The sequence below is a fragment of the Mixophyes fleayi genome, chromosome 6 (genome assembly GCF_038048845.1).
Source record: "Mixophyes fleayi isolate aMixFle1 chromosome 6, aMixFle1.hap1, whole genome shotgun sequence".
Taxonomy (NCBI): Eukaryota; Metazoa; Chordata; class Amphibia; order Anura; family Limnodynastidae; genus Mixophyes; species Mixophyes fleayi.
Genome location: NC_134407.1, coordinates 58,944,807 through 59,016,895, shown reverse-complemented (window position 1 = coordinate 59,016,895; position 72,089 = coordinate 58,944,807). Strand labels below are relative to the sequence as shown.

The following is a 72,089-nucleotide window of genomic DNA, read 5'->3' as shown; positions in this document are numbered from 1 at the left end:
ACACAAATACTTCATAGCTTTTTTTTTACACTGAAATTTAAAATTGATCTAGGACATACCCTATCCCAACTATAAATTTGCCCCCACATTTTAAATTTACCTCCACTCCAATGCAATTTGGTTTTGCCAAGGTGCAAAGTTACTCCTTTTTTTGCTTTGCTCCTTAATAACTCAGGCCCAATGTGTCTGCGTGTGCTTCGTCTCATGTTGATCTTGCATGCATGATGTATTCTGTCTGTATGCTGATATAACTGCACAGTTTAATATAAAGTTTTTATTACACAAACTTCCAAGCATTTGCCTATGGATAGGGTATGAAAAAAAGCAATCTTCAACAGTAGCAGTCAATTGTCAACTCCATGGACCATTAAGCAAGTCCTGATAAGGCTGATGATGGGTGAGATAAAAAAAAAAGAAGGGTTGTGCTATTACAAGAGAATATTTGTTTTTTTATCCAGAAATTTTGTATATTGACAAGTAAATGTGATTCATCCAGAGACTGTGACTAGCTAGTGTGTAAACAAATCCCATATCAATTATTCAGCTGCGAAGATGACTTGGCACCCATTATTTTCACCAGTTGTGTCTGTATATACAACTTCACCTGCCCCCTCTATTTAAGTTACCTTACACTTGCATGTGTGTACATCCTGAGATGCTGAGATACAGCTTTTCGGTTGACCAAAGGACAGGTGTCATGGATTACATGTTATCACATCCACGCATACATCGATTACACAATAAATCTAATACTACTAATGAACTAAATAGCAAAGTTTAACTGTCAACATTTTGATTTTGTATTTGAAATTGTCCTTTGAATGAAAAATGTTACATTGAAAACATTGTTTTATTCATTCCAGCACAGTGTTTTTTGTAATTCAGCTGTTAAACTTGAGCATCAGTTGTAGCAACAATTTCCTTGTTTAAACATCAATTTACAAGCCTCCCTGAAAACTGTGAATACATGTGTGGTGTTTCTGTGTGAAGTGGCAAACCATTTAGTTGCTTCTGTTTAAATGCAAATTCTGTAGGCAACTCACTGACTGACGTTATCAAGAACACTTGACCGGAAAGTAAACATCAGTTCAGAAATAAGCACTAGTGCATTTGTTTGAGGTAAACATAGTGAACACCTCTGTAATCCTGAAGGATCACAAATAATGTACAAGCTGACTTATTATAGAGCTACTAGAGTGTAAAGAGTCTGTTTTAGAGTAGGCTACTATTTGCAGCCCAACTGAGGGCTACAAAATTGCTGCCTTACGAGTATATTTAGAGTTGCACGTATTTTACTGCAGCCATCGTTACCAAATTGGCAATGATGCCTACTATATCTACAGAGTTTAAGATATAAATAAATTTAAAAAATGATATACCCCTGGTATCCATTAGGGCACACTATAGCTGTTACAATGTGAAAACAACCACATCCCTGTCAGCAAAGGGCTGAAATCTCATAGGTACACACATCCATTAAAAACATTCCCCTGCCTTCCCTTCCCCCTCAGACAATTAGTCCGGGTGCGAGTGTCAGGGTTATAATAGCAGAATGTCAAAAATAGATTAGTTACTATTGTGGAATCACAAGTTGCAGCAAGTCCTGAAAGCCATTGACCAGCAAGTGCCATAGAGGCCAGAGCATGCTGGCACTGGTACACTTACAGGTACCTGTATGTACTGGCAGAGACCACTAGAACATCTAGCTCCAAAATAGTTCTGAAGGGAGAGTAAAAAGAACACAGAAATCAAACATAAATATCTATTTATACAACTGCCGCTATGAGGTCAAGTATTGTTCTATTTTTCTCCTGATGAAGTCTGTGCAAGCAGACGAAACGCGTTGGGAATTTGTTGCTGTTATCCCCAATACATTGGGAGCTGATTCCGTTATTCGCTACATGATTTGTAAGTGACTACATTTTTTTATTATTAAAGTGTACTTTTGATATTACATCTATGGTCCCTTGTGTGTTCTACTTCCTGAGGCTGGTAGCTGTGTATCCAGTCATGTGACCTGTTTTTGACCAGCTGCGTGATATCTGCATAGACAAGCTGAAAAGTTCTGATTTCTGGTACGCTCACATCTGCACAAGTGTGCCCTGGGTGTCTTTTTACATCACATGGAAGTTCTGCAAGTTTGGTTACAGTGATTGTATTTCAAGACAAGCTGCAATTTATATATCTGGTACACATACACCCTCATTATTGTAATTGGGTGATGCACTATAATATTTGGTTTCTGGTTTCCTCTTCACTGGTATCTTGGTCCTATTGTGGATTTCTGCGTGATCCCAATTTATATCAATATACTACACTATTGTGTGCCTCCTCCTCCATCTCTCTTTTTATAAATATCTTTTAATAAAAAAAACCAATGTTTACCTTTTTATTTAACTTCTAATTCCATAGTGAATCTATTTTCCTGAAGTGGTCCAAAGGGATTAGAAATTAAAAAAACATGACAGAAAAAAGCTATTTGCTGCATACGGAGCCACATCAAAGAACAAGGCAGACAGTGGGACAGGTAAAACAGGACACATAAAATACAAACATATACAAAGATAGAAGGCACCATGACACAAGTTAAGCCAAGAACTGAGACAAGGGTACAGCTGATGCAGGAACCATCCACAAAATGCTCCAGCACCATTCAGTGTTTTAGCAGGCCTTATATAGTGCTGGGGATTTATTAAAAGTAGCTTGGTTAGGTAGGAGAAGACAGGCACATAATGCAGAGACAATACATTAAAAAAAAACATGGAAAACTATAAACTTGATCCAGGCTAGGTCCAGGTTCAGAACACCAGCAAATCCTTGCAACGAGACCCACTCTCTATTAACTCAGAGCCATACATGCCAACTCTCCCAGAATGTCCAGGAGACTCACGGATTCCGGGTAGGTCTCCCGGACTCCTAGGAGAGTATGGCAGCCTCCCACATCTGCCCACTTCACTAGGAGGTGGGCAGAATTAGAGCCAAAATGCCGCAATTCTAAGGGCCCAAAATTGACGATTTGCAAAGCCTGCCCCCAAAACGCCCATCTCCCCCAGACAGCTCCCGGATGCCGTCTTCTTAAAGTCGGCAAGTATGCTCAGAGCTGGTACAAAAATAAGGTCCTTTAGTGGACTGGAAACAGTTGTGCTCCACTCCATACAGCAAGAAACCCCTCCAAAAAATGTGCTCTCTACATCCTTCGATCTCATTTCAATCCTCTCAATCAGTAAATTTAAATCTCAACTTTGCACTGCTCCACAAAACAAGGTGCACTAGCTCTGTACCATGGAAGGAATGCCCTCACTTTGCCTAACTCTGCTTTATCCGGTTGGCCCTTCATACCCCAAGCTGAGACTGTGTACAATGATGCTGAACATGGCAGTGCTATATAAATAATATTCACTAATATTAACCCCTTCACCCAAAGATTATTACAGGCAAGTTCCACTAGTCCTCAGAGGTGTATGGAGTCCAGGAGTCAAAATATGTACTCGCTGGTCAATCATCAGCATATCAGTGAGTATTTTTCTGGGCACCATCAGGTGAAGGAGCAGAGACAAGTGACATCATCGCACAATTGCCTTCCCCTACTTCCCTACAGAAAATAAAAAAGAGATAGGGAATGGGGAGAAGCTCCTGTTGGCATAAGGGTACCATCTTTTAAGAGGAGAGTACCCTCTTTAAACAGTGATGCCCATTAGCAGATATTGCCTGTTGATCACTTGTGATCAAGCAACCATACCCGCTACACTACAGAAAATAATAAAGCGTCAATACATACAAATATATACATTTTCATGAAGAAAAAAAGAAAAGAAAAATGCGGTATCATATTTTTCAAACGATCTTCAGCTATTCTACAAGATAGGGCTATACCTGTTATGTAAACAATTGCCAAACTTTTACTTGGTAGAGGTTTTAAAAAAACATTATTTTATCAGCAAACTACTGGAAAGTACTGTGCATTCCTGTCTTGGGTTATAAAGCTAAAGGACCCCAAATTGCTTCAGTAGTATGTCTAGTTCCATAAATGTTGTGCCTTTCTTGAACTATCCAAATAATTCCTAAAAAACGTATGCATTATGGGCCTCATTTTGAGTCAGGAGTAAAAAGTGCATTGACAGATGTAGAATTGCAAGGGGGGCTTATTTAAGTTCAACTCTAAATATAATATATAAATTAAGCTGCCAAGTATGTGTGTGATATATGCAAAGGTAGGCAGCTATTTCCCCGCAACTGCACTGCAACATGTTTTGTCCAGGTACAAATTTATACCGTTTAGCTGGATTTGCTGCTAACTCAAAATGAGGTGCAATATGTGCGATCTAGCAAAATAAACCCAAAATTGCCACATCATTTTAAAGTGCTGATTCTATTAGGATAAGTTGTATGTATTATCTTTAATCCTGAATTATTCTGGATTAATGATGTCACATTAGCTAGCATTACTACCTCTTAGCACTGGGTCCATGGGTTCACTTTCAACCAGTGGAGTTTGTATGTTCTCCCCGTGTATGTGTGGGTTTCCTCCAACAGACCCAAAACATACTGGTAGGTGAACTGGCTTCTGACGACTGTCAAATAACTCTGGAGGGTGTGTTAGAGTTATTTCTGCCACCCCCTTCCTCCAAAGGCGAAGGGACTGATGTGTTGACGCAGTAAACTCTGTGTAATATAGTGACACTAGATAAATAAAGAGAAGAACAAGAGAAGTTTTGGAAGATACACATATTTCTGTGTAAAGAAGGCATGATTTATGTGAGTACTGCACAGCAAAAAATACCAACATTGATACAGGAACGTGACCTGCTCAAAAAAAGTGCCAGAATGGGTTCAGCATAGCGGTGATAAATTGACTCAGTAGTGAAAGGGTTAATACCCCATGTTCCGTGCCTAACCTCTGTTTGGAAGTGAATGGGGGGGGCTGCATTGCCTGCCCTCCTCCCCACTATCTTTTTATATTGTGGGCCTGACTCATCTTCAAACGCAAACTGCACACAAGTTGCATTTTGAAAATTAGCACTGAACAGGAGAGTACGTGCCCTGTATTCAAATCCAAGATACCTTTCCATTTGAATCTTGGTATAAGTATGCTCTGCCTAAATGGTACTTGTCGTAACAGGCAGGACAAACTGTAGGATACGCACATGCATATGTGCAATACAAGTTCCCATCAGAATACAAGCAAACAAAAATCTTATAAAAGAAATTACCAACTTTGTACATAAATCAGGATATTCCCAATGCCTACTGTACACACAATCTGTTTTTATAGTTTCTTCTTCTAATACAAAGTTGATGACGTGACAGTCATCACTCTCAGTTGGCACTTACACCTGCCTTGTAGCTGGTGCAAATGATACAGCTAAAAAAACAAAACAACTAAAAACATACGGCTACATCAGTGTTGACATGCCCTGTCCACACCCATACTGTACATTTCCTAAGTTCATCTGCCTCTTCCCTCCCCCATTCTGCCCTTCAAATTGTAGGCAGAAGTAAGTGTCATTTGCGTTGGACGTGAATTGCATGCAATTATGTTTATTGGTGTGAAGTAGGTTTCTGAGCATGTGCAAGCAATTTCACAAAAGATACATTATGCAAAGGGACTTACATCTGAAGGTGAATCAGGCCCTCCATGCATAAATGGATGAATTTTAAATTGTGTATTTAATTGGCACATAGCTGTATACAGACTGTGACAGAAGCACTGGGAAAGAAGTGAATGGCAGGTACAGAAGTCCTAGATTCCTGTCCAGGGAGATTGTTCGTGTCTGAGGAAAAGCTTCTCAAGATATATTTCTCAGCTTCAGGAAAGGCTGGTATTTTGTATGGAGAGTGCAGGGTGGGCTCCATACAACAGAACCAGTCCGGGTCTTCTGGTCTGCAGGCTCACAGCAGGCATTAAAAATAGCATTATGCACTCAACCAGTTTTAATGACACCTGATTTTAAAAATGAATTTGTTGTGCAGACAGATGCGTCAAGTGTTCGGAGAGGTGCAGTGTTATCCCAAAGTAAAAATGATGAGGACCATTCTATAATTTCTTTAAGCAGGAAGTTGAATGCGTATGAAAGAAATTATGCCAATATTGAAAAGGAAGTTCTAGAAATTAAATCGGTGCTAGAAAAGCTAAGGAATTACATTTTGGGCCAGAAATTTAGGTTAATCACCGACCATGCTCAGTTAAAGTGGATGTCTAAGAACAAAAAAACTAACGGATGAATAACTAGGTGGTTCTTGGCTTTACAAAATTTTACATTTACTGTAGAGCATAGGCCAAGAAGCCAACTGGCCAACGCAGATGCATTGTCTCAAATCTATTGTTTAGGGACTACAAGTGCCCCATAGGTCGAAACAAGGGGGGGGGGGGGATATGTGACAGAAGTGTTGGGAAAGAAGTGAATGGCAGGTACAGAAGTTCTAGATTCCTGCCCAGGGAGATTGTTTGTGTCAGAGGAATAGCTTCTCAAGATGTGTTTCTCAGCTTTCGAAAAATCTGGTAAGGGTCCCTGGTGTTTTGTATGGAGAGAGCAGGGTGGGCTCCATAGAAAAGGCCCAGTCCGGGTCTTCTGGTCTGCAGGCTCACAGCATAATAATTAGAAGCTGCACCTCAGGGGTGTCTGTAAAAGGTTGCAACTCTGCCTCAATCTGTGTCTCATTTTCTGGGGAGGAGAGCAGGTGTCTCCTGAGTGAAACTGCAATTTGATCTGTGAGCGCCACTTGTTTGGTTTTAGTGAGGGACACTAGGCCTCTCACTCTAGAAAAGATATTCTACTGAATAAGTTAGTAGCCAGACAGTTAGTATTTTGTTTGTTTTTGTTCTGTTTGCAAGCTGGTGAATAAAACTGGCTGAGGCTATTAACCCGAAACCAAACAGAAAAAAAGAAAGAAAAATCCGCCCAGAGAACTTAATATCACATGGAATAGTTTTACTATTCAGAATGTATCCGTTCTATAGTCAATTCTTCAAATGATTCATTTCTGATTCTTAAGAGCGGAGGGTGCAACCCAAGAGACATGCATTATTACACAAGTAAGAAAGGGGATAAAAAGAATCTCTTTAATTTGGGGCACTCCATCATTCATACATATAATGTTAAAATGAAATTTATTATTATATATTTAAAATACACTTCATACCTTACCATCAGTATGGCGAAATCGATTAAAAGATTGAAAAGAAAGAAAAAAACGTGATTTAAAAAGGGAGGTGTTTTTTTTTTCCGTTACATGGATGTTCCTGGGGCTAGTCTATTAACCTGAAACACTGGATTTGTGTGATTTTCTGGCTGAAGTGCAACCGTCCACCCTAGAGGACGGCATCCCCAATACGATTTTATTACAATAATCTATGGAATATATTTACTAAACTGCAGGTTTGAAAAAGTGGAGATGTTGCCTATAGCAACCAATCAGATTCTAGCTGTCATTTTGTAGAATGTACTAAATAAATGATAATTTGAACCTGAATGGTTGCTATAGGCAACATCTCCACTTTTTCAAATCTGCAGTTTAGTAAACTTACCCCTATACATTCTAATATTTCAAATGAACAAATAAGGGTATATGGTGGCTTAGTTGTTCCCTCTCAGCACTGGGGTTATGAGTTTGATTCCCGACCATGGCCTTATCCGTGCAGAGTTTGGATGTTCTCCCTGTGGGTTTCCTCCGGGTGTTCCTGTTTCCTCCCACACTCCAAAATACTAATAGGTTAATTGGCTGCTATCAAATTGACCCGTCTCTCTCTCTATCTGTCTGTGTGTATGTATGTTAGGGAAATTAGACTGTAAGCTCCAATGGAGCAGGGACTGATGTGAGTGAGTTCTCTGTACAGCGCTGCGGAATTAGTGGCGCTATATAAATAAATGATGATATGTTTTTGCTTTTATCCCCAAATATAAATATAGTCAAAGACAGGATCAGATTGCCCATTAAAGTTGGAAGAGGATCTGAGAGGGTACACATTTGCTGATACAAATCCCACATGCTTAATTTTTCTGTGACAAACCAATATTACAATGTTATAATAAGTAAAACCAGAATCATGAACAAATATGATTTGAAAACCAATGTGAACTACAGATAGTTTGTTTCATTCATAATTAAAATACTGTTCACTTATAATTGCTGTTGCATTGCTCCAGTGTATTTTTAGAATACTTGTGGCTCAAAAATTCTTGTGACACATAATGTCTGCTAACATGACACATAAATGTGTCTTGTTGTGCACTTCGTTAGGTGATGCATGATTCCATAATAGATACACTGGAATGTAAGAATAATACTGCAACAGAAATATTTGAAAATCTTGCATACATGCCTTTGCAAATGTTTACTCTTTCATTTACATTTTAGAAAAATAGTTGAAAAATGTAAAATTCCTATACAATTGTGCACAGATGGATAGAAAGATGAAATATTAAAAGTGATTTAAAGTTCCCCAGTAATGCTTTCTTTTGCGCAAACTCCAAACACATACTAACAATGTGTTAAGTATAATATTGACAAGATATTGGGCCTGATTTATTAAAAAAAGGAAAGCAAAAAAAATGAGTAGGTTTTCTCCTGGACAAAATCATGTTACAATGCAAGGGGTGCAAATCAGTTTATTATATTGTACATAAGATAAATATTAGCTGTTTTTTCATGTTGCACACAAATATTTGATAGCTTTATTTGGACACTGAAATTTAGAGTTGATCTAGAACATGCCTCAACTATAAATCTGCCATCACATTTTAACCCCCCCCCCCCCCCTCCAATGCAACATGGTTTTGCCAAAGTACAAAGTCACTCATTTCATCATCATCATCATTTATTTATATAGCGCCACTGATTCCGCAGCGCTGTACAGAGAACTCATTCACATCAGTCCCTGCCCCATTGGAGCTTACAGTCTAAATTTCCTAACACACACACAGACTAGGGTAAATTTTTGATAGCAGCCAATTATCCTACTAGTATGTTTTTGGAGTGTGGGAGGAAACCGGAGCACCCGGAGGAAACCCACGCAAACACGGGGAGAACATACAAACTCCACACAGATAAGGCCATAGTCGGGATTTGAACTCATGACCCCGTTGCTGTGAGACAGAAGTGTTAATTTGTGTTTATAAGTGTTTATTTTCCTTAATGAATCAGGCCCATTGTGTTACGATGTCAGATATTTTTTCACTCGCCTGGATGTTAGCTAATTGAATGTGATGGACCAGTAGAACTCAATTAATAAATAAGAAATCATGATTTGCCACAGGAACCAGATTGAATTTTGCTGTGAAAAAGCAGTATTAATAAGCATTGGTAAATATGTTATTGTGCTTGCCTTATAATACAAGTTTGAAAAGACTTAATGATTAACATTCAGGAGCTGGCTGGGCTTCGGGGCAGAGGAGCATCTGACCCTGGGCCGGTCCCTGAGTGGGCTACCTCGGGCTAGGGCACTGGGCCACCTGCTTTTTTGCCATTAAAATGTTCCCAAGAGGCTGCTGAGTCAAGTCTTGCTCCCAGGCTAAAATATGCCAGCCCTCCCCTGTTATCACTGAACTGGAAAATAAACCTTTATGGCTCTTTGAAATAGGTGAAAAGCTAATTATCTCAGTATCTCATTTTGTCTAAAAAGAAACACCTTATGTGAGGCTGACAGGTAAATGACTGCTCTTTTGTCTTTCCACCTGACTTGCTTGCTCAGATACAGCCCTTTGTGTCAGCCTGGCGTACCCAGAACCCTTAGATGTTTTGAACTCACTTACACAAAACAGTTGAGGAAGAGCTCAAATAGGCTTTGTTATGCAAAGCATACACTAAGAATAATAGTCATCATCGTTTATTTATAAGGTACCACTGATTACTGAGAGCTGGACAATCATTTTAAAGATACAAACATGAGTTCAATACATATAATGACAGTGACATGAATAAAATTAAGCATAATAATGCCTTCATGGATGGTCATCAGCTAGCAATAATAGCATAATAACAGATGATACAGCTTAAGAAAATAAGGTTAAATGAGGGAGGCTGTCATGAGACATATAGAGAAGAAGACCCTGCCCATGAAAACATACCTTCTAGAAGGAGGGTATAATGAGAGACAGTAGGTACAAATGGGGCAAGTAGGTGCAAATTTGGGCAAGAGTGAATGTGGTGATCTAATGAGGCAGATGGAGTGGACGTGAGGGTTTAAGGGGTAGGATAAACAAGCATGAAGTGGTGAGTTTTGAGGGAATGTTTAAAGGATTGACAGTTATCCAGAGTCTTGAAGGATGAGTCCTGGACTTTCATGGAGATGGGAGTGGTAATCGGGTGGAAGTTGAAGGTCTGAGACAGAGAAGAGTGGACATGCTGGGGTGTAACTTGTGATAAGTTCAGAGGGGAGGTGTTGGTGAGGGCCTTGCAAGTGAGGGTGAGCAGTTTGAACTTAATTTTTGAGGCAATGGAGAGCCAGTGAAGGGATTTACAGAGAGGGGCAGTGGATGAGGAGCTGCAGGAAAAGGAAGATAAATCTAGCCGCAGCATTAAGGATAGAAAAGGCATGTGTGGGGGAAGCCAGTTCGGAGGCGTTTACAGTAGTCAAAGTAATAAATAATGAGCTAGTTGACCAGGGTTTTATTTACTTCTTGAGTGACGGAGGGGTGTATTCGGCAATGTTCCGGAAGTGGTGCCAGCAAGACTGGGAAAGGGACTGGATATGGAAAAGCTAAGGTTGAATTCCCATGACACCTAGGCAGCATATGTGGGGGGAACAGGTGAGAGAGTGATGTTGTCAACTGTAAGGGAGATGTCAAAGTGGATATAACATTAGCAGGGGGAAAATGATAAGCAAAGATTTGGACATGTTATGTTGAGCAAGCATTGGGTCATTCAGAAGACGATGGCAGAGAGGCAGTTGGACAAGAGGAATAGGAAAGAGGATGAGAGGGACAGAGAGTAAAGGTAGATTTCAGAGTGGAAAGGAAGAGTTTGCTGAGAGTTGAGGTATAGATAGCAATGAGTAGAGGGCCAAGAACAAATCCTTGGGGAACAACAATAGAGAGAGGAGGGGAGTGTGCATCAGTAGTGAAACACTAAAGGAGATACTTGAGAGGTAGGAGGTGGAACAGAAGAGGGCATTGTCACAACGGACAAAGGAGTGAAGCACCTCAAGGAGAAGAAAAACATACTAGTATTTTAATTGGCTGCTATCAAAATTGACCCAAGTCTCTCTCTCTGTCTGTGTGTGTGTGTGTGTGTGTGTATGTTAGGGAATGTAGTCTGTAAGCTCCAATGGGGCAGGGACTGATGTGAATGAGTTCTCTGTACAGCGCTGCGGAATCAGTGGCGCTATATAAATAAATGATGATGATGATGATGATGAGGATGATGAAAGCCTTACCCTTAATCCCAGTAATCAGGTAAGAAGGATACAGTTATTCAAATAAAGAATAACTTACCTGTAATAGCTTATCAGCAGACATTTTAATGTAAGAGAAACAAGTTTCACAAACAAATCTGACAATAAAGCAGGCAAAAGAAAGTGATTACTCAGAGGACTATTGGTTGTATAACCCTAGGACCATTTTTTGCTCATCACTGGCCCAGTCTACAAAAAGTAGATGTTTTATTAGAAAAAAACCATAATTGTGACAGGGTGGACCACCTATGCCACCGTCCGTTGTGTTTCTGAGGACCGGCTGGGCATGCCTTGCCACCATTCTCTTCCTTTATCCCAAATGCGCCTCTCCTGTCACAGTAAGAGGAGCCTGCAGCCACCACTAGGCTCCTTCGCCGGCACCTAGAACTGGTTCCTTATGGGTAATTCTCGCTGCTGCTGTACCCACTTGCTGATACACCTGGGCTGGTAGTCCTGACCTCTTGCCTTCAGATCAGGGTTGCTGTGGATCGTTCCCCCTGGCCTATCATACTGGCCAGAGCTGCAAGGTAGCGGGCTCAGCGTTGGTACTGAATACAGGGTCCCAACCTCAGAACAGCTGGATAACGAATTAGATTTGGTCTAATCTACAGGTCACAGAAACTGCAGCAGGGTAAGTAGTCGTCAAAGCAGGTTCTTGAAGCAGTGATATTTTATTAGCTCAAATAGCCCTTATAAGGACAGTTAAATCCACTAGTGTAAGGTACTAGGGATCTCCAGAAGTACAGATGATATATACATTACATGGTTAAACAGTGCTTTTTATATAGTTTTGGACACAGTCTGGCAGGGGGTAACACCACAGTCCCTTGGTTGTAAGATGGCACCGCAACATCTGAAATATTACATCAGATCTCAGGATGTAAAATCCTTCAGACTAGGAGTTAACATGATTTAAGCTTTAAAAAAATTCACATCGATCTCTTGATTTCCTGCATCCTGTCTTAGAGACATAAGAAACCTAACAAGTTTAATTACACCCTGCCCCCATGCCTTCAGACTAAGGGATGTGTTGGACACTGAGATGAAAAGTCTAATTAACATGAGATTACCTGCCTTCAGACAGTCACAGAAAACATATTTCCTCCTCTGGCAAATGCCAAAGGCCTCAGAAATCAGTACATTGCTAATACAGAAATATAATACAGTATCAAAATCAGTACATTTGCAATGATATCAATTGGCGCCTGCGCCACTAGTTCAAATAAATTTCTATAATAAATTATTTCTTTGTGATACAGCCAGAATATTGTGGGTTAAGCTTATAAACACTATTTCATTGCATATTGCATGAAGTAGATGTAATTAACTGAACAAATATATAGTGAATACATACAAATTATGCTTTCTTTCCTCTTGACTCTATATTTTGGTACATCTACTGATTACTCAGAAATACTGTTCTCTGGTGTACTGATTTGCTGTAAATATGCAGTTTAACCATTGAGTCTGTTTTTTGAAGTTGTATAGATTTGTCCACAGGATGATGGCAACAATTACGGGTGTCCAATTATCTACTTAAGGTGTGAGGTGGACCTGCCCAGATATTGAAAATGTAGAAAGGGACATTTTTTTAGCATTATAAATGGCTCTCTGTCATGATAGCATTGGACCTCTTAGCTATTGCTTTAACTATCCGCCTCAGACAATACTATACATACATGGAATACAATACATGGAACTATACACCATGCAACAAGAGATTCTGAATATACTGGGTACTGTGAAAATTCACCACACTAGCTCTAGATGACAGCTGTCAGAAAACAATTAATGTGAAGATTCACACAGTAGCACCAGATGACAGTTGTTAGATAACTATTCACAATGACAGCAAAAAAGACCTTTTCTCAATTCCTGTAATCAGCACTCTGCTAAGAACCTAAATCTAAAGCTGGGTACACACTACACTGTTTTCGTCCGCTCATTCAAAAGTCGGGTCAGTGTGTATACGATGGTCGAAAGTCTGCCCAAGTGGACGATTCTCCCCTCATTTGGTTGGTCGTACCGTTTAATATTTTCATTCCAATCTCGTTTCCGCTGTGCATTGTGTATGAACTTCCGACGGATCCACGACAATCCTCCGATACTTCCTCGACCTGGGGGGCGTGTGTATGTAAATTTTTGATGTCAATCACAGTCCCACGTGGTGCGGAATCCGCACATCAATGTGTTTTGTATCGATGTGTATTGCACCTGTCTGGCTGTAGACTGTTACATGTGTAGAAAGCACGTGGGTTATTACCCTTTGGATGTATGTTGGCATTCATTTTTCATTTATCCTCTATAAAGTTTCAAAACTATGAAAGTTATGAAAGCCATAATAACGTTTATTATATAATGGATATGCCTCAATATGTCTAAAATACTCTAAATAAACCACACAGTGTGAATGCAAAACTTTTATTGCTGGTAAAAGCAATAGAAACGTTCAACTTCTCCAGTACAATTTGAAAAGTGAAAAAAAAAAGTAGCATTACAGTGAAATGGTGGTACTGGTTTGTGGCACAACAGTTGCAAACAGCATATACATATCATCGAAAGTATTATCAAGGATTTTGATTTTTCTCTTAATGTTCGCAATGTTGTCTTTCATTTATTGCAAATGATCGTAGAGCTCGGCGACATTTTTTCCCTCTTCCGAACTTTCATCTGATATGACGATGGTATCTATGAAGCAAGAAAATACAAAGGTTTTACCATTTTGCTTCTATCTCTGTACTAAACTTAATACAAGTTTTAATTAAACACCTGACATGTGCTCACCTTGCACACTGCTCGAGATCACTTTGTGTTGCGGTCCCTCGGGCACATTTATTTTTTCTCGTTTTATCACAGGTGTAATTACATCAGTGGTATCTACAGTGGCCTTGTCACCGTTAATTCTTGCTTCTGACAAAACAATAATCATACGTTTGCATTGGTTCATGTGACAGTAGAATAAAATACATAAAGTCCTTCATACAGGTACATTACACAACTACACGTGCTACTCACTTTTTTTTTATGTTTTTACGGATTCGCTCCAGTCTCCTAGCTTCTTTATTTTTAAGGTCCGACCACCTCTTCTGGACTTGGAATTTATTTCTTTTCTTTCCAAGTTTTTCCTTCAGTAATCGCAGTAGTTTTTGCATTATCAATTCCTTTCTATTATTCACTTTTCTGTACTTTCGCTTTTGACAGTCGTAGTCATACTGGTCCAGTACTTTGACCATCATCTCCATCTCTCTAGGGCTCATTGACTTTGCTCTTTTACCTGCAGTACAATCTTCTTGAGCATCTAAATCCCCCTCTGTAACTTTTCCTACATTTGTTGGCCCTTCTGGCACAATTTGTGTCTGCGTCTCCGTCTCCATTGCTTCCACCCCCACTAACACCTTCTCTTTATTCTCCATCTTCTCACGTTCCTCGGCGCCAGACAGGCTCCTCTATGATTTTATACACTCTGACATGGGCGTTTGTTTAGAGAATGGAGCATTGTGGGTGAAGTCTATTTGTGTATAATAACCTCGTGTATCAGTTTTTTTTCTATAACTGTAACCCGTTCATGACCATTACATACGAAGGGATTTTACGATTCTTCGGAGCTGTACATTCGTTCACATATATACGGTAAGTTATTTCTGATTGATACATACATGTGTACTTGCATTGTTGATATTTACAGCACGGATGGGACTTATGTTTCTTTTTATTATACCAAAACAGATCATCATAATGACATATGAAAGAAATGCTGACCTAATGAAGGATTTTATTGAGACCTACAGGGCTCACCCATGTTTGTGGAAAGCCAAATCCAAGGAGTATTCTAACAGAATGATGCAAAACATTGCGATGCAGGACCAAGAAACACCACGTACGTCCATTAGCAGCATGCCCACAGACCGCAGTTCATCCCCAGAGGTAGAGCAAGCATATGATATACCTGCAAACGGCACAGTAAGTACAGTATATCATTATGTTGTAATGTAACAGATTTATTAATGTTCAAACAATCAACAACACAATAACAATGCATAACATGTTTATAAATATTCATATACAATCATTTTGCCATGGTACGGCACCATCACCGTTGAAATATGAAAGGTACGCCTCCCGATTTAATTTTTCCACAGAACAACTGTTTTTTGAGTGGCCACACTCTAATGCTGTTAAGCCCACTACCTCCATGTTCTCACCATTACTTTCCGCATTGACCTGGGTGGTACGGTCACTAATGCTTTTACGCCGCAGAAAGTTATGCAGAACACAACAGGCCATCACAACTTTGTCTATTTTGTCCAAACGCAGGTTGATTGTAGACTGAAAAACTCTGAACCTGTTGCTTAAAATCACAAAGGCATTTTCTACGACACGCCGAGCACGTGACGGTCTGTAATTAAATATACGCCTTTCATGGGTCATATTTCTTTGCGGGTACGGTTTTAATACATTCCCATGCAATGCAAATGCTTCATCTGCCACAAAGACGAAATTTAATCCATATTTAGTGCCACCATCTGAGACTCTTCCATTTTTCCCAATGTCCACAAATAGGAATTCATAGTTCGCATCCACGATGGCCATTAAAATAATGCTGAAAAACCCTTTGTAGTTGTAGTAGAAAGATCCACTGTTTGATGGTGGCATGATTCGGACATGTTTGCCATCACCGCACCACCGCAATTTGGGAAATTCCATAGTCTCTCAAAGTCTTCCGCTATCACTTTCCAGTCTGCTTCGCTCGATGGGAACTGAAACATAAAGATGTGTACATAGTTACATTTGAACATGCATGCAATTGCATCCCCTCATTCGTTTACTCTTTTGCAGCCTGCAATACTGTCTGATGCTCTCCTGCTGGAAGTTGAAGACCCGGATGCTACAACTATTTATCCCACTCCACGTGAAAGCAGGCTAACAGCAGACAGGCAAGATGCGACCCAAGGTGATACACCAGCAAAAATAAATCAAAAGCGAAAGAGACGCAGAATACATGAAATACCAGAAAGTGATTCACTAGCAGAAAGGATGCTTGATTGCGCTAACAGTCTGCTAACACCAAGATAGGAACAGGACACATTTGAGTTACTCGCATCAACATTAGCTAGCAAAATGAGAAGTAGTAGCAAGCGCATACAAACTGAAATGGAGCGGCTGCTGTGTGACGTCATGTGTGGGGCTTCCACTGAAGATTTGTGGCCGGACACATGTCTTTCCTCAACTAACCATAGACACCAACAAGCATACTGTTATGGTTCTGGTGCCTTAGCAGGAGATGAGTACAGAGTAGAAACACAGCCGGGACGGTACACAGGAGGTCATCAGATATACGAAGCCAGAGGGAAATCCAGAGAGTAGCCAAGAACGCAGCCGAGTCGGTACACGGGATGGTCAGTCCAATTCGCGGTGCCAGGGATATAGCCAAAGAATAGTCAGGTCACAGCCAGGTTGGTACACAGGAATCTGAGGAAATATAGGAGTACACAGGGAGCAGGATCACAGGAGTCAGGTACACAGGGAAAGGTGGCCAGGAACAGGAACACATTGCTCTGACACAGATAGCATGTCAGAGCAGGAATAAGTAGTTTTTGAATTCCCCGCCCAGAGTCACATGACCCCTGCTGCGAGAACCTGGAAGTGCAGCGGCGCCATCAGGGAGAGCGCTCACCGCTGAAGATGACAATCTGCCAGACCCGACAGCGCAGCGGAGCGGGGAACAGGTAAGATCCTAACACATACACATTTCAGACCATGGGTGGACAAAGCAGCATGTCTCAACCTTGTATGACATCCACGCCATTACCATCAGTAAGGATGCCACAGTACGTTGGGGACACACCTGGTATGGACACAAACGAAATTTTGCACTACCAACATTTATAAACTGTTGCGCTGGTCCTAACAATCTTTGATTTGCACATTCCAAGTTAAATGTATTTTTACTACGTTAAATATGTTAATTTGTAAAACGATATTTTTAAAATAAATAAATAAATACTGTTGCTTTGTACAAACCTTCATATACTGGTCACTGAGAACTTCAATCATAGCATCACAGGTGTCAGGAATTATCATGCCAAGAGCTTGAGGTGAAATAGCCGTGCTGTATTTCAGATCTGCCAGTGTTCTCCCTGTTGCCAAAAAACGTAGGGTTGCCACCAGTCTTTGCTCTGACGGTATGGATCTCCTTAAATGGGTGTTCTCCCTCTGGATGAGAGGGGTTACAAGTTGGAGCAGTTCCTAAAAAGTTGAATCATTCATATGGAGAAAATTCTTGAAATCATTGGGGTTGTTGTCCCGTATCTCCTGCAGCAGGGGCATATGGCAGAACGTGTCTCTCCTCTTGAACCACTCTTTGCTCCAACAAGATCTATTCTTTCTCCTTCTTTCTCGTCGGTTCCGTACCAGCAGTCTTCTTGCCACAGTAAGCATGAGAAGTGCAGCTGCTTGTTCTTGTTTTGTAGCCATTGTACGTTTACAAATGGGAATGAATGAAGGGACAGTGTAGCCTTCTGTTTTTAAGCTGTTTTGGGAGTTAACTATAGTGCCCTTTATGCTAATGTCTTCGGTATCTAGTACATTTCCCCGAAAATGTTGCTGCAGTGTGTACGGAATTTAAATCATTGTTAACGACAACATGGCTGTAAAAAGTTGCTAAAGGGACATCCGCTCTTCCGGTTATCGTCCTAAACAAGGCTAGTGTGTATGCAGTCCATGGACCGAGCGATCGGACCATCGATCGCATGTAAAATTGCTCGGCACAAAAAGTTGGTCGAAATTTCTGTAGTGTGTACCCAGCTTAACCAGTAACCTCACATGGACTACTGCACAACTTTCTTTACTCTGCAATCAGATATTCAATCAAAAGGTCAAGTCAATCAGAACAATCCATCTCGCCTATTTGTAGCTTTAACAAGTCCCTCAGGTCTACCAAAGTTTTGTTTTTGATCTCTCTGCATGTGCTTTGAAGAAGACTTGTTTTGTTGGGCTGTACATCACGATTCTACCTTCTCCAATCTTTCCACGGCTCTAGTCCCTCACTATTCTACCTTTTCCAATCCCTTGACTTTGGCTTCATCCATTACTTGAATGCAGCTTATACCTCACTACCAGTCATTTCAGGATTGAACGGCTCGGCTGGATGTGGTATGTCTCTGATAGCGACCTCCAGACAAGTGGTTCTTTCCTGGGAGCTGCCAGCACCGTTACAGCTAAAACAAGTTGTGATTCTCAGAGTCAGCAGTTGTGGATACACCAACCATGTGACCATAGTCCCACAAAGTTATAATACACGGCTGGTCACTACTATCTTCATCAACATTTATTTGTAAGGTCCCATAGAACTCTGCAGCTGTGGACAGTCAAGAAATGGGACTCTCTATACACTTTAATGCTCAGGAGACATATAAACTTTAGTTCCGTATATTATGAGAAATACAAAATGTGCAAAGGTGAGGGGAAGCGGGGCAATTATAGTGAAAAATATTAAAGGTTAAAATGTTATTCATACCACTACAAACATATCACTGACTTCTATTTCCAGTGTTGCACAGCTTTTATTTAATTGACTGGTACTTAACTTAGATGTTTACTTTAATTAATTCATCCCCTGTGGGCATGATCTTCCCATAAATGTAATATTGCTTGCTATTTACTGCTGTTGTACAAGGCTTGTTTTCACTCTCTGCTAGCATTCCTAAGAAAATAAATTTAAACATTATAATTTTAATGTCAGAAGGGATCACTTAGCTGAAAGGGTTTACAACAAGCCAAGCACAAAAGAATCGTGGGGGGAACCAACCACTCTTCTATATGCCTCCACTCTTGTTGAGACATCAATAACTGCCAGGCATTTTATCGCTCTTTCAGTTCCCACGACTGTGGAGAAAAAACAAGTGTTTAAAAAAATCCCACTGCTCCACAACTAAATAGGGTTATAGAGCCCTTGGTTAGTACTTTTTCATTATTTAAGTGATTGCGTAGGTCCCGTAATTGCTGCCTTTTATTTACCATAATTGAGCCTTTCTAACAAAATAGAACAAGGATGAAATTAACATAATAAACATGCAATTTCACTACAGGCAAGAGAGATCACAATTCTGTGATCACCTCTTTGACCCCATTTAGAAGTATATAGGCTGCTTGAAACATTCTGACATGGTGCAAGAAGGGAGTGAATAACAGACAGAGGGGTACAAATGTGATGATGTGGAAACGCTTTTTGATTGAGTATTTTTTTTCCCTTTCTTCATCTCTTTGAACCCTTATGTTACCTCCTTTTACATTATTTCTTGCTTTTGGATATAAGCCTTAATCAGATTTAATTTTCTTTCAAGTGCCCATTACACTGACATTGACAATAACATATGAAGCCCATATGATCCTTATGTTTCCAGCTTGATAGTAATACCATCAGTCTAGCAGAGCTCTGCATTTGGTGATGTTTCATTTTCATGTATCACAGTTTGGATCTCTGGATTATAACTGCAGAGCCCGCAATTTTTATATCCTTGAAGAAAGCTCTGAATTGATTGGCGAATTATGAGTTGCATGCATTGTGGAATTTATTATGTCTGAGGATTGCAGATGAACACTGGAACTTAAATCTTCTATAAACTTTTGTAAAGGTTTCTGAAGGATACTTATGTAATACCTTTTGAGTGAAGGAAATTCAGACAATAATCAAGGAGTAGCAAGAACCTGAGGTCTTAGAAAGCACTTAACCTTCTCCCTTTTAGCTGAATGGACCACTAACTGACATCACAGAGAGACTGTCATTAAAATAAATGTTTCTTTTTGTTTCATACTTTAAAATATGGGACATTGTCTGGTAGCAATGCTGAAACGATAGAATTTCAAGACTTTTTTTCATGATTTGGAATTACTAAGGGGCATATTCAATAAGGTCCGAAGGTCGCATTTACGCGTCGGTTGCGCATAACATAAGGTAATACGGTACCTCAACAATGTGGGAAATCTGAGTTATTGCAGTAATGCATTGTACCTTCCGCAACGTAAGCGCAATCTCCAGACCTAATTGAATATGCCCCTAAGTGTCATTTACAGCCATGCATAACTGCAAATGCTGTCTTTTGATGTCATGCACTTACTTTTGCACTAAAGCACCCAGTTTTTAGGCAAGCATATGAATTTGTGAGTCAAAAAACTGGTATCTGCAGGGGTATTTTCATCAGCCAAGTGCGTTCCTATCTGATTGCTGCATAGAAGCACAAATGTTCCTACTTCTCTTTCCACAAATGGAGTTGATCCTTTTTTTTTTTTTTCCATCTATTAGGTTGCATTCTGTAAGTGGTCCTTTGATGTCCTGTGGTTTGAACTCTGGAGTGGTATTGCATTGGACATTTGCATTGTCATAGGAAGGTTGTAGGGGCCAGAGGGCATAAATGCTAGGAGGGAAAGGAATATGTTTAAGTAATGGAAGAAAAATATATATATTTATTTAGAGCAGGAAGAGTCATCTGTGTAACTTGGGTGTGCAAGGGAAGGGGAAAGGAATGGGGGTAGCAGAATGAGATCAAGGGGAAACTGAAGAGGTGGAGGGAACGTTAATGGAATCTGTGTAGATTGTAAGCTTGCGAGCAGGGTTCTCTTACCTCTCTGTCTGTATGTATTACCCAGTATTGTCTTATCAATGTTTGTTCCAAATTTTAAAGCGCTACGGAATTTGCTGGCGGTATATAAATGTTGATGATGATGATATCTGTGTAAAATTTTTCAGAGAGTAATTGAGAAGAAAAGGAGTATGGTAGAGAGGACAAGAAGGGGTGAGAAGAGGCTTAGGGGATGGCAGAGGAATGGAGGAAAGAGTGGCAGAGAGGGGAGGTGTTGGGCAGGTAAGGGAGGGTACAGAGCGGGGGTTAGTGTGGAATGGTGGTAGTAAGTGTGATGCTGAGGATATAGGTGGCGTGATTATGGAATGGACTGAAAAGACATAGGGGTAAATTTATTAAATTGCGGGTTTGAAAAAGTGGAGATGTTGCCTATAATAACCAATCAGATTCTAGTTATCATTTATTTAATACATTCTGCAAAATTACAGCTAGAATCTGGTTGCTATAGGCAACAACTCCACTTTTTCAAACCCGCAGTTTAGTAAAAATACCCCATAGTGTTGTGGTATATAGATTATCAGTGGTCAAAGTGGAAATTTAAAAGTGGCGGTATGTAAAATGCAACTGAATAGAATTTGTTCATTTTACAAAGAAGGCAGTAGGAGAAGTGGTGGAATGGCATACCACCATATACACCCCCACTATGACCTCTGTAGATTATAACAATGATCTCATTATTATTATATATAGATATATATATATATATATATATATATATATATATATATATACAATATGTATATATAATATGTATGTATATCTATATATATATATATATATATATATATATATATATATATTACATATAATGTATAATTTCGGATGCTGGCATAAAAAGTGTAAAAAGTAAACCATATGGTTATTAGCAGTGGTGGGCTGTTATGTTACCTGTTGACAAGTTACAGATGGTTAAAAATGACTGCATTTTGAAGCTAAATAAATACAATGAAATACATTGTTTCATCAATGCATTTCCCTGCTATATGTTCTAGTTTGCATAAATCAGGACTGGATACATTTCTCCAAGGGGGAAGCAAGGGCCCAACAGGGTCGGACTGGGCCACTGCAGTACCAAGGAAATCGCCATTGGGCCCCACTGTTTGATGGCCCTGTCCCCAACCCCAGATTTGATTGACAGGCTGGTCCCTCCCCTGGGACCAGACATTTTACTATTGCTCTCTTATGCAGATCGTACTGATCTGTTCTCACCTCCCTTCCTCCTCTGTCGATCTCACCACATGACATTCAGTTTCATGTGTGTAGACAGCAAGAGAATAAGACAGATGACTGTCTTTGCATCACTGGATCGAAGAAGGTAAGTTTAGGGAGAGGGTGGTGATTTTAAAGTAATGTAGGTTGGGATGAAGGCTAGTAATTTAATGGTAAGAGTGGGGGCTAATAATTTAATAGTGGATGGTAGATATAAATTTATTGTTGATGGTGGAGATTATTTAATGGTTGTGCTTATTAATTTAAAGTGCGGTGTCGGGAATATTATTTAATTAATTGTATTTAATAAATGGAAATACCATTAATTTAATGTGGCTGCTAGTTGGGGGTAAATGGGTGTGTTTATTAAATGTGAGTATTATTCACTTAATATCTTGGCTGGTTGGGGGGAAATAGTTCTATTTATTAAATGTAAATACTATTAATTTAATGTCAGGGTTGGTTACAGAGAAGGAGGTCTGATTATTAAATATTGGTGCTATTGATTAAATATCAGGGCTGCTTGGGGAGCTGAGAGTGTTCACTTATTGCTAGGCTTTCTATAGTTCATGTTCCTATCTTGTTTTCCAAAACAGGGCCCCAACATCCCAGGATCCAGACAAGCAGCTGCTGAGCTTAAAGACACAAGCAGCAATAGGTAGCGAAAGCTGCAAGTACACATAGGAGAGAGCAGGACAGTTTGCTAACTGGTCTAATTGTGGTGGGGCAGTCCTGATTTTGGTTGTGTGTTACACTCAGTCTCATTCTAGAGGGTGCAGACCGTGCCCTCTTTATATGCACTGGGTTCTTTATATACTACACTATGGAGCTAGTCATGTCCTCTGTGGGCTGGCCATGCCCCTCTAGTGAGTCAAAGTTGGGAGCCAGCAATTTTTAAATCATGCAGATTGTGTTAGGAGTATGTTGACAGGTAACAGCACCATTTGTAAAAAAAAAATTATATTCAAGCTCACATTGCCAGCCTATGCCTCTCTTCTACCTACAGTCCCAGCGTGAACCCTGTCACACTTACTTTAAAAGCATGTTGTCCTATTAGGCTGATTTTAGTGATTCTGTGACAGCATGGGATAAACTGTCTGAAATCGCTGAAGGCATAAACTAGGAAGCAATAGCTTATGGAAGGCTGACAATTTACCCACAGCTCAGACAGGCTACACTTAAAGCATAGGATTTCACTTGGTTAAACTTCCTGTTTCTGCTTAACACATAACCCATAAAGTATCATACCTTTGTTCAACCATGTGCAAAGTGCATGCTACTTGCAAATGGCACTAGCGTGTTGTGTGTCAAAAGTGGATGTGGTAATCAAATATCATTAATCATATGTATTTTACACAACGCAAATAAATGTGATTGGTGATAAATGTCATTTGCGATCCGATCGCAAGCAAAAAAAGATACATGCAAGCATACATACATATGTTCATTTGGACACATACAAATGTGTATGTTCCCACTCCAGGATAACATAGATATGTGGCTTGATAGTGTTAGTAGTAAATGATAAAATAGCATTACCCTATTTGTACACAATATAATAATGTTATGCAGTGTCATATACACAAAAGAGAAAAGTTTTTGGACAGTTATTAATAAATGTGAAAATTGTAATTTCAGTATGAAATGTAATTTCATGCAAACTCAAATACAAAATACCAATACAAAATAATTATTTAAGTACCGAGCTCTAGGAGTCAATATGCTAACAGCCAATACTAAGCGGCTAGATAGTGCTTCTGATAGGCATCATCATTGCGTATATTTGCACCAGCCTTGCAAGAGATATGTCTCCTGACAGGCATATCTGAGTCTGTGTCCACATTTACTTGAGTTGCAATTATGTGATCTTTGCTGTACTTAGCCTCCGCTTGTCTGCGTTTCCCTCCAATGTTCTGCCTCACCAGCTGTAGGGAGCTTAACTGTAAGGATGTGCAAAATCCGCATACAGATGTACAGTCAAGGCCAAAAGTTTTGAGAATGATACAAATATTGGTTTCGACAAAGTTTGCTGTTTTTAGACCTTTTTGTCAGATGTTGCTATGATATACCGAAGTAAAATTACAAGCATTTCATAATTGTCAAAGGCTTTTATTGAAAATTACAAGTTTATGCAACGAGTCAATATTTGCAATGTTGACCCTTCTTTTGAAGACCTCTGCAATTGGCCCTGGAATGCTGTTAATCTACTTCTGGGCCACATACTAACTGATGGCTGCCAATTCTTGCCTAATCAATGCTTGTAGTTTGTCAGAATTTGTGGGTTTTTGTTTGTCCGCCTCTTGAGGATTGGCCACTAGTTCTCAATGGGATTAAAGTCTGGGGAGTTTCCTGGCTGTGTTCTTAGGCAAAATTGTGAGTCTTGGCTGAGAAGCAACCCCACACATGAATGGTCTCAGGATGCTTTACTGTTGACATGACACAGGACTAATGGTAGCGCTCACCTTTCCTTCTCTGGAGAAGCGTTTTTCCAGATGCCCCAAAGAAAATGACTTTACCCCAGTCCTCAGCAATCCAATCCCTGTACCTTTTGCAGAATATCAGTCTGTCCCTGATGTTTTTCCTGGAGAAAAGTGGCTTCTTTGCTGCCCTTTTTGACACCAGGCCATCCTCCAAAAGTCTTCGCCTCACTGTGCGTGCAGATGCACTCACACCTGCCTGCTGCATTCCTGAGCAAGCTCTGCACTGGTGGGAGTGGGCTCACTCACAATTTTGCCTAAGAACACAGCCATGACTAAAGAATGGTACCAAAACATCCTCCAAAAGAAACTTCTCCCAACCATCCAAAAACAGTTTTGTAACGAACAATGCCTTTTCCAGCATGATGGAGCACCTTGCTATTACGCAAAAGTGATAACTAAGTGGCTCGGTGGATCAAAACATCAAAATCTTGGGTCCAGGGCCAGGAAACTTCCCAGACCTTAATCCCATTGAGAACTTGTGGTCAATACTCAAGAGGCGGATGGACAAACAAAAAACCACAAATTCTGACAAACTCCAAGCATTGATTAGGCAAGAATGGGCGGCCATTAGTCAGTATGTGGTCCAGAAATTGATTGACAGCATGCCAGGGCGAATAGCAGAGGTCTTCAAAAAGAAGGGTCAACACTTCAAATATTGACTCTTTGCATAAACTTGTAATTGTCAATAACAGCCTTTGACACTTATGAAATGCTTGTAATTTTACGTCAGTATATCATAGCAACATCTGACAAAACGTTCTGAAAACACTGAAGCAGCAAACTTTGTGAAAACCAATATTTATATCATTCTCAAAACTTTTGGCCATGACTGTATGCATACATTTTCTATGCATGAGCAGTACGAAAATGCATATATTGTCCAAATTAAAAAGCCATACGTCTAACTTTACATAAGCCCTATTATTAGTATATAAAAATAGGTCAGGAAGCCCCCAATAAGCCTCATCCTGGACAGCGGTTGTGTGGACTGTCATCCTATCCGTTACTTACTGCATTGTTTGTAATATCTTCATACCCACACCTAGTAAATTTCTTTTTATTTTCCCTAACTCTCATGTAATCAAAGACAGCATATCCATAACACCATATGTGCAGGATGCACATCAAGAATGGAGGCAGTGGTTTCTATTTGGTATCTTGATCTGATTTAATTTTCTTACTTTTCAAATACATCTATGTACAATGTTTAAATAGAAAGATGCAGATGGCACCTCCCTGTGGGAGAAAATGGAATTGAATGTAAAATGGAAGGACAACCAATTCCATTCTTTCACACATTTATAAGAAACGTAATGATTACTGCACAATCATTTCTATTAATACTTACAAATCAGGCACTACTTACTATTGCTAAAACTCTAAAATGTCTCTAGAAACCTAACTGAAATGGAAACTATGTGCCTCAGTTCTACAAACCAAACAGCATAATTTCCTGGATATACAATAAAGCACTGGCAGAAACACATTAGCATATTGATTTGTTCAAATAGACATGGAACAGAGACCTATATAATACAAGGTGGTATTTGGTAGAACCAGAATAAATACATTTTTCCCGTTTCTTCGTACTGCTGGAGAAATTGTGGTCAATCAGATACTTTGCATATACGATGGGATGGTTCAATAATTAAAATGTACTGTGAAAAACAAATAACCATATTCATAGAAAATTTCACAAGGTTAGTATTATGCTTACATACAGCCACACATTTATTAAACAAACCAACTGAATCCCAGATAAACACATAAATAGATACATTTATTATGCATATAATTAATGCAGCTGACTGAAAAATAACCAGAAAATTGAAGCAAAATACATCACCCTTTTTTATTAGCAATCAAGAACAGGATATGGTTTATTGCTTCAGTGGAATTATCCACCAGTTACATTAAAATGTTCTAATACAATTTAAAACATTTTGGTAAGTCTGGGGTGCAATACTTTTGCTTCTTCACGTCGCTGCCGGGTCCTGTTCTCCCTAGAGGTGTTGGCTCTAGGCTCTCATTATCCTCGACACAAGGTGGTACGTGGGCATGTCCCTCCTTTAAAAACCGATCAGGCCTCCTCCCTACTCTGTCTTCTATATAAAGTCCATGGTCCTGATTCATCAAGGCACGTAACTGCCGATGCGTTCATCGCCTTCCGATACACGCAAAGTCACTCTGCACGAGGCTATACTCCTTCCTGCTTCATATCCTATGCTGCATTCTCGTGCTGCTATATTCCTAGAGCTACTCTTCTGGTTTTTGCTAAAAAAAACTCTATCTCAGAGTCTGCAGCTCCAGCTATCCAACCTGTGACTCCTGCTATCCAAGCGAAGCACAGCAGCAGATATAAAAAAAAAAAGCAGAAAAAGCTTTCAGGACTTGAGGAGACCAAATCGCTTCATTGGCCCCCTTTTTGGTAAGGGCAGTTATGGGTGTGGTCAAGACAGAGAATGAATGAATAAACCTTCTATTGTAGTTGGGAAAACCTTTGGATAGCTTTAATGTTGGTGGTTGAACCTAATCTAAATGGCCTGAAGTTTACTGGGATTCATAGAGAACCCTTCCGTAGAGATAATGGGCCTAAAAAGCAATATATCTGCTTTTGTTTTTGCATAACGTCCGCACATTCATTTTGCCCATGCCCAAAACTGCACTATATGCCAAGGAACAGAGCCTTGTCTAAGTTATCTTGAAGCCCAAAAGACACTTACTACACCCTACGATATCAGGGAGGGAATGGGGTATGGAAGGGGCAGTTATAGTTAAGTTCAAGCGCGTGCGGAAGTTGGTTGCCTGCCATATCTCTTGCTCCAGCTACAGGGCTAGTCTAAGTCCCTAATACTAGTGATGATGGCGGAGTATGCATGCTAAAACATGTGTCTGCAATCAGGACCAAATGTAAAAATTTATGTTATGTACACATTAAGAACAGCCTAATAATTGTTTTTCAGGAATATATATATATATATATATATATATTTATATATATATATATATATATATATATATATATATAATTCACATTTTCTCACTGATGCCTATTTTATTAACAGGTGACATTAGTTGAATATTTTTTTTTCTGTGCATTCTTCATTAAGTTTATACTCTACATAGGTGTTGTACGTGTCCTGCAGTGTCTTCTCTTGTAGAGCAAACCTACACCCGTATTCATCACAACACATATCTTCACATCCGCTCGATGACTTCGGGCATATGGATACCAGATTTACAGGCTTTCTAAAGCAAACATACGTTGCGCTCAGTATCCTTGCTTTAATGACTCAGGCTCAATGTATCCAAGGAAGGGAACATTGGCAACTTCAAATTCACATTTTTCCAGTATCGCAAACAACTGATGTTCTACAAGGCTATGAAGTACCTTATTTGCATGAAGCAAATGTAATACAAGTGATGGATACAAAATTAGATTATTGTCTAGATACACAATGACAAATGTGCCCAGGTAATTTCGAAACATGTCATTGATTAATTCTTGAAGACTTCTGAGCTAGGTGGGGGGGGGGGTGGTCACAGACAAAAGGGATTAACAAGATATTCATTATGTCCTGATTGAGTATTGAATGCGGTCTTCCACTCATCTCGATCTTTAATCTGAATTAAATTATAAGCCACATGAAGGTCTATATTAGAAAAAATATTAGCTTCCTTGAGCTGATGAAACAATAGAGAGTTCAGTGGTATGACAAAGGATGTAGCCTCCCTTTCGACAGTCTGGCCCCTAGAATTAATTTGATAGCACAGTGGTAGCTGTGTGGGTAGTGTATCAGCTGCTTTTGAGGAAAAAAAACATAGAAGTATTCATGGTACGGATAAGGAAGACTTGGAGGTACAGTGTGGAGCTTCCAAATAGGACAAAGGACAAACAAGAGGCAGCATCAGAAGACCCACAACAAATAATTTCTCTTTTAATCCAGTAAATAAAAGGATTATGATTAACTAACCATGGATGGCCTAAAATAAGAGGAACCATGGGACAATTAATCAGGCAATGTGACAAATACATAAATTGATAAGTGGAGTTTTGTTCAAATTTTTACTTCCAATTAGGGGATTACCATCAAGACTACATACAGTACTGACAGGGTCTATCTTGAGGAATGGAGTCTTCCGTGTTTCACCAAGCCCAATATCCAAGAAATGCCCTGCAGCTTCATTATCCTGGAAGACAGAGCCATCAGCCACCAAAAGAGATGCAAGCAAGACGTGGCAACCAGACGCGCTGTAACAGGTACCAGTCATCCCTACATGAGTGGGGAGAAGCAGGGACGGGCCTGACAGTACTCCCCTTCTCCTGTCCAGATGGGAGTTCAAGAGATGTTTATTAAATTTTTCCAAAAGCTGGGGAGCTATAGATCTTTCTTGTTTACCTCCAGACTGAATACTTTCCAATGGACCAAGTACTGGCATTGACCTTGAAAATAGCAAAAATCCAAAAGGTGACTCATCATCAGAGGTAGTTTTTATGGGGAATGCTCAGGAGGGCTCATGGAAGAATTCATTAAGGATTAATGGTTTGAAGTGTGGTACATGAAAAGAGTTATGGATCCTAAGGGATGGTGAAAGACATTGTTTGTAAGTCAACAGATTCATCACAAGTGATATTAAATGGCCCGATGAAGCAAAGAGCCAACTTCATTGAAGGGACCTAAAGCTATAAATTACAAGTGGAAAGCCAGACCTTATTGCGGATGTGAAGAACAGGGAAGGTTCTCCGGTGACTATTGGCAGATTGTTTGTATCGTGAAGAAAATTCCATGAGTTTTGTCTTGGTTTGGGTCCAAAAGCTCCCCCACTATCTTTCCTCCGACCTGCCTTACATTATACTTGGCGACTTTAATATCCCTATTGACAACTCTTCTGACCCGGCCACCATCAAACTTCTTGCCCTCTCCTCCTCCCTCGGCCTCACTCAGTGGACCTCCTCCCCCACCCACTGTCTTGGTCACTCCCTCGACCTTGTCTTCTCTCACCTCTGCAATCTCTCTGACTTCTCCAACTCTCCCTTCCTTCTCTCTCTGACCACCATCTCCTCTCCTTCACTCTGTCTTCCTCCCCCGCCCCCTCCTCGCCTAAAGCCACTCTCACCAAGCGCAACCTTGACGCCATCGACCCCATCTCCTTCTCTCTAGAAACTCTCCTATCACCCCTTCCCTCTCTGGCTTGCTCCGATCAAGCCTCCACTCTCTACAACCACTCCCTCACTACTGCCCTGGACACTGTTGCCCCGGCCTCTTCTATTCGCCGGCGTCGCCTTATTCCCCAACCCTGGCACTCCAAACTTACCTGCTCCCTCCAAAAGTGCTCTCGCACAGCCGAACGCCTCTAGAGGAAATCTCGTTCCCTGGCGGACTTCCTTCACTTTAAATTTATCCTCTCCTCTTTCTGCTCTGCCCTGTCCCTCGCTAAACAATCCTTCTTTAAGTCCCTTATCTCTTCTCAGTCCTCCAATCCCCACCGCCTCTTCGCCACATTCAACTCCCTCCTCTCCCCCCTCCCCTCCCACTGTCCCGCCTTCCCTCTCTGCCTCTGACTTCGCTACCTTTTTCTCTTCCAAAATTGAAGCCATTAGACAGAACATCTCCTCCTCCTTTCCTTCTCCCACCACCCTCATTGCTTCACCTCCCCCCATTAACAAGCTGTGGTGCTCCTTCACCCCTACATCAGGTGAAGAAGTTCGCTCCCTTATTCTTTCCTGTCCACCCTCTACCTGTCCTCTTGGTCCCATCCCCTCTCACCTCCTTCGCTCTCTCTCTCCTACTGCCTGCTCTTACCTCGCACACCTATTCAACCTATCACTCTCCTCTGGCGTAGTCCCATCCTCATTCAAGCATGCTCTTATCTCGCCTATCCTCAAGAAACCCAACCTTGACCCCACCTCTCTTGCGAACTACTGCCCTGTCTCTCTTCTCCCCTATGCCTCCAAACTACTTGAGCGGATTGTCTGCAGCCGCCTCACCTGTCACCTCTCTGACAACTGCCTCCTTGACCCACTCTAATCTGGCTACCGCCCCCTCCACTCCACCGAAACTGCCCTGGCTAAAGTCACTAATGACCTCCTTTCAACCAAATCCAAAGGTCACTTCTCCATACTCATCCTCCTTGACCTCTCTGCGGCCTTTGACACCGTGGACCACCCCCTTCTGCTGCAAACTCTTCTTTCTCTTGGCCTCTCTGGTTCTGTCCATGCCTGGTTCACCTCATACCTGGATAACCGCTCCTTCTCTGTATCCACGTCTGGCTCTTCCTCTACCCCCTCCCCTCTCCCTGTAGGAGTCCCCCAGGGCTCTGTTCTCGGCCCTCTACTCTTCTCGCTCTATACTTCCTCCCTTTGTGCTCTCATCTCGTTTGGTCTTCAGTATCACCTTTACGCTGATGACATTCAGCTCTACATCTCTTCTCCTGATCTTTCCTCCTCCCTCCTCTCTTGTGTGACTGACTGCCTCTCAGCTATCTCTTCCTGGATGTCCTCACGCTTTCTTAAAATTAACATCTCAAAAACTGAACTTATTGTCTTTCCTCCACCCAGACTCCAATCCCACCACGACCTATCGTTGTCAATAACTCCACTATCTCCTCTGTCACCCAACTCCGCTGCCTGGGTGTCACTCTTGACTCCTCTCTCTCTTTTGCCCCCCACATTCAATCCCTCGCCAAAGCCTGTCACTTCCAACTCCGTAACATTGCCCGCATCCGTCCCTTTCTCTCTCAGGATGCCACCAAAACCATCATCCATGCTCTCATCATCTCCCGCCTAAATTACTGCAACCTTCTCCTTACTGGCCTCCCCCACTCCCACCTTGCCCCCCTCCGCTCTATACTCAATGCGGCTGCAAGACTCATCTTCCTCTCACACCGCTCCTCCTCCGCCTCTCCACTCTGTCTCACCTTACACTGGCTCCCCTTCCCCTACAGAATCCCTTTTAAACTCCTTACCACTTACAAGGCTCTCTCCCAGTCTACTGCCCCTTATATCTCTAACCTCCTCTCCATTCACACTCCTGTCCGCTCCCTGCGCTCAGCCAATGATCGCCACCTCTCCTCCATACTGATCACCTCTTCCCACTCTCGAATCCAAGACTTCTTCGTGCTGCCCCCTTTCACTGGAACGACCTCCCTCGCTCCATCCGTCTCTCTCCCAATCTGTGCTCCTTCAAACGGGCACTTAAAACTCACCTGTTCCTCAAGGCCTACCAACCATCCATTTAACCTCTCATCTCTTCTGCTCATCCTCCCTTGACCCCTCATCTCTCTCCCCTTTGATTCACTGGCTCCCTTTTGTGCCTGACTTTGTTTACCCTCCCTTAGGATGTAAGCTCGAATGAGCAGGGCCCTCTTCCCTCCAGTCTCCATACCTGTTCTTCTGCTCCGTCTCTACTGTATCTGCCCTCCCGGAGTTTCTGAAGTACTGGTACTGTGTGTTTATTGTTCTGTACTGTTCTACCCTGTATAGTCTACTGTTTGTACTATGTGCGGTGCTGCGGAAACCTTGTGGCGCCCTACAAATAAACGATAATAATAATAATAATAATTTGAGCAAAGTCATATAGCAGAGTGTCTGCTGCTGGAACGGTAGAGCCAGGGTTGGATGTGAAATCAGGAAGGATGATTACCAAAGACATTGCAAAAGGATGAAGAGTCTGTGGATTCATGGAGTGTCACACATCGCACCAGTTAACCATTCAGTCTGGTCTCTGTTCATACCTGCTTCCCTTGATTTTTACTCCCTGCATTCATTTGCTGGTCTGAACTGAGCATGCGTACAACTGGTATTTTCAAAACTTCCTGTATTCACTTGATTGGCTAATTGTCTGTCAGCCCTGTCTATTTAAAGCATCTGCCTCCCTAGTAGAGTGCCAGATCTTCAGGTCTCCTTACCTGTTAGGAAGTCTCCTCCTCTGGCTCCTGTTTATTGCTTCCACCTTGTTATTAGTTGGATTCAGCAACCAGGCTGCAGATCGTTGCCCATCACCTCTGATTCTGCTCCAGCGCTTCCAGCTCATCAGGACCTCAGCGCTTTATCATCCTGCAGCCTTGCTCTTTTGTGCATACCTGACTCCATGGTCTAGATGATGCTGTCTGCAGATCATTGTGCCTCTCCTCCGATACTACTCTAGGGCCATCCTGTTCACCAGAACCTCGGTGCAGCAGCACCCCATAGACTGTTGCTCTATTTTGTTATCTAGAACTACCACTTACCTGTTGGATCTGCATCAGCGCTCTGACATATCCACATTGCCACGTTTATCTCCTGACCATCTATCTAGTCTCGCTCATCAACCCCCTAGAGGACCGCGACTTGCAGTTAGAGAGCCGCTAAGTCCATATTCCATTTCGGGGATCCCTGGTGAAAACCCCTTTTCCGTTAGACTCCGTGCCTCTCTGGGGGTATTATTCACCTGAGCAGACTTTGCGGCCCATCCTGACTCCGAATACGTAACATGGAGATGATTATTGTGTGCAAATTCAGCTCATGGGAGAAGGTTGCTCCAATTCGACTGGTTCTCAGAGGAATAACAGAGGAGAAAGAGTTACAGATTCTGGTTGACTCGTTCAGTCTGACCATTAGTCTGCGTATGGTACCTGGAAGAGAATTTGAATTCGACCCCCAGGTTTTTGCAAAAGGATCTCTAGAAGCAAAAGACGAACTGGATGCCCTGATTCAAAATAATATCCCGTGGGCAGCCATGAAGCTGGAAGATCTTCCTTATAAAGATGATGGCCAGTTCTGAAGCAGAGGGTAGGCCTTTTAAAGCAACAAAATGGGCCATCGTTAAAAAGCGGTTCATGACAACCCAGATGGAGCAGTAACCTGAGCTCACTGGCAAATCCGTAATAAAATCCATGGTGAATACTGGACCAGGGACGGTCTGAAATGGGGAGAGGAAGGAGTAAACCCAAAGATGAACATCTGGGAACCTTATGCTGGGCAAAAATATTGCAGGCGGAAAAAAAGCTGCAGACATCATGGTGAAGGATAGGCCACCAGTAACAACAAACAATGGTCTTCTTAATTCCAGCATGGCCAGAAAACTTGGAATTGTGCGCCCATCGTAGGCCCTTCATGCGGAGGCAAGATTCCAAATAGAAGCAACCAACGGGAGGAGTCATGGGAAAAGTTTGAGCAAAAGCCAGCATGCTAGCAGGATCTATAACAGGTTGTGGTTCCGCAGCAAATTGGAGGTCAGCATTGTTGAAAGAGCAAGAAAAAGCATTAGCCCGAGAGTTTCTGGAATCAGGTCGATAGGTAAGAATCAGATCAAACCTGGAGAAGAATGATGACCACTGGGGCTGTGGAGGATTGATACACTGCGCAGATGGCAGGTAAGTGAGATTTTTTTGATCAGTATAGAGAGTGACTGGGGTGAGTGGCAATGGATACCGATTCTTGACAGTAATGGCATGTAATTTGCGATAATCAATACAGTGGCCTAAAGAACTGTCCTTCTTCTTAACGACGTTCCTGCAGGAGAGGAAGATTCCCTGATAAACTTGTTACATATTTCCAGCAATGTACTGTGACATAGCCTGGTTCTCAGGAAGCGACAAAGGATCTTCCTCTAGAGATCTGTTTCCCAGAAATAAGATCAATGGGACAATCCCAGGGGCGATGATGGGGTAATGTCTCGGAACATGCCTTGCTAAAAACATTATAGAAGGAGGCATAAACTCCAAGCAGGGTTGGTTTGAAAGAAAGAACGTGACAAGTAGTCTGATATTCTGTGGACTTAACAGGAGTAAGACATGATCTGTTGCATTGCGGTACCCAAGCAATAACCTGTGCATGGTGCCAGTCGAACTGAGGAGAATGGGCCCTAAGCCAGGGTAACCCCAGAATATGAAGCTGTTGTACGAGCAATCAAAAGAAACAATGGAACCATTAATGCAACAGCAAGTTAACAAATTCACTGCGGCAATACAAGAACTTAAAGACAAGATTTCACAAACTACTAACCGGTCCAGATAAATGAACTCCATATTAGAGAATATATGCATCAAATTGAATGTCAAAAGACTCTCACTGCCTCTATAGTTAAAACTCAGAAACAAATGTTAATCAAACTAGACGACTTGGAAAATAGATCTAGGAGAAATAACCTCCACCTATTTGGCCTCCCTGAATCTGTTAAATAACCAGCCTTGTTATGCTTTCTTTCTAAAGATCTACCTCGAATTCTAGAAGTCACCAAAGAGATAACCACAACTGATATTGAACAAGCACACCGATTAGGTTCACCGAGGAAAAATTTGAAAGACCGTCCCCGAACAATCATCTTTAGGGGCCTGATTCATTAAGGATCTTAACTGAAGAAACTTCTTATTTCAGTCTCCTGGACAAAACCATGTTACAATGCAAGGGGTGCAAATTAGCATTCTGTTTTACACATAAGTTAAATACTGACTGTTTTTTCATCCACCCGGACGAAACGCGTTGGAACTGACCACTTCACGAGAAACCTGCCCGCAATCCGGAAAGAGTTTACTTAGCACCCGGCCCAGCGAGAACCGGCACACCTTTCAACAAACATCAAACAGCACGAACAGAGTCTCAGCTCTGCAGTGGAACGCACAGGCGCCTGTGCGTTCCAAACCCACAAACCGAAAGTAAGAACACAGGAAGAGAGTCGCAGATCCATAGCCACCACGACTGTCCGCCCTAAACTACTTCTCTACACCTACTGCAACATCCACTCACTGACGAACTACAAGGAAAAGGTAAAATACCATAACTGCTCTTTTTAGAGCTTAAAGCAAAAAGCTACTTCATTTTCAATTACACCCGCTCTATCAAGCACACACACCACACTTAACCCCGTTATCAACCCAACTTAGATTTCCACCTACATCTCCTTAAGAGACACCATATCCTCCCCCACTACCCTTTAAAACGGTATACAAGCCACACATATCCCTTAATAGGATACAAAAGTACACTCATAGGAGTTAAAGCCTGCTTGTTCACCCCACAGCCCTACACACCAATATATTTATATATTTTTAAGGAAAGCAGGCCTAGTCATTATATAGCAGATTATCTGCAAAAGCTTCTAATACAAGCTTGAGGCAGGGCATATAAGTCCCCGTGCCCACATAATCCCTACCACCCTTAGTATCCCACAGTATACACGGCACTAGAGCTATAAACAAGGCCCAAGAGCTAAGGACCTATATTGCGAAAGGAGCTATAAACATATCCCGGCCACAATCCTGTATACTGCCTCGCCTGTTCTTTTCTCTCGCCCTTCCCCTCTCTCTCTCTCCCTCCCCCCCTCCCCTATTTTTTCCCCTCTCCCCTATTTTTTCCCCTCACAGGTCGCGCCACGGAAACAACAAGGAGACAACCAACAGAAACCGGACCTGGAACATCCGTCAAGGCAGCACCCACCCTCACAACAACAACGACAAAACAAAGCGCAGACGTCCTAGGTAAGCCCTCCCAAAAGGGTCTATACCACCCATCTCACATTATTCTTTAAAACCCTTGAAACCAGATGTCATTTGATTGTCCCTAAAAGATGAAACAGATAGGGGGGGGAAAAAAGAACATCATTTGTACGTTATATTTGAATATTATTATATGATGTTCGATACAAAGATTTTGTCATTGGTTATGTATTATATCTTCCTTATGATTCAATAGATGAATGCTTTAAAATTTTGTTCTTGGAACATTAGAAGTGTTAACTCACCTATTAGATTGAAACAAACCATTACTTAAATAAAACCAAAGCAGATGTTACTCTACTACAGGAAACACATTTAACCGATACGGAAAATGACAAACTATCTATGCCAGTGGTTCCCAAACGTTTGCAGTTCGCGGCACCCTTAGAGCCTCCATAATTTTTTCAAGGCACCCCTCCAAAATAATTACCGAGCAGTCCCGTTTTATAAGTAGTTGGGGCAAAAAAACGTAATAGGTATTTAGGTCAGGACAGATATACTTATTTAGTTGTATGCAAAAATAATACACATAAATCCAAGGGAAAATAATATTTTTATTTATTTTTTTCAATTATATTTCTGTCAAAGAATAATTTACAGCTAACTCACACTGTGCACTTCTTCATCCACACACACTCTGTGCCCTCCTTCATACACACACTGTGCCCCCCTGCATCCAAACACTCTGTGCCCCCCTGCAACCACACACTCTGTGCCCCCCCCTGCATCCACACACTCTGTGCCCCCCCTGCATCCACACACTCTGCCCCCCCTCTGCATCCACTCACTCTGCCCCCCTTTCATTCTTTTGCCCCTCCATTGCTGTTTTCTATCACCATTCAACTCTGTTTCTTTACTTACCATACTTGACCTTCTTTCTTTTATTTCTTCTGTCTTACCAATTCGCTGGTGCCTGGGACCCAGCATCCTCTCTCCTGCCGCTTGTCACTGAATGTCGGGTGTGATGACGTCAAACCTGACATTCAGGAGATGGGACTGGAGAAGGGAGGGGCTGTGACTGTAGAGGGGGAAGAGGCAGGGATAGTCTATAAACTGCCCCACCCCCCCCCCCATTTCCCTAAAAGAAAAGTCTAGATCCTTCCTGTCTCCATGAAATAATCTTTCAACAGTAGGCAACTATGGTTAAGCACCATACTTAGAATGTTGTGCGTAAACCATACTTGCCAACTTTTCCTCGTTGACTTCAAGGAGATCCTGTGGGAGGTGGGAATGCGAGGGTGGAGTTTGACAAATTGCATAATTTTGGCTAAGATAATGTGATATTTGCGTCATTAAGCCAACCCCCCCCCCCCCCCCCCGCCACTTATCTATTGTGGGGGCGAGAACCAGGAGGTTGACCTGCTCTCCCAGAAATGCAGAAGTCTACCGGACATTCCGGGAGAGTAGGCAATTATGATTAAAGTAAAGCAGCTAATGAATCTCTAGAGACTGAAATGCCTTTTACATTTCTGTCTCCATTGCTGAAGTCATGTTGTCTTACCTGTCAGTCTTTGATTAAATCTTGGTCTCCATGAAAATGGCCACCTCCATAGGCATCAATACATGGACATAGGACACAATTTCTTAACGGTGTCATCATGCCACAGATGGAGAAGCCACCACGTCTTGTACTAGCTCAGCATCAGGGAGAATGGCAGACTCTTCTGGGAGTGAGGGAGATCACCCCTATTTCAGGGAGTCTACCTGACATTCAGGGAGAGTTGGCAAGTATGGTGTAAACAAAACTTTTATATACTGGACCCCTTTGAAATTCAGTGTAAAAAATGCTTCTTATCCACAAAGGGACATAGCTTACCATCTGGACCAAAAGTAGATGCGTTGGAATGAAACTTTAGCTAACTTAGGACAAGCTCATCGAGCTACTCTGGTTACATATAAAAAGAAAAATCCCGTTTTTTTTTTATAAATATAGCCAATTATTTTATGCTAAATTGGTTTTGTACAGTAAATCTATGCAACCATTTTTACCAAGATGATCCAATTGCTTACACGTATGATAATGAGGCTTAACAGTCAGTCGAGAGGTTCCATCTTACTACACTCAAACACTTTCCCTCAGGGCTCCAGTACTCGTTCCGGTGACGTCATAGATATGAGACGAGCAAATAACTGTTTCCTTGATCCCACGTGATTGCGGAGGTGCAGCGTGTTCAAGGCCGGAGTTGAAAGTATGGCGGATCCGCGTGTGGTGCCCAGCGATTTGTTTCCACATGTGTTGCGCTTTCTGCGGGACAACCAGTTCACTAACGCAGCTAAAGAATTCATCAAGGCCACGGGAGGGGTGAGTTCCTTGAAGCCGTTTTAGGGCCAGATTGGGGTTTGAATGGGAGCTCAGACTGGTTTCTGGTTGGCGTACATAATCACCGCGTTAGTAGTGGATCTTTCTGCCAGAAACGTGTGATATGTCTCTTTGCGATTCTGGAACTACAGCTCCCAGCATACCGTGGTAGCCAGGAGGGAATGCTGGAATTATAGCTATATTACAGCTGCCATGGGGGCATAGATTATCTTTGTTGTACACATTTATAAAGCTGTTTAGCTATCAGCAAACGGATCATTTAGGAGTGTTTTTGTACGTTATATTTAAAACTTGCTCACTATTGCTTCCCATTTAAAGTGATTAGACTGTAATCAACATAACTATATTTTACCTTAGCAATCAATAAGTATAAAAAACACATTTGTTTCTTGCACTACAAAGTAAGTTGTGTTGAATATAAATGAAATATTATTTTCAAATTTTATATAAGCAGATATGTGGCTCAAATATTAAAGTGCCCATTATTGTCTTTCTAGTGTTCAGTCTAAATCACTACAAATGTTGTTTTTCTCAGCACTTCTTGGTTAGATACACTATGTTGTATCGGTTATGGTGTCTCCCCCCGAAAGGGAGTTTTATACACCAACAGCAGTTAAGTAATTGTGCATATGGGTACAGGTTCCATGACTGCTTATACACTTTCCATTAGTGACCATTTGTAAACATAGAAGAGGATACATTATGTAAAGAACCTTCTTGCGTCCCTAATCCTCTCTTTAGCATGACAGGACCATATTGTGCTTTTTGTGTGACATGGATTCTATGTAAATAAGGCTGGGTACACTCTACAGGAATTTTCTTCTGATGCGACAGCTTTAATGATTTTACCATTGACAGAGAAAATAGAGTCCCGATCAGCATGTCGATTCATGTTTATACACGTTTACACACTATACACGTCTTACACGATTTGCCTTCAAATCTGTGATCTTCATCTGTTAAAACCATCGGCTAAAAAGATCATGAATGTGCGCTCTCCATAGAGATCTATGGACACTGCTGGTCGTGACTGCATATACACACTGCAGATTTGGAACAACATTGTTCAATTGTTGAACGACATTCTCAGAATTCAAATGAAACAATATGGTGTGCTTTGGAACAATAATCGTTCATTGTTGCAGCGTACACACTAATGTGATATCAGGCTGACCAGTCGTTTATCATTTGATTGGCCTGATAATTGCCTGAAAACGCTGTAGTGTGTACACAGCCTAAAACACCTGCACAATAATGTGTAAATGTTGAACAATGACTAACCACAACACTCGAAAAATTCATCCCAATCTCCAAAATTTGTCTTTTCCCTATCCCCCTCCTGATTTCCATGTTTGGAAGTAATGCGCATTGGAAGTAATGTGCATTTTATATATAACATTGTACTTGTGTAGACAAATAATTAAAATTTATTCCAAGTACAATTGGCGGATCACTAAAACTTTTTGGATATGTTAATTGGCCCCAGATGTTTGTAATTAGTTTACTACAAATCGCAAGGTTCAATCATTTAAATCATTGTCTTTACAATAGCTGTATCACCGCTTAGTCACTATGATCTCCAGTGAGATGATCTTCCACTTTAGTATGTGCTAATATAATTCAATCTTCAGGAGGATAGACTATGGTGTGTTCATAATGATTTGTAACTATTTCAGGTTGGCATTCTTTAATGACACGTACTGTCCTATTTCTATTTTCTGTAACAGAAAGATCAGGACTCCAGCCCAGCTACTCTTTTGGATATTTACAGCGATTGGTTAAAGTGAGTGACAATTTTGTGCAATTTTTGTTTTCATGTAATTTATAAGCATAAAATAATGAAAATTTGTATAGTACTCATAGTACTGTTTGGGCTAATTGAATTTTAATGTGCCTTACCAACACCTTGGAATCTTTTGTATATATATCAAGGTTTCTCAACTCCACACCCTAGCCAGGTAAATGTTTGGGTATTCCCTTAATCATGCTCAAGTAAGATAATCTATTTGGTGGGTCAGTAATTATCCTGCCTGTTCTCATATATAAGTCCTCAAAACATGGGCTGGAGTTGAGAAACACTGATGTATATTGCCTATGAGTCTCCATATCTTTTAATGAACATACGCTATATATTTCTCTTTACAGTCTTGTGCCTTACTAATTTTAGTAAGGAGAGATCTCTTGATTGGTGGAGGGAGGTACTTTTTTAGCAGTGCATGTCATCTGCTGTGTGAACAGGCAGTGCTGAACATGGCTTACAGGTCTGACATAGACCCTGCTCAATTAGAGATGGTAAGGAGGTTGCTGGCAGACATAGCCTTACAAAGGAGTTAATAAAATAGTTTTCTGTCATCCTATCTGGGGTAGACTGCTACCATAGGGTTGTATGAGGGGAGCATGGAGTTGGCACTTAACTAGTCAAATGTTTAAAGATGGCAGACCCCTCCCCTCTGCAACCCCTGTAGCTATTCAGTTTTAGATTAAGTGCCCAAGGGGTTGGGCTTACTTCCTCACTAGTTCAGATTTTAGTTTATTTTATCCTTTGTTTACAAAATTATTTTTTCATGTTTTCTTTTAAAAGAATACAGGTAGCGTGCACTATAAAGAGAGAGCACGCTTCCTGACTATACAGTCACACTATAGCTGTACAGCTCTCACTGAGTACCTGCGACTTTTTTCAGTGCTGGCAGGCGGCTTAATTAAGCCGTTGTCACACTGACAGATTACCGATATACCGGCGCTGCCATAAAAGCAAGGAGCAGTAGTGGCTGCCATTTTTGGAACATACCAAGTTCCTCTCTCAAGTTCCTCTCTCAAAAATAGGAGGGGGAAACTTAGTTATACCTATTATCCATCACAGAATGAAGCGATAGTTGCAGGCTTACTAACGGAGGGGTATATTAGTACTGTTGTGCATTTAGCATATATTATGCTTACACTCATATCATATAGCTTATTACAATATACTTCTTTTGACTACCTGTTATAGATTAGTTGTATCCTTGTATCTATAACAAAGCTTTCCTGTGTGACTGTCTGTATTGTGCCCTGTTTCCTTGTGCGGTGACACTATTCCCATTCAGAAACATATCTGACCTGGGAAAGGCACCTCGTGCAAAATACTTTACTTGTTCAAAGTGTAAAGTTAAGTTACCTATTGGACGACAGAACACATAGGTGCTCTGCATTGACTGTGGCTCGGGGGTCCAGCCCATGCAGGCCCAGATTGGTGTACCACCACTACTGGAGGAACCGGCGTAGACATCTTCTTTGGCGCAGTCAGTTTCGACATTGGTTAAGCTGCTCGCTAGGCCAGGCGGCGATACAAGTGGTTGCCATGGTTCTCCCTTCCACATCTGTAGCTATTGACACCCCCCCCCCCCCCCCCCCGTGTCACTCTCCTTACCAGTGACGGCCGAGACAGTGGATTTTAGGCTGTGTGACCCATCGTCCTCCGTAGCTATCCCAGGTCCTCCTCCTGGAGAACCGGTTTGGTCCACATTCCTGTTCAGAGGCCTAGATTGTTTAAACCACTGTTTCTTGGACTCTCAAGCACCTAATCCGTCGAGAAACAAACACTGGCCTACGCATCCTCTTCTGTCCCTCTTTGCTTCCGAAGGATAATCGGAAGAGGAGGGAGAACACGTGCATGATTCTGATTCTGCACAAGTAACGGGTCTGGAGGAATCCAACAGATATCAAGCTATTGGCGACTGGTATTGGCAGTACGTCAAGCCCTCAACCTTTTGGACCTAGAAGAACCAAAGGCTTCTGATCATGGTCTTTTTAAAAAGATAAGACATGCGATCCTGTGACAGGATGGACCGCCTATGCCACCCTGTCTGTTGCTGCTGGGAACCAGCTGGGCTCACTTTTCCACCATTCCCTTTCATTATCCCAAATGCGCCATCTAGCTGCAGTAGGAGGGGCTTACAAATGCTGCCCCCACTGGACTCCTTACCGGCATCCAGTACCGGGTTTCTACTGGGTAACTGACGCTGCTAGTGTAACCAGTTACTGGTGTACCTGGGCTGGTACCCCTGACCTCGTCTTATGGATCAGGGTTGCTGTGGATGGATCCCCCCCTGGCCTATCACACTGGCCAGAGCTGCTGGTTAGCGAGCAGAGCGGTGGTACTGGAAAGCTGGATCCAAATCTCGGAACAGCCGGGAACGGATTAGAGTTGGGCCTAATCTGTAGGGCACAGGGGTAGAGAACTTTCCAAGCAGGTCTTTGAAACAAGTGATGTTTATTTGCTCACCCTGGTTTGAAGGTGCCAGTGAGCAGGTCAGATGAAACAAGAAAAACAATTTTCAATGCAAAACAGTGTTTTTTTTTGGGTTTTTTTTTATACAGATTTGGACACAGCCTCAAAGGGTAAGCCAGCCCCCTGAGGTCTGAGCTATTTTCAGAATCCGGATGCAATGTGTTTACCCAAACATGGATTTTTATGCAAGGCTGACAATATTTACTTATCTGTGATATCCTAAAACTTGCTGTGATTTCCTGCATCTTTATTTAGACACAGGAAATCTAACAGTAAGTCTAATTAAACCTTCCTGTGCTGTCAGGTGCTTGATACTCACACATCAAAAGGTCTAATTAACATGGGTCCTTTCTGCAGACAAATGTAGAATACACATTCCCAAAGAAGTTACAAAACCCCAAACAAGTAATTTCCCTACCAAAATACACAAGATTTCCTCAACAAAGACTTATTGCATCAGTTATATACATCAGAAATAATGCATTTCCTCTAGCAAAGTTAAAACAAACTAATTTCTTCCTCTGGTCTCAGAAATAAAGATATTTCTTTTACCAATATACAAACAATATCAGAAATAAGTACATTTGTAGTTATATAAATAAGCGCTCTGTGCTATTTTCTTTAAATAAATTTATACCATAAGTTATTTATAAGTGATCCAGTCACAGGTCTGTTTTTCTCCGTCAGCCGAATTAACGGAGATCACGGAAGTAGCTTTGAAACAGCCAGACTGTAGATTTACTATCCCTTGAAGATTCCTTGCTGCATATCCCTTAAAGGAGGTGGATTTGGCGAGTTGTGAACAGATTCCAAGTGTTGATACTCCAGTGGCATGCTTAGCTTGGCTCACCACATCACTCTCCCAGTGCCTGGAACAGCCGCCCTACAGGATGCGACCGACTGCAAAGTAGAGGGATTTTTAAAATCCATCTATGTGAGGACAGGCACCTCCTTCGGACCCATGTTTTCATTTGCATGGGTAGCAAAGGCCATGAAAGGATGGGCTGACCAGATGGCGGCAGGACTCAGAATTGCTTGCCCTGCACCTCAAGGAGGCTTCAGTATACTTATGAGGCCTTCATATCATCCTCTATATCTACGTCAGCTGTAGCAGCTAGAAGAACTCTGTGGTTGAGGTCCTGGGTTGCAGATACTGAATCAAAGAAATAGTTAGAAACTCTACCTTAGGTGCAGTTTTATTCGGTCCTGAATTGGACAATATTATTTGCCAGGCCACTATGGCGAAAGTGCTTATATCAAGAACACCAAGATTTGGTTAATTTCTGCAGCCCTTTTGGGGGGCCCCTCCGGTAGAGGCCAAACCTCCAGGGCTAGACCGCTCAGGAACAGGGGACACTCACAGAGGTAGGTCTACCTACTCTTCGAGACATCCCTCACCCAAGCTTTCAGAGAAGCAGACAGTCTTAGTGTCGTCCACCCCTTCTCGCGGCTGCGGGGGTGGGAGATGTTGGCTTCTGCTCAGAGATCAGTGGATGGCATCTTTCAAAGAGAGTTAGATTTGCTGTATCGTGACAAGGAGCTACATAATGGATCTTGCAGGTCCAGTCCCTTGTCAGTTTTTTACAACCAACCTGCCCTGTTGCCTGGAAAGAAGACAGGCGATGCTTCAATGTGTCGCCTTTCTTTTTTTCAGCCGAGGTCATCACCCTGGTTCCTGGGAACAAGAAAGAACCGGGGTTTTACTCAAACCTCTTTCTGGTTCCCAAGTCGGATGGCTCGTTCCGACCCATTCTAAATTTAAAGATGCTAAATCTTTAACTGCGGATGGACAGATTTCGCATGCACTTGGGGGTGGACGGGTTTCGCATTGAGTCCCTCCGGTCAGTAATAAATGGGTTGGAAGCGGGTGAATACCTAGCATTGAAATACATCAGACGCCTATCTGCACATCCCTTATTGGGAGGGCCCTACTTTGTTTTACAGTAGGTAATTTACACTACCAATTCAGGGCGCTACCCTTCGGCCTCTCACCGGCACCAAGGGTGTTAACAAAAATTATGTTTGTCATGGCAATCTGTCTTCACTCTATGGGAGTGAAAATAGTTCCATACTTAGACGACCTGCTCATCCAGGCTACCTCAGCTCATCTGCTACTCCAGCACCTGGCATTTACCGTCAACTCCCTGGAGCACTACGGCTAGATAATCTCCACAAATCCCAGTTGGTTCCCTGCCAGACAATGACCTTCCTGGAGCTCATCATTTATACCAGCGTACAGAAAGTATTCCTCAGACAAGATCCAATTAGTTCAGGCCACATCACGAGATCTGGCCTGCAGCAGACCATCAATGCGCCTTTGCATGAGCCTCCTAGGTAAATTGGTGTCCACCTTCAAAACACTTTCTTACTGGAGGTTTCACTCCCGCTGCTTCCACTGGGACCTCTTAAAAACAGTGGTCAGGATCCCACTTGCACTTGGACTACCAATTGTCCCCAGCAGCGTGGGTTTCTCTTTTGGTGCACAGTCCGGGAACACTTAGAGATAGGCAGGTCCTTCAGCCAGTGGTCCTGGATCATAGTGACCACAGACGTCCGTTTGAAGGGGTGGGTAGCTATGGTCCCCCATCTCCGGCTTCAGGGTCGTTTTTCACGTTAGGAGACCTCCCTATCAATCAATATCTTGGAACTGAAGGCCATGCTGATGGCCTTACAAGGAGCCCAGAACATCCCACCAGGGGTCCCTAGTCCCTCTGCAATACAACAATGCCACAGCAGAGACTTACATCAACAGACAGGATGACCAGACGTTTTGCAGCAATGAGGGTAGCATCTCGGATCTTAGCATTGGCAGAATGGTTCCCTCAATCTCTGTAGTATTAATACCAGGCATCCAGAACTGGGAGGCAGATTATCTAAGCATACAAAACAAAAAGAAAGTTGTCAGCGCTTATCCTTTAAACTGCATATCTGTGTGTGTCTAGCAAAATGAAAACATGAGGTATTAGTACATATTTTGGTCAGTGTAGGACCTGCATATAATGAGGTACCCTTGACGTTGGGATGCAGGCTTAAATCTTTTGATCAAAATATGAACTAATACCTCATGTTTTCATTTTGCTAGACACACACAGATATGCAGTTTAAAGGATAAGCGCTGACAACTTTCTTTTTGTTTTGTATACATATTTGGGCATTTATATTGCCACGCAGCTGGTACCACATACAATATGGGATATACAGAGCGCGGGCTTATTACCAAGCAGCTGGTACCAGATTATCTAAGCAGTCACGCGATAATGCCAGGGGAGTGGGCGCTCCATCCAGAGGTCTTCCAGTCGCTGGTCCTGAGGTAGGGTCTTCCAAACCTGGACCCCACGGCGTCGATACAATTGACGGGTCCCCAGATTCTGCTCAAGGGCCAGGGACCCGTTGGTGGTGACTGTTGATGTCATGACCATGCCCTGGGACTTCTGGTTGGGGTACCCCCATATTCCGATGCTTTCCCATGTCCCAGCTTGACCGCATTGGGTCTGGAATGCAGACATTCTGTTAATGGCGGTGGGTCCAGGACTTCGGTTGCCTCTTCAAGACGACCTACTTCAAGGACCATTTTGACACCAGGACCTGCCTTGGCTGGCTTTAACGGCGTGGCTGCTGAAGCCAGCCTTTGGCGATCAAGAGAGTTTGGGTTCTCCAGTGTCTGCAAAAATATACCACTGCATCTGGCGCACCTATATTGGGTGGTGCGAAAGTCTACCCTGCCACACTGCTTCCTTTCACCTTCCTCGCTTCCTTGCCTTCCTCCAGGATGGCTTGGAGGCAGGACTTCGTTTAGATTCCTTAAAAGTGCAGGTCTCAGCTCTGTCTGTTTTTTCCTCTTTGACTGGCGGATCTGCTGACCATGGAAATACCATATTTGATTGTCTGATTTATTTAAAATAAGTATATGGGGAGAGGGGATAAATAAAATGTTTCCTGTATGAAAAGTTAACTGGCCGTATATTTCAATTACTACTGGTAAGGGTTTATGTATGTGGTAATGAGAAAATTTAAGTATTTAACATAGGATGTTTCCTGTCTTTTAATAAGTGCACAAAATGTTTTAATAGAAAAAAAATATTATTTCAGGTCACCAGATTCACAGAAAAGGAAACATCCTGTTAATGGTCTTCCTAATAAAAAAGCAGCAGAGGAATCCAGTAGCGATGACAGTTCGAGTGAAGATGAAGGGCCACCTGCTAAAAAACAAGGTATGGGAGCTTTTACTAAACCTGAAAAGTAGCTGATAGGGTAAAATAGTGCATTTCAGGGCAAAGCTTTTATGGTATTAGGTATGTTTCATCATGTTAAGAAAAAAATCTGGTGTTTGACCTCCCCGGAATGCTGTTTTTCTGTTTTGTTTTTTGTTATATATATATATATATATATATATATATATATATATAGATATAGATATATTAGATATATTAGATATATTAGATATATTAGATATATTAGATATATTAGATATATTATTTATATTTTTGTGGTAAGGTGGGTGAGAAATTATCCCAATGGATGTTAAGGGTCTCTCTTGCAACTACAATCCCTATGATAAATATATATCTATATCTGGCGCTGCCTTCACGCACAAAAGTTTTATACTGGAGGATGGATATGTGAAACGACAATTTTCAAACGATTCTGTGTAGCGCTACCTTCACGCACACTTCTAGATGGTTATAAACGAACTTGCACAATGATTGTCCTTAGCAATTCTCTGAAATATATGGTATTTGCATACACAAAAACGGAAAGAAATGATAGTGCAATCTGTCTGACACAGAACATCAAAAAAACATAGAACTTAAATGTCTATATGTAATCCCATGTGCAATAATGTTACACAGCACCCTGCTTTTCACTCGTGACACCTCCGCTCCGGGTATGTGCTTACTCGAAAACAGCTGTGATCTCGCTTTCAAACAATAAATGGATCTCCTCTCGTCATCAGATTCCACATTGGCGATCTTCCTCACTCAAAAAATGAAAGAAGCAAATCTAGCATATTACCCTTTATTAAAACAATGAGGGTAAAACCATAAAAGTGAACCCGTACCAGAGAATACCATCTAGAAGTGTGCGTGAAGGTAGCGCTACACAGAATCATTTGAAAATTGTCGTTTCACATATCCATCCTCCAGTATAAACCTTTTGTGCGTGAAGGCAGCGCCGTATGTAGGTATCCATTTGTTTATTATACGTTGAATTTTGAAGCACTAGTGGGTCTTCAGGGATACTTATTTGGCTGCATACCTAGTGAAGCGCCACATTGGCAGTTGTTTTTATTGATATATCTATATCTAATATTTATATTTGTATTTGTAATTTATACTCTTGATACTTGTCATGCAGCTACTTCTGTTGCCGATCCCTCTAGCTGAGGAAAGTGGTTCTCATTCCAAAGTTAAAACGCGATGTCTGATTTGTAATGCAGTAGTGGCTGCCTGTAGATAGAGGACTTGGTACAGCTGGCTCACAGAGGATGGCTTGAGATTGCAGTACAGTTAAGAGTCATAGACACTGGAGCTCACTAATGCATAGTGATAACATAGTGGGTTACATTTGCAAAATAGACCCCCTGGCATCCAGAATAGATCTGTAGCATACGTTTTGGTCATTTAACCACTTCAAAAAAAAATAAAAAAATATGGAACTCTGAACAATTTTTTTTTAATTTTTTTTTTATCTCTTTCTAGCAATTGCAGGAGGCAAAAAACAAGTAGCCAAAGTTCCTCCTCCAAAGAAAGCCAAAAGCAGCAGTGAGGACTCCAGTGATGAATCTGACTCTGAAGAGGAAACAAAGAAAGCTCCTCCTGTAAGAGGATTTACATTCATATTGTACTTGCACTTGCAGAATCTGACATATGACGTAACACATGCTGCCAAAGAGCTAAATGTGCCAGTAAAACTTGGGATTGTCACACGGGTGTTTGTGTACATGTATTTTTCTCCAAAGAAGCTTGTATAAAATGCATGCATGCTCTTGTCTGACTGGATTTTCAATGTGCCCTGAACATTGCATTAGATTGGCTTGTACAGGGCTGGGAGCTAATTGGTTTTCAGATTATTCCGCACTAATTGTTTTTAGCATAGTTTATGTAGAATGACACATTGTAATAAATACGCCGTTTGTATGGTTAGACTGGGCACATTATCAGAGATTATGGCTCGTCATTGAGTAGTAATTATATTGGTACACCTAAACAGACTTGGATTTCTTCCTTTTAAATAGAAAAAGGCCACGCCCAAGCCTAAGGCAGCAAATGCCAAAATCCCACCTTCGAAAAAAGCGGAGGACTCCAGCAGTTCAGAAGATGAATCACCGAAGAAAAAGCTCCCTCCTGTCGCCAAGTCCCCAGCACAGACATGTAAGAACTTTTGTCCCTCCTTTTTATCCACTAAATGTCTGAAATTGCTGATAGATCTCCTTCAAGTATGTTTGTTTTACAGCAATAGTAAGTAGAATACTTCGTAGTAGGATTTTTCCTTCCAAGTTGTAGATTGCAGGAGAAAGGGCACCAGTCTTAAACCTACCCTGAAAGTACGGGCCACATGTGATGGACTGATAAATAACTTAATGGACAATATATTTTCCTCTTTAAGCAGCAGCAACAAAGACTGCTCCAGCTGCAAAAATGAGGAAAGCTGATTCTAGCAGCAGTGAAGAGTCCGATGACAGCCAACCAGCTAAGGTAAAATACTGCATATATCTAACCTGTAATGCTTCATTTGTGATGATTCTTCTCCTGTGAAGTTGACACTCAGCATGGCAAAATGTCTGGCTTCCATGAGTCAGACACAAAAATATTACATTATTCTACCATCCCGGTGCATCTCCATATTGTATTGGACACTTCTGATGATGCACAGTTGGCAAGAAGTTAGTCAAATCTAGATGCACTGCCTGAGCCTGAAGTCGCCTAAGGGCTGGGTTGTAAGTGTGAAGCCATGACAGTCTATAGTGCTTACTCCAGTGATGGGCAACCTGATACACTTTGGGGGCCACACATTACCTTTAATCATGTGTAGCATGCCCAGAGATAGAACCACTTTATTGTATACTGCAGGCTACTGCTACAAAAACCCTTCCAGCCAAGTCCCCTGCAGCATCTAAACCCTTGGTAAAGAAGGCAGTCAGTGGGAAGAAAAGCTCCAGCAGTGACGACTCTTCAGACAGCTCTGAAGATGAAAAACCGGCAGCAAAGACTAAACCAAAACCAGGTATTTCTTCCTTTTTTAATATAACCAGTTAATTTACTGACGGCCGCTTTATAACACCACAAGCGTTCTGTGGTGAGGAAGACAGATTTTGCAGGCTTTATAATAAGTGGATGAGAATATTATTAATTTGGTTTTTGGGAGACTGATGAGTAGAGAACTACCAAAGTTCATGTTATATGTTTTAACACTGGCAATTAGTAGCTCCTCTGTTAGTGTTTTAACAATGCGCTATGGAATTTGCTGGCGCTATATAAATAAATGTTGACGATGAACAATGCCCATTTAGGAACAGCCAGCTTGTTAGAAAACGACCACTAGACAAAAATAAAACCGTACTCTCTAAACTGGTTCTAACCCTTTTATTTTCCTTCTGTATTTATCTCCTTTGAACTCTCCTATCAGTCTTACTGAGCAGTTATAATCCTCTAGCAATACAGCTACTTGGGTGCTTGGCCTAGTGGCGAGAATTAAAATGTCATTCGTGTGTTAGACACCTGCAACAAAGTTGGCATTTTTAGCGTAACAGAAAACTGTCTTGCATATACATTTCAGAAAAATATTCCTGGCGCAGAGATACTATGATCCCCAATAAATCGAAAGGCTGGTGTTCAGTGTCTGCAGCTGTGCAGAACCTGTGGGTTCTCAACAGTACAAACCTATAAAGAACAAATGACTGCGCTGGAAACAAAAAACACTGCCAAACAGTTAATGAATCCATGAAACTTGATGAATTCTATCAATTTTTAATGTATATATATCATGAATGTTTTTACATTTCCTTGTGCTAAACCTAATTTAAAGAATTTCAGATTCTGATCCTTATTAAATCCTTGACTGAATTATTCACCTCCCCCACGTTTGTGCAGGGTTTCACCAAGAAAAACTGATTCCCCTGGTGAGCTTGTGGACATCTTTTAGTTAAATTTGTCTTTTTGAAAGCTAATTCTCAACTAGAGATGTGTAAAGGTCATCTTAATTTCGGTTTCTAAACTGGTCTGTAGGGAGTGTGACATGCAGTCTTATAATTGCTCCACAATGGGACACTGCAGGACTTTATTTGTAATGTCTTGGTGTCGTCATACCTCTCTACAGTCCCCCAACTACTTTAGGAACCAGGCTTTGCACAGTGATGGTTCAAGAATTTTGGTTGACACCAGACAAGGATTGACTCATGCGTATCAAGGAGAAGGTTTTATTATAGCACTACTTCTGTTGTATTTGAAAAAATAACTATAGTTGTATCTCAATGGTTTTAAGGTCCATACAGTGCTGTGCCTCCACCCACAGTGGAAAAGAAAGCAGCCATAAAAAAGTCTACTCTGAAGACAAATGTAAACAAAAAAGAGGGCAACAGTGACAAGGAAGAGGAGCAGCCCGCCAAAAAAGGTAATGTTTGTCTTTAAAATCACCTGGTATGTATGATGTATGTATTACACACAGTTCGAAGAAGTCATACTTGCATGTCCCTCACAGCTATCTCCAGTCACTGATGACCTCATTAAGCCCCACCCTCTTAATAACTGCCTAGAGAAAAATGAGAGAGGGGCAATTTAGAAACTCTGAGGTATCCTTGTTTGAAAGGGAAGAGCTCCCTCTTTCAAATGAGGCTCCTACAAGTAGTTAAAATATATATATATATATATATATTATCCTCATTACACAAAAAAACCTCTTTAAAAGCACAGAAATCAAATTAAATATACATTTAAAGTAAGAACTATTGCAATTATGACATTGTAGTACTGTATGGCTATAGCATTTCAAGGAACAAGGGTTGAACCATGGTTAAATAGGTATAGTGAAGTTAAAATGAGGAGATATGAGTATTCATTATGGAAGTACTAGGAATATAGCAAAACATGTATAATGGAAATCAAGTTACAAGATTGTAAAAGTATGTACATGGATAGAGGACTGCTTGCTGGAAAGAAGACACAGGGTATGCATAAACAGAACATAGTCAGACTTGGCTAAACTTATTGGTGGTACACCAATCAATGTTCAGTAATGTCACTTTAATATATTTTAACCTCCTATAGTAAGTTATTTACTTTGGGGGTTAAAAGTTTATAAAGTAAAATTTCCTGCATTCAAGCCGCAAGGAATCTGTCAGATTGCTATGTGATGCAATGTTTTTCTTCCTAATTCATTGTGTACTTTTATGGCTATAATAAAACAATGCTACATTCAAGTAGCCATTAAAATTCACATTGGTTTTACTTTTTCAATACAGCCAAAATCACCCCAGGAAAGTCCCCAGCATCCTCGTCTAAGCCTGTAGCTAAGAAAACAAAAGCAGAATCCAGTGATTCAGGTATGTTTTGCAAGGTTTCAGTGTGGAGACAAGCTGCTGTACAAATGCTAATCTATTTGGTGGATTAGATTGGGTTAAATGGAGCACATAGAAGTATATTTACTAAACTGCGGGTTTGAAAAAGTGGCGATGCTGCCTATAGCAACCAGTCAGATTCTAGTTATGTTTAGTACATTCTACACAATGACAGCTAGAATCTGGTTGCTATAGGCAACATCTCTACTTTTTCAAACCCTCAGTTTAGTAGATATACCCCATAGTTTCTGGTAACCAGTCAATCTGGAGTAGTGTTAATTGTCTTTGGTACATTGCATTTTCTGTGTTATTGGAGTAGAATGTGGTGCGCTATCATTGATATAATTGACGTGTACCTATAGATAGGTGGTGTTTTATGTAGTACTTAAATGTTTTTTGACACCACAGTCTGTAGGGCTCCTGTGCATATTTCATATGTAAGAAAATGTTCTTTTGACCCAGACTCAAGTGATGAAGATGTGAAGACTGCAAAGCCAGTGGCAAAAGCAACACCCGGCAAAAGTGCTGTCCCGTCAGCTCAGAAAACCACACCTGCAAAACCTGCACAAGCCAAAAAGGAATCCAGTTCCTCTGACAGCTCTGGTGAGTGATGTGGTCTGAAAAGAACTGTGTGACATTGTCATAATTTTATTTATAGTGTACCACAGACTCCATTGCGCTAGATCAGGCCTTTCCAACCTGCGGCCCTCCAGATGTTTGTGAAACTACAAGTCCCAGCATGCCCTTTCAGCTATCAACAGGTTGTCTACTGGCAAAGCATGCTGGGGCTTGTAGTTTCACAACACCTGGAGGGCTGCAGGTTGGACAGGCATGCGCTAGATAGTCATCATACAGAAGACATACATACGTACACATAATGGGCAGGAGTACAGTTTAAACAAATACATACAACAAATACTTGAAGACAGTTACTTGTGATAATAACATCAAGTTCAAATAGAGAATGGGTGGTATGCAAACAATTACAGAAACGGGCATGAATTCAGTGTGTGATCATGAACAAACGGCAAAGTGCGCACAAAGATTTCAGGAAAGACCTGACGTGGGATGGTCAGAGTAGGCTGACACATGAGACGAGGTAGAAAGGACCCTGCTGTGAGATTTCTAGTGGAGAAGAGACTGTAGCAGCCAATTAGACTCAAGTGGAACGTGGTGGACAATGAGGTTCTAGAAAAGCGGTAGGATAGGCAATCGTGAAGAGGTGGGTTTTGAGGGAGAATTTGACGAATTGTTGGTTGGGGGAGAGTCCAGTAGGGCGAGGCGAGTCCTTTGGTGAGGAGCAATACGGAAGAAATCTTGGAGATTGGTGTGGGGGAGAAGGTATTGAGTGGAGGGGGAGCAGCAAAAGTGAGAGCGTTTGTGGTCATGTTGAGAGTTGTGGTGTACAAACAAAAAAGTGCGGATCTGGAGGATGCCTACAGATGTAACTGTTACTCTATCTACACAGACTCAAGTGACGATGAAGAGAAGGCTCCAGCTAAACCAGTGGTAAAAACTGCACCTGCAAAGACTTCTGCAAAACCTGCACCTGCGAAACCCACAGCTTCCAAAAAAGATTCCAGCTCTTCTGACAGCTCCGGTGAGATGGGAATCTTGGGAATTTGGATGTTAATTTCAGGGTATTTTGGAATTTGGTTTTGTGTACTGGTTATATTTTGTTGGTTTAGATAAATAGTTGGGTAAAATATTGTGCAATGTCCATGTATGCATAAACAGTTTTTTGTTTTTTTTTGTGTGTTGGTTTTTTTTTTCACACTAGACTCAAGTGACGATGAAAAGACTCCCGCTAAGCCAGCCACAAAAACGACACCAGCAAAGTCTGCTTCGAAACCGGCCCCTGCAAAGCCCGCTGCAGCTAAAAAGGATTCCAGCTCTTCTGACAGCTCCGGTGAGATGGGAATCTTGGGAATTTGGATGTTTAATTTCAGTGTAATCTGGTAGTCTAGCATTGTTTTCCTGCTATATTTTGGTGGTGGGATAAATAGTTGGGTAAAATATGCATAAACTATTTCTGTTCTTTTCACCCAAGACTCCAGTGACGAAGAAGAAAAGAAGACTCCTAAACCTGCAGCAAAAACTACACCAGCAAAGTCTGCTTTAAAACCGGCCCCTGTAAAACCCGCTGCAGCTAAAAAGGATTCCAGCTCTTCTGACAGCTCCGGTAAGATGTGTATATTGTTAATACCGCTGCAGCATAAAAAATGGGTTCAATTTAAGGAATTAAATATTATAAATATTTTTTTATTTCTAATATCAAACAAGTTTTATCTTTTTTGTTTATACCTAAAAACAAAAACTAAACCCACGCTGGTGCACTTGTTTCATACAATCAAACGCTGTACAAACATAGAGCACTGCATATGAAGCAAGCGTCTCTACAAAATCAAAGTACATGCACAACATGAGGATAAAAAGGAAAACAATGTAGAGTACAGCGTGCATACAAGATTATACATTATATTGAGCAGTGCAAGTATTTGATACAAACAAAAGGAAAAGACATGGGCAGCGACTGGATGTCTGCCCGATACAAATTATAGTGATCACTCCAATTCTCGGATGCTCTCCACCTGTGCCGAATCTTTTCATATTTATCCAACATATACGACTCGTGTACATGAACTTTTCATGACCAACAATGACGTTAGCTAGGCTGACCCAGTCACAGATACTTGGCCGCTCAGGCGTCATTTACTTCCTAGCAATAATGACTTTGGCCAGAATGAACAAGGTAGGCAAAATAATTAGTATGGTAAGGTTATGCATTTTGCCTGCTAGATCAACACCAAAGAGGCACATTCTAGTATTGGTTGGAAGGACACTCACTCCTAGTGCTCTGAATTGGATTCAAAGATTTAGAAGAGACTTTTACTTTGGTTACTGTGTGCAGCTTCGGTTTTACGACAACTTTCAAATTAAAGCTATGTTTAAGTGTGTGTGTTAATTAAAAACAGCTGTTATTTGCTTGGTCAGGCCGTATGTCCCTATTTAGGAACCTGCCGGTATAAAATAATATATTGCTTTAAAAGTTTTTGCAGTAGGATTTGAAATAGAACCAGTTCAAGTGAAATATTTCACGTATTTGTTGAAGTTGTGTTCTCTCCAGGGACCATGTAAGACAAAATGCATGATAGAGGATACTATGTAAAGCACTTAAACACAATTGTACTTGCCAGCAGTGTATTCAGGGAATGCCCATCTCATTATATGAGAACTTCTATGCAGTCTTCTGTGGAGTTAGGTCAGCATAGTGGGGCTCTCGCTCGCTCACCATCTGTCTGTTAGGTCATTTAGACTGTAAGCTCCAATGGGGCAGGGACTGATGTGAATGAGTTCTCTGTACAACGCTGCGGAATCAGTGCTGCTATATAAATAAATGGTGATTATGATGATGGTTTACTGTGTTAGAGAAACACCTTAACATGGGAACCTGCTTCAGGGGAGTGAGTAAGATGTATTTTTTTTTCTTTCTTTTTTTTTCTTTATAAAGTATAAACACTCCATTTATTTCACCTATTCTCTTCAGCTCGGTAATGCACAACATTTACAGTATATTAATGTGAAAGTGACTTTCCTTGCTCTTAAACTAGATTACATTGTACATATGTTTTTAGCATGGTGAGTCTGGACATTGTAAACCTGTTTAGCTTTATTTAATTTTCAGGTTTGTCTACTGGGAGGCTGGCCCACTTTTTGTTTGGATCCTTAAGTGTTTTGTGTATTTAAAAAATGTTTTTTCTTGTGTTTCTAATAAAGTAAGACTGCTTTGTTATAAGCACATTCTCTTTTTATTATGGTTAGTGTAGCACTGTTCCATTTGAAGTTTGTAGCTGTTTTTTTGCCTTCTGCAAGTGATATGGTAGCTTCCACTCTTTTCCAATAAATGTAAATAAGCACAGCATTCTGTGTAGTATCACACATGTACTTGATAATTAACTTTTAGAGAATAAAGGGTAAATTCTTCTATCTTCGACATATATAGTAGTCTAGGTTTTTTATTTTACGAAACCTAGTTGTCATTGTGTTCCACATGCTCCATGGCCCAGCATGGTCTTCATGATCTATTATTTCTCTCTCAAAGACTCAAGCGATGAAGACGATAAAAAAACTCCAGCCAAGCCACTCGCTAAGAGCATCCCATCAAAGCCTGCAGGCAAAACCACCCCAGCTCAAAAGAAAAAGGACTCCAGTTCCGATAGCTCTGGTATGTATTTATTGTCTGTGCTGATCTGGTATTAAAGGGTATCCAGTTAAAGAATCTTGTTTGATTTAAAATAATTATACTAGACAAGTTAACCCGTGCATGATACTCATGCATTCTAGTCAAATCAAGCTACTTAAGGTGTTATAAAGGTTCTTGTCATGCATTTGGGCCATAGCCCAGGCCTCAACCACCAACCACTCCCCACTGTCACCCCCGGCAACCACCAACCACTCCCAACTGTCACTTCTCCTTCAAGAAATATATTTATATTTTTTTTAAATCTTTATAAACTTTTAACAATTAACAAATTAAATTAACACATTAAAAACATCTTGGTATACCAAATTTCAGCCCTTTCTGAATTTTTTTCCCACACACTAAGAATTTAGTAGGTCAGTGTATAACTCCGCCCAGCAGGTGGCGCTGCAGCTTGGTTTTATTTTTTCGACAGACAGACTAACACACACCACTAGACATTTATATATTAGATATGTAAACTTCTCATACTTGACACAGTACTTCTCCTTGAAATTGCCTGCTTAAAACTCTGAAACGTACTGACATTTGACAGGTTAACGACCGATACTCATTAGTAAATTCTGCAACCATGGCTACAAACTGTTTCCATGATTGCACATGTCCTTAAAATGAGTCTTCAGCTATATATTAACTGTTTGTTATGTAGCACCTACATATTATGCAGTGCTTTACAGAGTATTTTTAATCCTGCATATCAGTATAACACATTGTTGCATTTAACTTGTTGTCAAATGGGAACCCGATCAATTTCCTGGATCAGTCACCCTCATTATGACTTGCATTAATTGATAACTACAGATATTATTTCTTGTAAAATGGATTTGTCCATTATAGATGGTGAAACATTCATTTTTCCATTTACAATAGATTACTCCTGTTCTTTGTCCAAAATGTTTATTAGAAAAATCTTAAATATTTTCATACATATTAATTGGATCACCACATAAACCCCCTGTTCCTTCTCAGTTCTTCTCATAGTGCCCTGCGTTACAGGTGTATTTTAATCTTTTCTTCATTGTTGTGGCCTTTTTATAATTCCCTTTAGTAACAATTTACTTTGTTGTAGACTCTGACAGTGAAGATGATACCAGTAAGAAAGTTGGTAGCAAAGTTGCTCCTAAAAAGTCTCCTGCAGCAAACCCATTGAAAAAAGCAGAAAATGTGGCTGCGAAGAAGACCCCCACAAAAGCGAGTACCCCCAAGGCTGCAAAAAAGGGCAGTAGTTCAGACTCCGACAGCTCAAGCAGCGAAGAGGAAGAGAAAACCAGCAAAGCCGTAAAATCGCCTGCTGCTGTAGTTGCTGCCAAGAAGCCGGTTGCTGTTAATAAAACAAAGGCCAGTAGTAGCTCTTCATCAGACAGCTCCAGCGATGAAGAGGAGAAGCCTAAACAGGCAACTGTGAAAAATGGAGCTGAGAAAAAGTCAACTAAGAAGAAAGATACACCTTCTAATACTCCAAAGGCAGCAAACTCCAAACTGAGTGCATCAGCCAAGAAAGCTGAAGAAAGTTCCTCTAGTGAGGAAGAAACCCAAGAAAATGGTACGTCGATTTTCTTTTTGTTTTCTTGAAAATTTTCTCAACATTGCCAAGGGATGTGTGATTGGAGAATGAGGTATGGTGCTGGTGTGTGTCAAAACATGACAGAATGCCAGACAAAAAGCCTGCACAACTCCCTGAATGTCTAGCAGTGTATACCCCCTCCTGTACTAGGCATAATCATGCAAACAAATTGTAATGTTAAGCTTATCTAATATTGAAACAGGAAGGCTATAATTGTGAGGCTGTTTTTTAATTAAGGCTCATGGTAAATGTGACCTTTTCGGTGCACTGTATTTATAGTACGTACATGTGATTTTAGGTGACTCTGGTAAGCGGAAAAGAACAGAGGATGGATTGACACCAGAGAATAAGAAAATACAAGTGAAAACCCCAAACACGTTCCCCAAAGCCAACAAGAAGGTGAGAAAATGAGGGCATTTCGAAAGAAGATTTGCGTCCGTCCTTAATGTAAACTGCAGGAGATGAATGTATGCCTTTATATTAAAGGTTTTATTTTACCTTATTGTGTGTAGAGAAGTTTAATAAAACCCACAAATCCTACATATGTCATTGTGTTTATTGATACAAACATATTTTAGAAGAGAATGGTATGAATGGAAGTTTTTATGTTCTGTCTGTTTTGGGCACATATTAAGGATATTATAAACTGATCTGACATTGATTTGTAAAGGAGGTGAATTTGATTAGTTTAATCATAGATTACCATTTATGCAAGGATAATAACATTGTGTCACAGTTAGGGCAAGCATGTATGTTGAAAGCCTGTAGGTAAAGAACACTAATTTTCTACACACTGCGGAGGCAGTACTTTTGTAGGATGTGTGAATGCTGTCTTTATCTGCCTCATTAAGAGCCAGTCTATAGGTGGTGTACTGCTTCACTGGTGTCACTATTTCCCAAGTATCGATAGGCTGTATTCCTATAAATATTTAACACTAACTGGCTGCCTCCACTGTGTGCAGGTGCTGTTAAACGTTGATGAATTCATTGTACAGCTATCTTAACCTGATTTTGTTTTATTTTGATAATGGTTTGATAAAAGTTTGTCCCTATTAAATAGAATCAGAATGAACAAGTAAAGAGAAGGAGTTTCCCTGCTTTTGTGGGGACTGGGGTAAAAAAAATGATTGCCAGTTTATTGCTTTAAACAGAGACAGCCCTGTGACATATTTCCCTGATCATTTCAATGGGCTTTTTGTTGAAATGAATGGGAAAATCTCAGATTTGTGATTTTAAATTGATGAAAATTGCTGCATATCATATGAAATTGAAACAGTCACTGTTAAATTAGTCGTTTTGATTGGTTTAAAAAACAAATTGGACCTAGATGGTGAAATATACTTTAAGTGCTGATGGCATTCAGCGTTCCCCACATTTTTAATAGTGCAGCAATCTGTCTGAGACTATTCAATGCTAGTAGAAGAAGGGGGAACCCAGTGAGAGGTATTGTAATACTCAAAATTTAAATGCGAATGCTAGGGCTGCAAATGCATGCTCAATTATCTTCCCAATCTGGCATTTACTTATGTTTTGCAGATACTAAAAAAAAGAGTTGTTTAGCTTGTAAATGTGTGTGATGTTGATTATTACATTAAAATAAGGGACATACATATCTATCTTATAGCAGTTTTATTAAATGATACTCATCTGTTTTCCACATTCATTTAAATACTTTTGTAGGAAGAAATAGTATCTATACTTTTCCCCTTGTACAGAGCTAAAACACGTGCATAACATTTAGTTTAATTGGGCTCTTCGCAACATTTTTTCCATTTGTACTTTTTACATTTTTAATAAATATCTATCGAAATATGGCTTTGCGTCCCAACATGAACAGTACCCTGCCTAGCTAAAAATATTTCAGATATCCATTTCAGATGTATTTCTAAAGCATATTGCGCGAAGGTAAGCTGAACAGGCCATATGTCTATGTTTTGAGTAAATACCTTTATAATAAGTAATATAAAATGAATAGTGTGTGTAAGTGATACTATAATTTACTTTCTGTTATGGAAGAATTACTTTCCAATTTTAGAATGTTTGTGATGTGACGTACTCTGCAGACTTTCAGAAAACACATTACAATTTCTCACAGGGCTGTAAGAGCTGCCAAATTTTAGGCCAGGCGGCAAGGCTCTACTCTACTCAACCCAATGTAGCCTACTATGAAACTGGAGGCAGATGTCCCTCTTCAAACCCCGCCCCCAACGCAGCCCAGCCTTCCCCCTCCCCTGCTGCAGCTCAGCCTGTCCCTGCATGTCAATGCACAAAATAATGAAGACACACGTTATTGCAGTCTTCTCAATGATACTTATTCCATTGCGGTGTAAGTGTTCCTTCTACCTTTTTGTCCAGACAATAATTTGCTAACAGTATTTCACCTGCGATGTACACTTGTTGCATTTGGTTCCTGTATGCTATGCAAATACTTGTGCAAAAGCTGGACAGTAAAGTAGAGATATTAATGACCTGTATGAACAGACTTTTTGAATCTTTCAAGAATGGAATGTTTTATTGAATTCAAGAATAAAATTGGCAATCACATACTGCTTTATTTGTTATATTTAAATTTATTTTTTGCGGGTGTAATGCAGGAAGTTCACAAAACAACCCCGTTCCGCAGAGTCGTTGAAGAGGAAATTGAAATTAACCCTAGAGTTGCTAATAATTCATTTGAAGCAAAGGTACAGTACAAATAAAGTAGTTTTTACTGTTTGCAAACAATGTCTGCCATGTTACAATTGCAGTTGTTTCCTACACTTGGTAAATACAATTATTTTGTGTTCCATTTCAGTGGATCTCAACCATTCTCAGTTCGAGGCACCTCTAGGGTCTACATAATTTTTTGAGGCACCCCTAAGCCAAAATAACTACCTACAAAGTAGTCCTCTGTCTTGCTTACCACCGGCCCTGGTCGCGGCACCCCAATTAGCAGAGTTTGGGAATGCAGCCTATGTATTCACTAGTAAATGGTTAATAGATTATAGTAATTGTTTAAAGTCTATGGTTTCTAGTGCATTCACAGCTGCATTCTCGTGAAAATTGCTGAAGCCCACAAATGGCAGCCTCCACTATCTTTAAGTGACAGTTACATTTTAAATTATTTTTTTTTTTGTTTTTGTCTTTTTCAAGCAGAGATTGGCTCTGAGATGTCCTGAGGCTCACGTTATAGCACATTTCAATATAAACAATTGTAATTGGCAATCATTTTTGGCTGTTTCTGCTTATTTATATCCTTTACTTTCTTTTGTGAGCTACAGCTAATGGTTGCCTTCAGTACTTTTGCTAAATATTTGAACACATGACTGCTTTTATATATAGACACATCGGTCTTGATAATGGGCCTGTTAAGGGCACCATGAATTCAATGGAAACCCTAGTACAGGGGGTGGTCAACCAGTCAGATACCAAGAGCCAAACAAATATCTATAGGTACTACAAAGAGCCAACTTTACCTTTTTTTTTCTATGTGTACATATACCCAGTATAAACATGCACAAACACACCTTACACATATACATTAAAAATAACATAATTTACAATAACCTTTGTACATCTTGCAATAATTTCAAGAAAAAAAAAATATTGAGCACATTGCGAAAATGTTAAGAAAAATCATAAAATTCTCCCCACTTACCAATAGTCCTCACCTCATGCTCCTTAAATGCCATCAGACATTCACACATGCCCCTTAAATACCCATCAACTTGCCATCAGATATAACCAAATTCCCCATACATACCACCAGACCTTCCCATATACTCCATACATGCCAATCACCCCCCCCCCCCCCCACACGCCTACAAACCTATACACAGTCCATCACATCTCCCCAAATGCCATCACATCTCCTTACATGCCCATCAGCCTCTTCAAATGCCCCTTACTTGCTTGCACAGAGGGGGGATGAGCACACTACGCTCTGTCCTCCTCTTTCTTTCCATGATTGGATTGTCTGTGACACTGGGGCCTCTGCATTATTCAGAGGAGGTCACAAGATGTGATTGCTCTCAGTCAGTCTAGCAGCTGAATATTTTCCAATCAACCCCTGCCGGCTCCTGGACAACTATACTTTGTTGATGCTCCTGGCCAGGAGCCACATGTGGCTCTAGAGCCACAGGTTGCCACCGCTGCCCTAGAGCATAACTGCTTAAAATACAATGAAATGGTAGCTTTGGTGATGCTACATATGTTGGTAAGAAAGAATATGGGCATTGATGAAAATAATACTTAACCGATTTTGTCTTGTCATTTTATGGCACAGAGTGAGGATTGTTTATGATAAAGCTTCATTAGTGCAAAGTGCTAAACAAGACATTTTTTAATTTAGTTCTATAAGATGGGTGTTTTTTAATGTCTAGTGAAAAGGTCAGTAATTCATGGTAGTATAAATTTAGACATTTGATGCATCTAATTAAAGCAACACCTAGAAGATGGTTAAGACATTTGACCTTTATAGACTTTTTTTTTTTTTTTTTTTATTTCTTTTATACAGGAGGGCGCTAGAGGAGACTGGGGAGAGAGAGCCAACAATGTTTTAAAATACACAAAAGGAAAATCTTTCCGTCACGAAAAAACAAAGAAAAAGCGGGGCAGTTATTGTGGTGGCGCAATTTCCACATCTGTGAATTCTTTTAAGTTTGACAGTGAATGAACTAAACTGAAATTCTTGATCTGTTGAAAAGAACTATGAACTATTGCTCAATCCAATAATGTTGGACTGTTTTACTTGTATGTCAACATCAACTTGAACGTGCAGGAATTTATTTTCATCAAATGCACAGAGAAGTCTTTGTGACCTGTTCAAAGCATTGTTTTCTGTGTTTTTAAGACCAACAAATTCACATTTTTTTTTTTTTTGTTTGGACTAAATAAACATTCATCCAATCACATTGGAAATTGTTCATTTTAAGTGTTTGTTCTATTCTTATGGATTTGTCAATTTTGAAAATAAAACCTATTAAGTTTCAACCTTGGTTGGACCAAACAAGAATGTGTTGTATTGATTGTAAAAGAGATTGGAGTAATGTGGATAATCCTATATGCAGTTGTGTGTGTTTTTGTTTTGGTTTTTTTATAAATGGGGATTAGTCTTGGATATGTCTTGACAATGTCTGGAAAGCGTCAGGTTAAAATGTTGACGTTCAAGACCATCGGTATAATGGGGAGAAAGGAAGTGATTTGTTTTTGGTGCAGTGGAATAATGTTTTCAACATGGAATTGTGGCAAAGCCCTTGAGAGCAGTGTGAAAGTGTCTCTGGATTCCCATTGACTGGCAGAGTCTGTGTTGTACGTAAATTGGATGTTTGTTATGAATGACCAGTCTTTAAAGAAGGCAAGCAATCCGTTCCGATTGATAGTGTGCTTCAGGTCAATTATTGGTGTACTGGCTATTAATAGTCAGACATTCCATATAATGTAATTGATATTTATCAGAATTTAACAGTTTACGGGTTAAATATGCAAAATAGTTCTCTGTACTTATTTTCTATATACTCTAGTATACAACCTCCTCATGAAACTTCTGCTGTCTTCTGGGGGGCTGGCTGTAGATTAAAGTCGCAGAACAGAGCAAACTAAAGATTGACTGTGACAGCACACTGGGTTGATGAATCGCCAACAGCAGCAGCATTTAACAACGCCAGCTCTTTCAGAGGGATGCTACTCTATGTATCACCTACTTCACTAAGGCATACTACTAAAAACCTGTTGGAAACACTAAGGGATGTCATTGCAACATGGCTTATCCTGGGGATATGTGCTTTCTGATAATGCCAACAATATTGTGAGAGCATTACAGCTGGGTGAATTTCATCATATTCCCTGTTTTGCTCACACAATCAACTTGGTGGTACAGATCTTTTTAGAAAATGACAGGAAAGTGCAAGAGATTCTGTCTGTGGCTCGAAAAATATCGGGTCATTTTCAGTATTTAGCAACAGCATGTAGGAGATTGCAGCACCTGCAAGGACAATTTAACTTGCCCTGCCACCAACTGAAGCAAAAGGTGTTAACAATGTGGAATTCTATCTTTTTATATGCTTCAAAGGATGGAGGAACAGCGAAAAGCCATCCACACTTACTCAACAAGCCATGACGTTGAGGAAAAAAGGGGAAATGTACTTTAATCTAGCGTAGTGGAGAATACTTTCCGTGTTGTGCAAGCTACTGAAACCATTTGAAGTAATCACCTGTGAAGTGACTTCAGACATTGCTAGCTTGAATCAAGTGATTCCCCTAATTAGAATTTTGGAAAAGCAGCACGAGAAATTGAAGGAGATGAAACAAAGCAATTCCGCTAAGTATGTCAGACTTGTAGATCAAGTACTTTCTTTGCTTTGCCAGGCTCCAAGAGTTAACAAAATCTTGAAATCAGATCGCTATATTTTGGCAACTGCTTGATCCTCTGTTCAAAAGCTATTTCTTCTCTGTATTTCCAACTGATCCAGATCTCAAGAGATGCAATGGGGTCTTGATGAGCAAGTTGACAGCTCAAGTGGTACATGACATGACAATGTCTTCTCCTTCAGCTTATCAGGCAACTACTGCTTGGAAAAAATAGCTTTTCCAAGAGACCCAGTGGTGATGCAGACAAGTCAGCACAACATTTTGACTGCTGGTCTAAAATAATTGCCCAAAGTTCGTGTCACCTCTGCCGTAACTCCACCTGATCCTACGATCAACATCCAAAGAATGGTGAATAATTATTTTAATGACCGTGTACAAATCGACTCATCCAACAGTCCCTTTACATACTGAGAGGGAAAAAAGGCAATTTGGAGACCCATGTACAAACTCTCTTTGCAATACCTAAGCTACCCACCCTCCAGTGTGCACAGCTGGGAACCTTGTCAGTGATGGGCGTAGGAGGCTACTTCCTAAAATTATGGAAAGGATGATGTTCATCAAAATAAACTACAAATTCCACGAGGAAGACCTTTACCTGCAATTACATCAAAGTACAGAGACTTCTCTAATGGTGGATTTCAGCGGGGATGAATTAATATTGTGTGAGGGTGATGATGACAACAACATCTTGCCACTGTAAAGTTCATTGACAGCACTGTTAGCTTAGCTGCCTTAAGCCCTTTTGTAGCTTGTTTTATGGGGCCCAAACAAACCAAGCACATCAGCCACAAAAGTGACAGTCCTTGTCGCTTAAGTGTTTTGGTTTGTTAAACTGTACATGTGTCTTAACACATTTTCAATAACCATTCCATCTTGCACTGTTTCATATATTGGCCTTGGTCTATCAGCTTCTGTAACAGTTGACAATTCAGGTGTCGACTGTATTATTAGATTGCCAATTCACATGGTGGACAGTATTCTAGGGCTAGGACTATGGTTAAGGACAGCTCTAAGGATAGGGACAGGATTAAAGTTAGGGATAATACTGTCTACATTTGATTTGTCAACCTAATAAATGCTGTCTACATTTCAATTGTCCGAATAATACTGATGTCATTATATTGACTTTATAACCTTGTCTAGTTTCCTGTCCATGAATTGTAGTATGTCAATCTAACATAAGGGTTGGTGGTAGGGAGGGCCCAAGGTCAGTTCCATCTTGCACTAATCTTTCTTTTCTGCCACTGCTGTGTGGCAATGTTTCCTAGATGTGGTGTGGGTTTGTGCTGTTGCTCTCATTTAGTAACCATTATTTAGTAGCAAAAAATACAGATCCAAAACACTTCAGGGCGGTTTTACCAAAACACGAAGTTAATACAACTCTAAAACCAAAAATGAGGGTCAGTGAACATACCTATTAAAGAATAGCCCCTCATGTCTATCCATTTTATTAATGGCTTTTAATAATTAAATATTGAGTCTAAGGCCTGTTAAGCTTCCAAAAGTGAAAAAATATTGCTTAACAAATAATCAAAATTTGTGATCCTTTATTCCAGTACACTATATGGCTAGAAGTATGTGAGCACCCAAACATCACATCCATTTGTGCTTGTAGAATATCTCATTCCATAAACATGGGCACTAATATGGAGTTGGCCTCATATTTGCTCTATAACAGCCTCCACTCTTCTGCAAATACTTTCCATTAGATTTTGGAACGTGGATGCAGGGATTTACATTTATTCAGCCACAAGAGCATTACGGAGGTTGGCACTGATATTGAGCAAAAATGTCTGGTTCGCAGTCAGTGTTTCAGTTCAGCCCAAAGGTGTTTGGTGGTGTTGAGGTCAGGCCTCCTGGCCGGTCAGGTTCTTTCACACCAAATTGGAAACCATTTTTATCATGGACTTGCTTTGTCAATTGTTATATTGAAGCAAGATAGGTCTTTTCCCAAACTGCCACAACGTTAGAAGCACACAATAGACTAATTGCTGTAAAATTAAGATGTCCCTTCACTAAAACTAAGGGGCCCAGACCATTATTCCTCCTCCACCAAAGTTGACAGTTGACAGTAAACATTCAGGTAGGAAGCAGTCTCTTGGAATTCGCCAAACTCAGATTCTGCCAGATGGTGACTCATCACTCCAGAGAACACGGTTCCATTTCTCCAGAGTGGCTTGGGAATCTGAGGCATGTGTGCATCTGCTCAGCCACGAAAATACAATACATGAAGCTCCTGATAAACCGTTCTTATGCTGATGTTACTTCTTGAGGCAGTTTGGAACTCTGCAGTGAGTGTTGCAACTATTTTTACACTATTCCGGTGGTAATCGCTTCACCGAATACGATAAATCCGACACCGATTACACCTACAGTAAAAAAAACAATTAATTGAAAAAAACGACACGCATATTGACAGACTTACCAATGACTGTGCAGATATCCGATAGGAGCAGAAGGCTGATAGGACCTCCTTCTGACTGGCCAGCTCTTCGGCAGCAGTGTCCAACGTCAGTGCGACGTAAATGCATGTAAATTTAAAGCGGCAAGGGTGGGACCACGCAGGTTAACAGTTAACCTGCGTGGTCCTGACTTTGCTGTTTTAAATGGATCACTTTTGTTCTGAGTGGATGGGACTTACTAAAATACTGTTATGTTTGATTCATTTCATTCATAGTACAGTCAAAGGCATTCGGTAGGACAACGATCCACCTGCTCTTCTTCTCTATTAAAAAAAAATAAACTTCCACCTGGCTAATTACAGTCAAAAACAGAATTTCACTGAGACTGCAAGGGGAATAAACACCTCCCTTTTAAAAAAAAACATGAATCGTAAATTAAATTCTTCTGTCTATGTAACAGAACTGATCTTTTGTTTTAACAGCTCACAGTTGAAGACAAAACAAGATAACGAAATTGATCAATTATACGTCAAATGATGGCCCACCACTCAGGGTTTCTGTTAATAAAGGCAATGCACTGGGTGTCACTTCAAGGACACTTGATGAACTTCTATCTGCTCAATCAATTATACAATTTAGCTGCACACACACTCTTGGATTATGCTTGGAAGAGCAGATTGTTATCTCTTTTACTTGTCGAGCCATAATCGTATAGATCAGTGTAAAATATAACTTGCATAGTTTTGTGTTTCAAGGGAGAAAAATTAACAGCTTAAAGTTTGCAAGTACCACATGTGTCATTTTAATTGGCTTCTGAGTTTTAAAATACACTAAGTATTAGGGTGATTGTGACGATTATGTAGTATATCTAATGACTGATTGTTATTTTCTGTTGAATTCATGTATGACAATGTATATTGTATGTACTTTGTAATGTAATCTCAACGTGTGCTTTGCTGGATGAAGTGAGTTTGAATTTATGCAAGTGTCATTAATCTGTTGAAAATAGCCAAACCAGGGAGAGATAGGATCTTGGAGGAGTTTGAAGCCCCAAAGTTGTAAACCATCTAGCCACTCAAGCAGAGGTGAGAAGTCAAGGTCCTGTGAACATTCCCGATCTCAGGACATCTTTAGCTCCCTTTGAAAGCCCTGTGACATTTGGGAGATCAATCTGTCCTTATTGACAGCTAAACTCCAAAGGCGAGGGGTGAGAGCTATGTGCAAAAAGGTTTAAAATCTTTTGACTTAGACAATAATGTGTGCATTTTCATGAGGGGGTGTATCAAGACTGAATTTTTTTTTCCCTGTTGCAATGTAACCCAACAAGAAATGCAAATTAGTAAAGCTTACCACTGTTTACATAAACGTACACTCCTATATTACAGTGCTATATCAATTTTTTTTTCCTTTAATTCATAATATGCTATAATGCCATTTATGGTTCTTCTCAAATATTTTAGAGGACAAGTGGCAGGCAACAATCCCTACCACAGGAACCTCATCCACTGGCAACTGAAGTCTTTATCTGCAAAGGGAGCCACAAAAACCTCACCTTCATCAACTACACAAACGACAACAGCCTCAATGTCCACTTCACCACCAACATCAACAGAACACAAGTGGAATTTTTAGACCTCACCATGTTCTTGGAAGATGGCACCAGCAACCACAACATACTTTGGCTACAGGACATCCACAGAGGACAATTCAAGAGAATAAGAAGAAATTACTCCTCTCTCCAGTACTAGGAGAAGCAAGCCATAACCCAGAAAGAAAAATGCCAAGATGGAAAATGTTCTAGCTTAGTTTTTACCAATAATTATGAAGTCAGACATAAGCCACAAGGTCCAAGTGTTTGTTTCTTTATTTCATGCAGGCATGGGTGCAGCACTCTTAACAAGTGTCTGAACAAGAAACAATGCATTTGAACAATCTTATATACCTTTACTGTGGCTGGGCAGAGTTTAAGTAACACATGGTGTGTTTTAGCACTACCCCCCCTATACAAAATTTATCTTTGGAGGGGCCCACTACACATCTAGTTTAATCTAGTCTTCTGGTGCCTTGGTACAGACAAACACGAAGAATATGCCTTATCTCCCTCTTTGTTAGGCCTCAACTAAACAGACTAATCTTCCCTGCAGAATATTAACTTGTATTATCACTGTGGCGTAGTGGTTAGCACTTCTGCCTCACAGCACTGGGGTCATGAGTTCAATTCCCGACCATGGCCTTATCTGTGAGGAGTTTGTATGTTCTCCCCGTGTTTGCGTGGGTTTCCTCCGGGTGCTCCGGTTTCCTCCCACACGCCAAAAAACATACTGGTAGGTTAATTGGCTGCTAACAAATTGACCCTAGTCTGTGTGTGTCTGTGTGTGCCTCTCTCTGTCTGTGTGTGTGTATGTTAGGGAATTTAGACTGTAAGCTCCAATAGGGCAGGGACTGATGTGAGTGAGTTCTCTGTACAGCGCTGCGGATTTAGTGGCGCTATATAAATAAATGATGATGATAAAAAATATAAAGTATAAGCAAATATATATTTATTACTTGAATTCATCCAAATTCCATTATATTTATAACAGAAAATACAACCCTTCACTCCTCAACCAAGAGCTAAGGAGTGAAAGAGACCACCTACTCACACAAACAAGAAGACTTCAACAAAAAAAGAGAAACCCCTATTTAATACGCAGTTCAATAGCCACCAAAGAAAACTAACAAACCCTATAAATATCTTCTAAGACAAGCCACTAAAAGAAACACTCCCATTAGACCAAGAATAGTATACAAAAAAAGCACAGAACCTAAAGATCTTCCTAACATCAAGCGTCATCCCCGAAGAAGGACACAAGACAAACACCTGGCTAGGAAAATAAGAAATATTTTTTACCACTGGAACAGATGCCTCACCTGCAAAACCATGAAACACACCACCCCAAAATCACAGACTTCACCTCTAACACCAGAAAACAGATCCACAGGATCAGAGACAAAAACATTTGAGACACCACAGGAATCATCTACCTCCATTGCCCCTGTGCTTTACAATACGTTTGAAGAACAATAAGAAATATCAGGAATATAAACCAATACCAAAGGTTCATAGGCATCAAACAAGTGAAAAAAATATGGAGAAGAGGAGATATTATAATACAATTATCCAAAGAAGATGCAAGATTGATCCACACTCTGACACACAAGGGACTCAACATTGACATCTTCCTGTGACCCAACACCAGTTTTACTTTAACCTCCTCCAATACACCCCCGTTATTCACAGCACTAGACCACCCCAACACCACATTATTTACACATCCCTTTCCTGGATATGTTTTTATATATATATATATATATATATATATATATATATCCCCTTCTCATTTCAACACTCTTTGTTCATCAGCTTCCCCCGCCCACTGTCAGCCACCACCGCTGCGACTCTCGGTCTTCTGTTAGTGGCGTCCCGGCCGTCTCCATGATGACCGGGGCGTCACTTCCGGTTCCCTCGTCCCAGTTGCCTAGGCAACAACCGGGACGCTTCAGGCTCCCTGCCGCCGTGCCCGGCCAGCTGTCAAACAGTCGGACATGCGCAGGGCTGTTTAGGCTCAGCCAATTATGGCTGATTAGTTCAAAACGCAGCTGGGCACGCTGCTCTTTCATTGGTAACAGTGCCAGTAATTAATTATGAAAACCCTGGGAGCACTTGCAGGGCTTTGCCCTGATTGACCCTTTGTACTATTTAAGGCTGTGAGGACTGAGCCTCACTGCCGGTTATAGCGTTCTGTTTCAGTATTGCTGCCTGCTTCTGTGCTGTGTTGGTGTTTAACCCTAGATTGCTTTCTCGTGTATGACCTCTACCCGTTCCAGGACTCTGAATCTTTGCCTGTGACCCTGACCTTCTGCCTGTACCCAGACTCTGAACCTTTGCCTGTGACCCAGATTTTCAGCCAATACCCGGACTCTGAACCTTTGCCTGTGACCCAGATCTTCAGCCTGTACCTGGACTCCGAACCTTTGCCTGTGGCCCTAACCCAGCTGGTACTTAATGTCTCCACCTGTGCTCTGTCCAGTCCACAGATCTCTGACCTGTCCCTACTCCGTGTATTACCTCCTGTACCTGTGCACTGCCGTGTGAACATAATCTTGTACTACACTGAGTGTAAGTCCTGGGGGCATCCGAGTACCTGTGCGCATAACCAGTCTCTACAGGAAAGGCGGCTGCTATAGGTGAAGACCTCTTCTGCTAAGTTCTACAAGTTTATGACACTCTGGTTGCCATAGCACCCACATCCAACTACAAATAAGGCCCCATTACTTCCCATGCCTAATACCCAGGCACACACAAGCTAACTGCAGAATTCACTATGGCACATTTATTAGCAGATTAGTTAAATGGGAGTGGCAGCAGCAGATAAAGTTTGACATGCCACAATATATATATTGGATATTTCTCAGTATTGTCTCTGACACTCTCGGATGTTTTCTCTAAACCTGCAGCACTTGTTAAAATCTCTATCTGAAACTCTCTTATCCACGTCACAGCCTCTATGCTCTATGCTAAAATGCTTTCCCATGTTCGTTATAAATGAGCAGCATGGGGGGGGGGCTTTGTCCCATCTAGAACATGTGTGGACTTTGGGAATCCCCCTAATCAACCACCTGTATATCCCCTCTGATAAAGAAATCAAATGTCCAGTTATTGGTTAAGCATTATTCATTTAAGGCATTTAGGGGTGCTATCAGCAGTGATGGCACAACTGAACAGACAAAGCCAGTATAAAGGATTTTTTTCATCTGCAGTTATGAAATTACAAACAAAGAATTCACTATGTAACTTAAAACGTCTGAAGGGGAGTTTTATGCCAGGAGCAGACATCTCCCATCTTCAAGAATTGTGTTACACACACACAAGAGAAAGAGATTCCACTAGTGATGCACACTATTGTAAACATTACATTAACCCTATCACTACCAGTGCTGTTAATAAATCAGTAACTCTTTAATTGCCTGCTCACATCTCTCACTAGTGTACTCTCTCTCAGCTCCTCATATTCATCTCTTCAGCTTCTTCTGATGATGCCTCTCTGACAGATCATTTCCAATTTTCTTTTCTTTTGCCATATGGAATTTCTTGGGAAATGCCCAACATCACATTCCCTAACTCCAACCTCTGAATGGCATAC

At 40.8% G+C, this 72,089-nt stretch overlaps 1 protein-coding gene across 4 annotated transcripts; it reads left to right on the top strand.

The window, feature by feature from the left end:
* Positions 1–38,317: 38,317 nt before the first annotated feature.
* Positions 38,318–63,149, top strand: NOLC1 (nucleolar and coiled-body phosphoprotein 1). Of its 4 annotated transcripts, none has more exons than XM_075216642.1 (18): positions 38,318–38,493; positions 40,239–40,294; positions 46,868–46,989; positions 48,478–48,596; positions 49,014–49,149; positions 49,385–49,473; positions 49,849–50,002; positions 51,260–51,388; positions 52,236–52,316; positions 52,794–52,883; positions 53,854–53,931; positions 54,112–54,240; positions 54,382–54,513; positions 56,434–56,556; positions 57,662–58,135; positions 58,455–58,555; positions 60,751–60,840; positions 62,652–63,149. In XM_075216642.1, exons 1-18 carry the CDS (start codon positions 38,383–38,385, stop codon positions 62,808–62,810), a joined length of 2,373 nt encoding a protein of 790 aa, XP_075072743.1. In that variant the 5' UTR covers positions 38,318–38,382; the 3' UTR covers positions 62,811–63,149. The 4 variants fall into 4 exon arrangements, with proteins under 4 accessions (XP_075072743.1, XP_075072744.1, XP_075072741.1 ...); XM_075216640.1 differs by having other exon boundaries at positions 38,319–38,493; positions 52,794–52,934; positions 53,800–53,931; XM_075216641.1 differs by having other exon boundaries at positions 38,320–38,493; positions 49,388–49,473; positions 52,794–52,934; positions 53,800–53,931.
* Positions 63,150–72,089: the final 8,940 nt, after the last annotated feature.

Bases quoted from the DNA above. Each gene is read 5' to 3' on its own strand.
- NOLC1 (XM_075216640.1), top strand. From the start codon at position 38,383: ATGGCGGATCCGCGTGTGGTGCCCAGCGATTTGTTTCCACATGTGTTG. The intron at 46,990-48,477 runs GTATGGGAGCTT...ATCTCTTTCTAG, and splicing joins GCCACCTGCTAAAAAACAAG to CAATTGCAGGAGGCAAAAAA. The intron at 56,557-57,661 runs GTATGTATTTAT...ACTTTGTTGTAG, and splicing joins CTCCAGTTCCGATAGCTCTG to ACTCTGACAGTGAAGATGAT.